Source organism: Lepidothrix coronata, unplaced genomic scaffold (genome assembly GCF_001604755.1).
Source record: "Lepidothrix coronata isolate B3197 unplaced genomic scaffold, Lepidothrix_coronata-1.0 Scaffold90, whole genome shotgun sequence".
Lineage (NCBI taxonomy): Eukaryota > Metazoa > Chordata > Aves > Passeriformes > Pipridae > Lepidothrix > Lepidothrix coronata.
This window is the reverse complement of record NW_016690270.1, coordinates 2,861,622-2,922,569: the sequence shown is the minus strand read 5'-3', so window position 1 is coordinate 2,922,569 and position 60,948 is coordinate 2,861,622. Positions and strand designations below refer to the sequence as shown.

At 48.5% G+C, this 60,948-nt stretch overlaps 1 protein-coding gene across 2 annotated transcripts; it reads left to right on the top strand.

Moving 5' to 3' along the window:
• Nucleotides 1–8,778: 8,778 nt before the first annotated feature.
• RAP1A (RAP1A, member of RAS oncogene family) lies at nucleotides 8,779–47,359 on the top strand. 2 transcript variants are annotated; one of them, XM_017821417.1, is made up of 9 exons: nucleotides 8,779–8,804; nucleotides 26,072–26,140; nucleotides 29,513–29,596; nucleotides 33,303–33,371; nucleotides 34,914–34,970; nucleotides 36,198–36,338; nucleotides 41,160–41,303; nucleotides 43,853–43,968; nucleotides 46,572–47,359. In XM_017821417.1, exons 3-8 carry the CDS (start codon nucleotides 29,540–29,542, stop codon nucleotides 43,937–43,939), a joined length of 555 nt encoding a protein of 184 aa, XP_017676906.1. In that variant the 5' UTR covers nucleotides 8,779–8,804; nucleotides 26,072–26,140; nucleotides 29,513–29,539; the 3' UTR covers nucleotides 43,940–43,968; nucleotides 46,572–47,359. The 2 variants fall into 2 exon arrangements, with proteins under 2 accessions (XP_017676906.1, XP_017676905.1); XM_017821416.1 differs by lacking the exon at nucleotides 8,779–8,804 and adding an exon at nucleotides 10,704–10,830.
• The last annotated feature ends 13,589 nt before the right edge of the window (nucleotides 47,360–60,948 follow it).

Genomic DNA, 60,948 nt, shown 5'->3' with positions numbered 1-60,948 from the left:
AACAGCCCTGGGAGCACAGCTTCGTCCCAGCCCTCCCCACCCAGCACGTACAATGCTGGGGACTTGCTCCTTGCTGCCTGATGGCTGGAGCTGGGCTCAATCCAACATCCACCCACCTATTTTTAGTGGGAAGCCAGGAGAACAGGTGCCCCAAACCCCTGCTGTTTGCCCCCACACTGCTGATGTCATTGCTGGCCTGTGTGCTGGGGGGTCAGTGGCTCAGTTTTTTCCCCAATACCTGGCTAAATGCTGATACAACTTTAGCCCATGACATCTCAATCTTCCCCACTGTCAGGGCTACACCCACACCCTCATCACTCACGTACAGGAGTTTGTCACTTCCAAGAGGACACGCCTTTGGAAAGCTGGAGGGTTTGGTGACCGGTGGAGAAGGAAATGAAAGCGCCGTGTGTGAGAACAAATGGCTGCACGGGTTTTGAAGGTCCGTGAGCTGAAGGAAAAGATCTTGAGGGTTTTGGACGGAAGGAAGGAGAGGAGCTGCTGCTCAGTGCAGTTGGTCACAGAGCAGTGCCAGCTGTAGCCTGTCCCAGGGTAAAGCTTCCTTCTCAGAGACAGACACTGAAGCAGTCCTGCTGTGGGAGTTCAGAGTCACTCCTTGCAATATGGAAATTGTTACCAAGCTGCTTGTAGGCAATAACCCATTTCCCACCTTCGGGGCTCAGTTATTAGTCCTCTGAGGGGACAGGGGGAGGCTGCAGCTCCCTGGCCTGGCTGTGCTTTGCTCAGAGGGCTCAGGATGGAGAACAGCACTCACCAGGCAGTGCGACAAAGGGGTCCCCGGGGCTGGCCCGGGGGGAGGCAGCGCCAGAGAAGGGGCTGGATGGGGCTGGATGAAGGTGGATGGAGCCAGCACCTCAAGCAGGGACATTCTCTAACGCCTGAAAAAAGCGGGTAAATAAACCAAGCAGCACTTCGAGGATGTTCCTGCTGGTGCTGAGCCCCGGGAGGGAGCTGGGGCTGCCCCGGGTGCCTCAGTCTGCGCGGGCAGCGAGCGCCGGCACCGGCAGCGGCTCCTGCAAACCATCTGCCGGCTTTCTCACTTCAGATGCGACTGTTTCCTCCTCGCTCATTTCTATTGCTAAACACGGGCTGGGAGACTGGGCTATTTGCAAGCGCATCTGCTGTTATTTATGCGAACGCTTTCCTTCCAAAGGGCAGCAGAGGGAAGGTGTTGAAAAGCAAAGCACCCCCAAATGTTTTGAGGATGTAATTGGGATTTTCCGCTGGGGATGCTGCTCGTGAGCTGCAGGCACCATGAGTTTACCCCTTCCCGTGATCTTTGGCTCAGAAAGGCAGATCAGTGTGTGCTGCTGAGGGTCTCTGAGCACTGCTGGGTCACCTGCCCGGCCCTCGGTGGCAGGGGCAGCACTGACCCCCTGCCCCAGGGGCTCCAGGGGGAGAAACCTCAGGAGAAACATGAGCAAGACATTCAGCCCTTACTCAGGCAAAGTTTCCAGTCAACTGAGTCATAACTGGAGTGGAAATGACTCACGATCCGCTGAGGAGGCAACAGCTGACTCCAGGGATGAATTCACGGCGTTGCCGCTTGGATGGGGACTGTGACACGCTGCCTCTGCCCAAAAGGACCCGGGATGACTGGGCTGGGAGAACATCTCAGGCTCTGAGGAGACACCAGTGCCTTGTGTTCCCTCCCATTCACCATTTGCTTTGCTGCTACCACGCAGTACCAGCCTTTCTGCAGGAAAGCTCCTGCTCCTCCCCAGGAAGCAGGGTAAAGCTGGGATTATTCACCGGTGTTCAGGAAGCAATCAGAAAACAAAGAGTGCTTTCAAAAGTCTAAGTGTTATTGTAATTGTAATTATAGTGGAGCAAGTAATAAAAGAGCTGAGGAATAGCCTCTCCTGAAACAGCTGGTTTAAGACAAGCTCCCGCTAACACCTGACAGCAGGAGGAGTGAGAGATGCTGGAGCTGCTGGAGGGTCTCCAAGGCCATGGGATGATTAAGTCCACTTAGGACAACACAGCAGCACTAATTAGAGACACACATCTCTTATCCAGGTCCAGGTGAGTTTATTATTACCTCACTGATGCCTTTATAAAGCCTGTCCTGCAGCCCTAGGCCTGGGTGTGCTGCTGGCCTGGGGCTTGGCTGAGGGCAGAAGGAGTGTCTGGAGAGTTGTGGTTCCTGCCATGTCCAATCCCTGGATACTGGCAGTCACTAGGTCTGACCTTGGATGGGACCAGCTAGCCCCTGGGAGAGGTCAGGAACAGGTAATGAAGGAATTCCATGGATCTTAAAGGGCTTCCAGCCCCTGGCAGACAAATACCTGGATTGCTGCTTTTACCTGCTAATCAATAATTACCCCGTGGCTACAACACAGTCATTGTGTGACCATGTTTAAAGAAAACAAGTGTTTAAACCCCATGAAAGGAAAGAGGGGAGCAAGTACTTATTGAATTAGACATTCTCTCATTTCAATACATATGACATTTAATTTCAAGGCAATGTTTGTCTCATTGTGTGGCTACCAGCAAGCCTACAGAGTCAAAGGGATGTCCCTGACTTCCTCTAGCTGCTAAAACATTCAAATTAGTTTTTATTTTATGTCTGTCCTTCTTCCTTCCCCCCTCCCCATGCCTCCCTATAGTATATCACCTGAATTTTACAAAATAAAAGTAGAAAAATGGAAGCTGCATCTTGCCCTAGAAAGGGGCGAGCCCAGCTGGCAGGACAAGGTTTTGGTACCAGGGTGACACACTGAGGCACCACCCAGCCACGGGGTGGGCGAGTGCCTGGCTCCCAAGAGCTGCACAGGAAGGAGTTGGGTAAGAGCAGAAAATATGTGGTTGCAGCTGCCTTCGAGCAGAGAGAGCACAGTTTGTCAGCTGAAAGAATAACACTTGTTATTGCTCATGTTGAGCTCCGTTGTCCCAGTTTTTCCTGCTGGAGACTGTGCCTCGATCAGGGAGCTCCAGTCCCCTCTCATGTCTCTTTGTCTCCTGCAAATCCAGCAGCTTTGATCAAGTCACTCTGCAAATTGTGGCCCTGGGCTGGGCTGTGTTAAGGATTTGTCGAGTATCCTACAAAACCCTGTCCCAATATGCTCCATTCCCATCAGTTACGGTGCTGTGAGTGAATCCTGGCTTGTTCTGCATGGCCTTGTAGGGCCCTTGCCTGGGGTAACTCACTTTTCTTTCCATGGATGAGTAAAATCTTTTGTTGTTGTTGTCCCTTTGGCTGGCTGGCACAAGCAAGAGGGAGGTGACTTTCTGCTTGGCCATGGGGTAGTTCTGCTCTGGTGTTTCCCTTCTCCATGTTCACAAGTGGGCTGGGAGGAGGGATAAAACACCCTGGAGATGCACGGATACCAGATTTCTGGGAAGGCTAATTCAAGCATAGTTCCAGCACCAACACCTGTGATTAAAGCCAGGAGAGATGCACAGGCTCCTGTCTCTGCTCCTGGTTTAGCTCTCCAAGGGTCATTTCCTTGCCAACAGGCCCCTCTGGTAGTAAATGCCAGGCTGCTACAGCTTTGGACAAGCTAATTCTTGCTTGCAGAAAGCAAATATTAAAGGCAGCCCATTATGTTGTTGTTAGACTGAAAAATGGGAATCCCTGTGTATGATAATAAGCAGTTCCCTGCCAGAGCTGAGCAGCGGGAAGTGGGATTTGCACTTCCTTCCCCAGAGAGTTTCACAGCCTCCTATGATATTTATAAAATCCTTGAACCAGAAACCCCGATCAGGGCCTGCCTTTCTCCTGACTCTGCAGGATTGCAGGCACCAGACTGACTCCAGGCTTTTCTGGCCTCCTTGCAGGGTAGGAAGTGTTTGGGAAGCTGCATAAGAAGCCTCCATCCTATGTCCCTTCCAGAGTGACAGTCACAAAGGAGGAGAGCCCAGGCTTGCTGGTGGTTTTGATACAGGGAGCCCTGTTCCTGCCTGCTCACCCTTTCTGCTGTCCCTGTGCTCCCAAATGGGACATCTTTGGGGCTCAACCTGGAAAGCACCTCCATGTTTGCAGCTCCCAGCTGGGATTCAGCCTTTCCTATGTTTTCAGGCAACTTTAACCATCCTGGCTGAGCTGGGAGAGGAGAATGGCCCCAGGGCTGGAGCTCATGGAAAAGCCAGTCCAGCCTTTCCCTTTGGAAACCTGTTGGACCTTTTTGTGGAGAACTGCCTTGGGACCAGCCACCCCTCCCCAGATTCCACCCCTCCCACCTCATCTGCCTAATTACCCGGTAGCTTCACCCAGGAGACAGCGGGGATGGAAAAACCCCGGGCGTGCTGCAGTCTGGGGAGGGATGGGGCTTTCAGCAGGGGAGATCTGGTCCTGTCTGCTCCGGGAACAGGCTCTGGAGCTCCCCTGCCTCCCCAGAACCGGGATGCGGGCGTGTGGTGAACGATCCATCACGGTCACATCCCCGGCAAGGACGCGGCACCCTCTGGAATGTGGGATCGGGGCTGGAGGTGGGACGTGAGGTGTGTGCTCGGCGCCCCTGCACCCACGGCCCCAGCCCAGGGAGGTGCTGGCAGCGATGTGGGTGCTCACTGTTAATGACACCATTAAGTCATTACTCCTAATGAGGCGCTGCAATCTCACCTGTAAAGAAAATATTATGTTTGCACTTCAAAAGATTGTGCTGAGGTCTTTATAATGAGCGTTTTTTTCCCCCCTGATTCTTCCAGGATTATAGTTTAAAAAACTATTATTTTAAGTTTAGAGAGGACCAGTTCCTTTTTTTTTTTTTGTGCAGACACTCAGAACAGGACCATCATGCAGTCACTACCTTTATTCTAACAGCTAGAGCAATAAAATAATGTGTTATTAGCCTGCATGGTGTCAAATACACTTTCATTTACTCTCCAGCCCTCTGATTCTATCAGCCAGGAATCCAAGGTCATTATGCAATCACAAATTGTTTCTGAATTTCATTAAATCAGCAAATGGGCCTTAGCTAGATATTTACATCAGCTGAACTTGTGATAATTTATCCAATTGGGCAATTATTATTTTGGAATCAAAGTAGTCCTGAGGGATTATGCTTCATTTTAATTTGTCTGCAGAAGTCTCAGTGCAAACCCTGCAACTTGGCTGCAAAATCAGGTGAAAAACTGCAATCCTGCTGCAGGTTTTGGGGATAAATAACAACGTTTTTCCTTCAGTCTTTCACTGTTGCAACACACCAGGAAAAGGGGAGTGAAATGCTGGTATAATTTAATATCAATGGATTTGAATTGGAAAGCTTAGAAAAGACATTATTGTGGAAACTCATGTTTTATAATAACAGAAGGGTTGTGATAAAGTACAATATTTTTTTTATAACACTGCAGTGTGAAGGGTCACTGGATTTCTTGGGCTGTGTCCAGGACATTACAGGTTGTATCCTGTGTGTGACAGGATGTAGAGAATCAATTCTCTTTGCTTTATGACCTTGTGTTGCTGTTGAGATGGTGTGGAGCAGAAATCCACGCTCTGGGGATGTCAGAAGGTTTTGCACTCCCCAAGCAGGTGTAAGGTGATGTCAGTAACACTCTGGATGTCCCAGAAATTTGTTATAAATTGGGAAATGCACCGAGGGAGAGACAGGGTGTGGACACAGGATTTAACACCCTGTTGACAGCCAGGATTTGCTGACAAGCAATCAACTGTTGTACAAGAGAGAAACTGTTGTACAAGAGATAAAGTGCAGCAGCTCAGGAGTGAAAGAGGCTCCATCTGTGGGGCTGCATTGTCCTGCTGAAGGAGGGCAGAATTTGGGGCTGGGACAAATGAAGATCCACTTTTATTCCCTGTTGGACTCGTTAGGAAAAGTGCCTCTGATTGCAGCTGAACTTGGACCTCTTTCTCCTTCCCTTCTAATCGTTTCATAACCAGGTTCAGACTCATCCAGCTCTAATTTCATCTACTTGCAAAGTCTGACTCAGCAATAAATGTTATCAGCTTCCACTCAAACCTGCAGAAAATGGGGAAAAAAGTCAACCTTCCCACAACAGACATCAAGTGGGAGCTCTGTCTTGCTGAGTCAGGCCCTGAGCGTGCCTGGACCCTCATTGTTTTGAAACTTAGAAGACAGTCCACAAGCCTTGCAATAGATAAGCGTGTGGTTCATTGGATACAATAAAACTCTTCAGACAGTGCCGAGTGGGAAAAAACTGCAAATGCGTTGATATTTGGGGCAAAGTTTATTAAACGTTTAATTTCAAAGGAAATTTAAAGTAAAGCCTTGCAGAACGCTCAAATATTTCCATGTACTCCGAGCCCCTCAAAGGAATTGAGTGTCCTTGTGCAGTTTCTGTCAGTAGAAATGATGTTTTCACTGACTCCCAGCTTTCAAAACACAAGCTATTGCAAATATTTTGTCTCGGCATGTTTTCCAGAAACAACCTCATGTTTTTAAACATCGAGCTTGTAACTTCCTAAGTTCACAGATTTCACGATAAGGTTTGTACTGGGAGGAAACAAGTTGCTCCACCACCAGTGTTGAGTGTCCTTCAAGGCAGATGATTTTGCCACACCGACTGTCCCTCTGTGAGGGGAGCAACTGAGCCTCTGCCGAGGCTGCCAAGTCCTGCAGAGACAGAAAATGTGGAAATCCCTCTGCTGACACTGCCCTGCCTCCAGCAACACAAATTAAACAGTGATTCACCTGCTCGCTCCCAGCACGGTGGTCCCCGGGGAAGGAGACACCTTGCTAGGACTTAAGCCATAAAAACAGGGATTTACAGATCGGTATCAGCAGCCACGAGTCGTACCTGGAAGCAAAATTCTCGGCTATTTATTCCTGCTGCACACACAAAGCTGTGAGAGGGAGAACCAGAGCAGTTTCCTCTCAGTTAGAGTGGATGAGTGGGGACTCTCAGCTCTGTGTGTCTCCTGGCCGCTCACTTGCTGGGGATTTTGGTAAATCATTCAATCTTTGTCTTAGTTTTCCCATCTGCAGAGCCACACAAGTACTATTTAGCATTTTGTTGCGGATGGAGGGCGGTGTGAGGGCTAAAATATTGTTGCTTTTGCCTCAGACTTCAACGAATCTGCTCGTGTCCCTGAAGTCTTGCAAGTGAGGATGGAGGAGTGTGGGGAGGGCAGCGGGGGCATCGCTGCTGCCTCGGGCACAGTGCTCTGCAGGAGAGTCCCCAGGGATGGTGGCTGCAGTCCTCATCCTGTCCCTGGTTATGTAAGGAGGTGACACTGCTTGGAAACACGAGCTATCCCTCTGCATTCCAGGTAACGTTCATGGAGAGCTGGGCGTTAAAGTCATGGACACAACTACAGCTCTTCCTGGGGTAGTTATACACTTTTCACCAGAAACAAAAAAAGCCCTGAAATTTATTAGCTGTTGACATTAGCTTTTCTTGAGTGTGTATTTTACAGCTGAATTATGGTTGAAGATGGGGCTGAGGAAACCATCTAACAGATCACGAGACCTCGTGCAGTGACTGCGCTGAACTTCTGACCTGCTCCTCTCTGTGTGGCTGCTGTCACTCCCAAACCCTCAGCCACACAAACCCACCACCGGGACATACATGTGCTATTTCCTCCTCCTGCATTTTGCCTGTTTCTTCTTGGTTACAGAAGTATTTCACGTCAACATTACAGTTCTTTATTCTTTATAGTGCTTTTTTTAAATAAATTAAAAAAAAATCGCACTATTAAAGTGTGTTTCAAGAAACGCTTTTTAAGGGGTGAAGGTGATGTGATGCTGGTCCTGAGCCCTGCAGCAGTGATGTGTTAGTGCTTGGTGACCTCAAAGCTGCTGCTGCTCTTGTCTTGTCCCCTCTGTGCCCTGTGCAGCATCATCCCCTCCATATGGGAACACTCTCAGCCCAGGGATCCGCTCGGTCCCTGCTCTGTTTGCCGTCACCTGGTGCCACTCTTGGCTGTCTCCATCTGTCCCTCGGTTGGGTGGTGAAGGGCAAGGAGAGGCCACGGCCAGGAGCTGCCAGGGCTCCCCTCGGGGGTCACCTTCACCTGAGGGAGGATGGGGACACCGGGAGGTGTCATAGAATCACTGAGAAAAAAACCTCTGAGATTATCGAGTCCACCCTGTGCCCCATCCCCACCTTGTCCCCCAGCCCAGAGCACTGAGTGCAACGTCCCATCCTTCCTTGGACACCTCCAGGGATGGGGACTCCCCCACCTCCCCGGGCAGCCCCTTCCAATGTCTAATCACCCTCTCCGCGAAGAAATTCTTCCCGACGTCCAACCTAAACCAACCCTGGTGCAGCTTAAGCCTGTGTCCTCTCGTCCTGTCTGTTGTTCCCGGGGAGCAGAGGCGGAACCCCCGCAGCCCAATTTCAAGGAGTCGCAGAGAGCCAGAAGGTCCCCGCTGAGCCTCCTTTTCTCCAGGCTGAGCCCCCCCAGCTCCCTCAGCCGCTCCTGCTGCTCCAGCCCCTTTCCCAGCTCCGTCCCCTTCCCTGGACACGCTCCAGCCCCTCCGTGTCCTTGTCGCGAGGGGCCCAGAGCCGGACAGAGCCCCGGCGGTGCCGGGCACGGGGGCACAACCCCGCTCCTGCCGCCGCAGAAGCCGCAACACGAGGGGAGGGGAGGACGCGGCTGCCCCGCACCTGCCCCGGGCCCTTCCCCGGAACTTCTCCCGGGGCTCCCCGTCCCTGCCCGGCCGCCGGGGCCGCTCCGGCCCCGCCACCCCCGCCCGCCCCGCTGGCTCCTCCCCGGGGCCGCGGCCGCGGAGGGCGGAGCGGACGCGGCGCCGCCGCCGCGCAGAGAAGCGACCGAGCCCGGAGCGCCGAGCCCCGGGAGCCCCGGAGCGCCGGAGCGGCGGCGGCGGCGGCGGGAGGAGGCGGCCCCGGGGGAGGCGGCGGTGAGCGGGGGCCGGGGGCAGCGGGGGGAGCGGCGGGAGCGGGGCGAGCGGCGGGTCCGGCCGCGGGGTGTCCCCGCTTTGGGCCTGGCGAGGCCGCGGCGGGGCGGGCGGAGCGGGGCAGGGGCCGGCGCGGGGTCCGGCGGGGTCCGGGCGGGGGCGGCGGGGACGCGGCGGGCGCTGCCGGAGCCCGGGCGGGCAGCGAGGGGGAGGCGGCTTCGCTCCGGCCCCGACCCGGCTCCGGCTCCAGCCTCCGGCCCCGTCCTGCCCCGTCCCGTCCCATCCGCGGCTGGACATCCATCTTGTGCAGCCGGGCGGGGGTGGCTGGCCCTGGGCGAGCCTCGGGAAAAATGACCGGGGTTCCCGCGGTGTTCGGGGCAGTCAGGCGTGTGCGGGGCGTCCCGGGCTCGCTGCACCCCGGCGTGTCCGGGGGGACTGTGCGGTGCCGGCCCCCGGGACCACCGGAGGTAAAGGGGGAGAGAGGATGGAGGGTACCCAGGGTGGGCTGAGACGGGGGGATGGCAGGACGAGGGACAGGGGGATGGCAGGACAAGGGACAGGGGGATGGCAGGATGAGGGACAGGGGGATGGCAGGACGAGGGACAGGGGGATGGCAGGACAAGGGACAGGGGGATGGCAGGACTTCACCAGCCCCCTTGCTTCTTCACCCTGGATGGATGGCAGGAGGTTTTGGGCAGGTGGGACAAGCCAAGGGGGCAGCCCCTCGTGAGCCATGTGGAGTGATGTGTTGGTCCATCCTCATCCTCTGGGTCCATTCTCATCCTCCTGGCCCACCCTCGTCATCCTGACCCACCTTCGTCATCCTGACCCACCCTCGTCATCCTAACCCACCCTCGTCCTCCCAGCCCAAGGACCAGTTGTCTCAGACCAACATCAGCTCCAGAAAGGTTTCTTTGCACTTCCTTCAGTCGCTTTACAGAGAAACTGTTCTCTGCTTAGGGAAACTTTGGTGTTTTAGATACTTCTCGTTAATTGGTGCCTTCGGTTGCGATATTTGAGGTGCAGTACGTGTGGTTTTGGTGCGAGGATTCCTGTGAAGCTTTCTCAGCAGGAGGGTTGGGGTTTGGACACACCGATTTTGACCAACACGGAGCTGGAATCAGCGCCTGGGTTTTGCTTTGCTCACTGGTTGGAAGGAGCTGCAAACAGGAAGGGCAGATCATGAATGCTCTGGGTTGTTTCTTTTTTTCCTTTTGGTAGCTTAACAGGGGAGATAATATTTCTTAAAATAGTTGTTTGACTTGAAAACGCCTGTCTGCCTTTGGAGTATTGTATCAGCACTCTGTCATTTCTGTGGCTGTTGTGATTCTCTCTGAGTAGCTGTTTTGCTCCACGTAAAGAGACACCAGATTATTTGAAGAGTTGAGTTGAGGGAAGCGGCTGCTCAGTTGACAGTGCCTGTCTGCCGCGAAATGTGTCACTGCTGGGATTCGTGTCGTTGCTTTTTTCTTGCTGGAGTGGTGTGTCAGTAACTCCCACTGGTGTAGCAGCATTAAAACAGGGCTTTAATGTGGGAATTTGTGAGGCTTTCAGGAAGTAACGGATGGAGCTTGGAGAAACCGAAAGTGGTGCGTTAGCAGAGCTCTGTGCCTTCAACGACAAGTTATCCAAAATCAGCCAACTTGAAGGCAAGTTCCAGATGGCACATTCTTACTTTTGTATTCATAGAAGCAACTTTTTGAGTTCGTGGAAGCGATGTATCTCACCAAGTATGAAATGCTGGCTGATTATTCCGACATCATTATCACGTTGCTATAGTGACTTCATTACGCTGGGAATGCCGTGTTCACGTCCTGTTGCTATGGGAAAAAAATAAAAATCGGCGTAATAAATAAAAACATTTAACGTTCTGTTCATCGCCGCGGCAGGAAAAGAGGCATCGATTTATTGACGCCAGCGAAGACCGGCAACATATTCCAACAGCAGCTCTCCGTGCCAAGTTAGAAACTGGGAAATCGTCACTCGGAGCTCTCGGCAGATTGTCCCTTCCCTCCCTGTGTTGTGGCAGGTAGCAGAAGTTGTGAAATCCCAGTTTTGGAGCGGGAGGGTGAGCGGCGTGCGCGCGTCGTTCTCCAAAGGTGGAGCCGGCAGGAAGTGCTAAAAATAATCCTGTTTTCGTGCGCGGCCTTCGCCACGCCGGGTCTGTGTGCAGCCAGGTCGTCCACACACGCCGAGTTATCCTCAAAAGCAGATATTTCTTACAGCCTCTGGGAAGGTGTGAGGCGCCCAGCGGGGTGTGGGGGGCCGGTGAAGGGACTGCGGTGACGTTTGGAGGCCCAGCGGTGTCAGAGCGCGGAGTTGTCACTCTGAGGGCTCGCAGGGAGCTGAGCAGTGTCTGCCATCACGTGTCCTGGCTCTGGCGTGGCCGTTTTGAGGGTAAGTAGCTTTGCTGGAGGTTGTGAGAGGATCTGTGGGCCAAAAGGGCTGAATTACCAGCGCAGCATAAGTCCGGTGACACGTTAATGCTTTTATTTGGAGACTCGTGTTTACACAGCGTAGCAAAAGAGTTTATATTTGAAACCATAAGCTGCAAATATACAGACATAGGTTATTAGTGATGCGTTTCGTGGCTGTTCATCCAGTCTGAGGGCTGTTCTTAAAAAAAAAAAAACCTGAAAAGTAATTAAATAGCAGGAGTGTAACGTGTGGACGTACTCGAACATAAAAGTTTTAATTGTGTATTGAATCATCGTCTTGGGCATAAACAACTCTAGACTTTGTTTGTGCTGTGTATTGCAGTGTTTTTTCTTGTGCTGTGCACGTGCACAGTGTACTCAGGGGCACTTTGAACTTGTGCTTAGCATTTAGGGAACAGATTGCTTCTGTGCAACTTCACAGGCTTCAAAAAATCATCCTGAAGAGGAATGTTAATATTCCGAGAACAGGAACGTGTTATCTGTTTTCCTGGAATAAAAGGAAGTGGCTCTTTTGAACATAATGCAAGTTCTAATCTTCAGTCTTTATATTTGAAATGTTTTTTACTTGTAGTTGTTTGAAATTCAGAATTGTCCTTGGTCTGGTGTTACTTTCAAGCCTTCAGAAATCAGCTCGGCTGGCTCTGGCTGTGGATCCTGATGAAGACTTTGGGTTTTTAGGATAAGATGGGAGACTTCCTTTTTTATCACTTTGTTTTACTTTCTGAAGAGCCACATTAATGTTGAACACCAGTCAGATTGTGACCTTGTGTATTTAATTCTGCAGCAGCAGATTCAAGAGAGACACAACTTTTAAAACTCAGTCAAGACCTGGGGTTGTATTTGGATTTTTTTTGGCCTTGATTTGGGGTGGGTTTTGGGTTAGTTTTTTGAAGAGGTAGTGAGGATGGTGGTTAAAATACAGCCTGAATTCATTTTATGCTGTGCTCTGAAATAGTTATTGATTTGCTTTTACTCTTCCATTCAATAGTTAATGGGAAATTAAACAGAACAGTAATGGAAGCATCTTCTTAAAAGGGTGCTAATAAATCCCAGGGACGAAATTTCACTTAGACATTTTGTGTCTGCACTTTGCAAAAACTTCTGCTGCTGGAAACATGACACCTAATGGCAGAGATAAGTAAGGATGTCCTGAAGTTTTCTGAAAGAAAAGTTAATCTTGCTGAACTGTTCTGTTTGGTCCAGTCTGTCTTGCTCAGGTGCTAAAACTTGGGTGAGGTGTTTTGGTTTGTTTGCTGCAGTACTGAAGTGTGGTGGCAGCCAGGATTTATTTGTGTTCCTAGACTGCTCCCTGGGTAGAAGTTAATGTCCTGAAAAGTTCACCTCCCAAACAGGTTTCTCCTTGGATTATATCCTTCATAGGAAGTAGGAAAGGATAAAGGAGGACTTGGCTTTTTGTTCCTAAAGCTCAGGTTGGATCAACAGTAGAGCTGTGTCACCTCATGGCTGTTACTCAGCAGACTCAAAATACAATGTGCTTCCTCCTGCTGGGATTGCAGATGTCGTGGAATGTTGTTAGGGAATCCCAGACCACTAGCCCAGGTTGCTCCAAGCTCCTTCCAACCTGGCCTTGGACACTTCCAGGGATGGGGCAGCCACAGCTTCTCTGAGCACCCTGTGCCAGGGCCTCCCCACCCTTTCAGGGAAGGATTTCATCCTAATATCCAATGTAAGCCTTCTCCCTGTCAGTGTGAAGCCATTCCCTTTGTCCTGTCACTCCAGGCCCCTGTCAATAGTCTCTCTCCACCTTTCTGTAGGATCCCTTCAGGCACTGGAAGGTAGAATCCAGTTCCGTGTGTTTCAGTTAATGGAAATGGTGAAACAGAGCTCAAAGTTATGAAGATGAATTTATTCCAGTCCTCCATACCCAGGTGATAGGAGGCATTAGTCAGGCCAAGGAGAGAGGCACAGTTTTTGTGGGGAAAACATGTCCCAGAATGGTTGGGCTCTGCAGTTAGAACTCGTAGTAGGTTACTCACCCTCTGCAGCTGCACCCTGAGGTGAGTAAGGCAGGTCATAGATTGAACTCCTTTTTCCCACTGTTGAATTTTTATTCAACAAGAACCCAGCAGGAGACCAAGTGATCCAGTTTGGTGTCTCCAGCACTAATATTAGAATGAAAAAAACCACCTGTGTTGGTTAAAGCAAGAGCTGTTGAACTATTACAGCAGAAGAGAAAGGCTTAAAATAAGTGTGAAGATGATACACTTTCATTAATGGCTTCTGTGTAAGAAGGATATTTTAAAAAATTACCTAATGCACTTTTTATATATAAATATGTTGAAATAGAAATAACCTTGATTAGCCTGAATATACACCTCACATTACATGTTGAAAAAATAGCATCCAGGCATATGACAGGAATTCTGTATTTCAGTGTGGCTTTTAGTTGTCTTCCCTAAAAGTCCTGCACTGCCTGTGAAAGTTATTGCAGGAAGAACTTATATTTTTATATTCTTTGATAGCTCAACCCAAATGTAGTTTAAATTTGTGTTTGAGACAAGTCTGTGCTCTAAATAACTGAGGATGTTGTGGCCTGGATTTAGTTTGATGACCAGTTTTGCTCTGAAGTGGCCCCTTCTCTGTTGTTTCACTACCTGTATTTATGTCCAACTTCCTCCTTAAGATTTCTTGATTTACATGTAAACAAGCTCTCCAGAATGCATGGTTGCTTTTGATTTATAAAATATACAAGATTTTAAATGCTGGCTTTTTTGGCCATACTTTGCTTTCTAAGGCTGCTGTTTAGCAAGTGGACCTGGTGTTCAACACAGCATTTATTCCAATAATGTAAGATTTTTAGGAGAAACCTTGTTATGGCACATAAAAAAAATGATGTTTTGGTTGTATTTTATGGAGTATCACCAGGATTGAAAGCACCTACAAGGTTAAATGGCTTTCATGTGAGCTCTGAGGCTCCAGCCGAGTGTGCTTGGAGTTGATTTGCTTTTGCTCAGGTATCAGAGCATCCTCCAAGGCCAGAGAGGGTTTGCTGTGGGTGACAGTCCTGGGAGGGCAGAGTAGGAAACTTGGGTTTCTGTAGGTCAAGGGTTCCATGAGCTAAAAAAAAAAGGAGATTTTTTCAAATGGTATGTGGTGAGATGTGGCTGCCCAGGGATCTGTGTCATCAGAGAGACACAGAACTGGACTGGGCAAGGTCTTGAGTGACTGGTCTGACTTCAAAGCCCCATTTGGAGCAGGGGGGTTGTAGCAGAGGCCTTTGGAGTTCCATCTCAGTCTGAATGACCCTGTGTTTCCTGGGATTTGCGTGGAATGGTTGTCCTGTGTGGGAGGGCGGGCGGGATGCAGTGGAAGCTCAGCGAAGGCAGAGCTGCAGGCTGTGGTTTCATGGTCACCCCCCCCCAGTGTCCCCTTTGCTCTCATCCTTGCACTGTACATGCTGAGGCAGCTCGGGGAGCTCAGCAAGCTGAGAACTGAGCTCATCCCAAAAATACAGACGTAATTTTCAACCAGCTCAGCTCTTGCTCTGACTCACTGTGCGGTTGTGGAGGTACCACTGCCGATGGAGGGAAGGAGCTGAGAGCAAGAAACTGCAGTTCCTGAGCAGGTCTGACTCAGGGCAGCATCCTTTGCTCTTGTGTAGAGTAGGGGCAACGTGGTGGCTCAGCTTTGCCTGTGACAACTGGAAGGAACACGACCTGTGGCTTGTTCGGGGTGGTGGATAAATATGAGAGTGTTTGCTCTGTGTCCTCGGTGGTAACAGGTTGTTATTGGCAAGAACCAGCCCTGCATTTATGGGAGTTACATCAAGCTGCCCTTCTGTTGCAACAAATTGAGGGTCTTCACTGCTTGTTTTTCAGCTGGCTTTGCTTGTTGGTGTTGGCTGTTGACGTGCTCTGTGAGCTGGTTTGACATGTCTGACTGAAACCCTTCGGAGCTAAATGGCTCATTACTAGAAGCTTCCTGTTCTTTCCTGTGATAGCATAATTTTGTTAATTAATGCCTATTTTCTGAGCTCCTTTCTGAAGACAGGGGGGTGCAGGGGGAGCTGTATAGACCCAGTGACAGCAGAGCATCAATCAGGACACACACGTACCTGTTCAGCTGTTGGTGTTTCTGCTGAAGCACTTTGGGGCTGAACCTCTGATGCCATTTTACTCCCAGGTTTGCTACGAAACACCTTCTGCTCTGCAAAGGGACAGAAACTGGTTACTGAGAGATCACTTCTTCCCTTGCAAATACTGCAATAATTAAGGTTGTCTCAAGTAATCCATTTAACGATATTAAAATGAGGCGGCTGTGGGAAGGAGGGAGGAGCCACTGGGTGTTGCATTCCTGGTCAGAAATGCTGTGTTTAAACTTAAATTGCATTGATGTGCTGTGGGAAGGTCCTCTGAGGTGTGTGTGTGGAGGGAGGAAGGAACAGGATACCAGAAACCACCCCTCTTTTGGATCACTGATCGTTTTGGGGTTTGTAACTTCTATACTGGCAGGTTGCACTCACAGCCCTGGAGCAGCCAGTGCTTCTGGTTAAAAAAGAGAGCTTTAAAACTCTGTGTTTCTGTCTCTCCCATGGCAGCAGAGCCACAGGGCTCTTTCTCACCGTTGCCAGCTGCTGAAGCAGGTCGGGTGGCCCTGCCTGAATCTCAGTGTGGCCACATGAAGACGGTGTTTTGATGTTTTGATGTGTGTTCCTGCTCCTGCTGTGAGTGGTCCAGCAGGTATTGGGTGCTGGCTGTTGGGAAAGACCTGCTATACCTGAACAGGCACTTCCCCAGTGCAGCTGCAGTGGCTTGACCTGAACCCAGGGGGAGGCACGGATTGGATTTTTTTTTTTTTTTTTTGGGGATTGAGAAATCCAAATGCTGACAAAAGCAGACTCGGTGTGTTCTGAAAACTGCTGGTTGTTTGCTTTTGATGAACAAAATGATCTGTCTGAGGGGAAAGTCTGACCCTCCACAGGGCTTTTGTGGCAGGGAAGAAACAGGTAACAGGACAAACAGCAAAAAAAGAGTCCGTGGCTGCAGGTGGTGCCTTGGCTTTCTCACCCATTTCACTTTGTTTGACTTAAAATCTGGGGAGCCAGGCAATAACCAATGGTCCTGTGGAGCAGGTGCCTTGAGTCATTATGGTCTGTTATTTATTTTGAATATTGAGAAGCTGGAAAATATTTAAATGCAGCTGGGGCACTGAAGCAAGAGGTCTGGATATGCCCACAGCAGTGGCTGAAACAGATCTTTATTGATAATTAAATGAGGCAATCAAAAATACACCGGTGACGAGCAGGATGAGCCTTTCTGTAAGAGGTGGTTGTTGCCCTGTCAGAAATTACTGCAAAAAAACCTGCTTTTTGGAAATAACACTGCAACCAGCAGCGTGTTTGTCAATGGGTTGTGTTGCATAACTGCTGCTTGCTGGAGCGTTGCAGAAAAACAGACACTTGCATTTCACTTGTCAGTGGCTACAACTGCAAATTCAAGGCTGGCTGGAATGTTTGGGGGGTTTTTCTGTTTGTTTTTTTTTTTTTAGTGGGAATATTTGTTGGATTTGCTGATGATGTGGTGTTCTGCAGTGTTCTAATCCTGAAAACATTTGAACTCGTCACGTTTAAATCAGGGTTATTGCGTGTGAAGTCATGGCAGGGGAAGCTGCTCTGTGAAGGACCTGAGCATCTCTGGCTGCAGCTGGGGCTGGGAGTGCTCCGTGCTTCACTTGGCCCAAGTGGAAAATCTGTATGGAATCAGGCATTTCTCACATTTTTATCAGGAAATAGACCTCTGGAAGGCCTGGGGAATGTGGGAGGAGCAGTTCAGCTGGATGTATGGGTTGCAGTGCCTTTTATGTCGTATTTTTATGTAATATTCTTTTCTCTCATGCAAATCAACTCGAAGTTGTAGGGAGGGGCTGCTGAGAAGAGGAAAACTTTCATTACAGACAGCTGACATGCAGAATAATATCTTTTTATGTGCCACTCACCACGTGGTAGTTGGAAGTAACTCATAGTTCACTGGGTAAGGCTATTTCTGGTGCAATTCTCTGTTTTTTGGGTAAGAGTCTCATTCCAGCACATCTTGCTTTACCCTGGGATTTGATGTCAGTCCTGTGCTGTGTAACAGTGATTGGGTATCAAGCCTGAAGAGCAGAAATCTTGATGGATTTATCAAATAAATACAGCTGAAGATAAATTTAGCCAATTGTTGCTTTCTACTTTGGGTCAGAACAGTAATTGTAGTTGAAAATTACATTAAGATTAAAGATACAGACTGAAGCGGGTCCAGACAGCCTTTGTCATGAAATATTTATGCATTTAGGGCTTTTAACTCATCAGATCACTTATAAAGTCATAGAGATTACAGTACTGTTATGGCTTTGCCTTGTTTTGTGAATACACTCCACTGACATATTGATCACTAGAACACAGTCAAACCTAGAGCAAAGCTTTCTCAGGAATCTCATTTGAAACGACCAGACAGATGTTTTAATGCTCCAGGGCGCTTTCCTCAGTGCTGTGATTCCGAGGAAGTGTTCTTTATTCTGTATTTTCAGTGCTTTGTAGCCTCTGTTAAATGAACTGTTTGCTCTAAACCCTTGTCATAAACACAATATCGAGTCCAAAGCCATTTAGCACTAAGGCAAACTCGAGCTGGGTCATGGGGTGGCTCAGCAGGTGTCAGAAGAATTAAGTTATGTCTTGAGAGCCAAGATGCTGGAGCTTCTTTTGTTGTCCTTTACGTGCCAGGTTCAGATCCACTGCATTTTTATGGGCAGGAGTTAAAATATATATTTAGGAACTTTTTTAAACCGGTGGTGATGGTTCCCCTGATGAGCTCAGGGGTTTGGCTGATGTTGTATTTGTAGATTTGCTGGAGAAAAAACAGTTGACTGGGAGTTTCTACTTGGGTGGGAAGGTGTCCTCCCCAGCAGGGAAAGCACAGAAATTGTGGGTGATGGCAATTAGCACTCAGATTAATTGTGGTGTGTTCTCAGGTCTTGCTCAGAGTGCAGAACCAGCTGTCTCCAGGCCGTGTGTTTAACAAATGGACACGCTAATATGGGAGAGATTTTTGTTTTTCCTATTGCCCCGTGTCTTGTCGTTTCAAAGGCACATTCTAAAAATAAGGCTTTTTTTTTTTGTCCCTGTTTGGATGCTGTTGGTGAGGTGGAGGGGAAGGACTGGCTGATGCCAGTGGTGCTCATCTTGAAGGATGTGTCCTCCCTTCCGTGGGAGTCAAACACAGCTCTGGGAGCAGGAGCCCAACTGCCCCTGGGTTTTGTTTTTGTTGCTGTTTAAAGCCAGCTCTGTAATAATCTATTTTGGTTGTAGTCAAGCTTGACCTATAAATACTGAAATGGCTCATATAAAACTGATTAAACCATCAGAGCTATTTCCTTTAGTGCCACCTTTTGTTTTCCATAAAGGAAATTCCAGGATGAATTGGCCAAGTAGTTTTGCCCTTTTGAGCAGGTTCAGGAGGATTAAAAAAACTTCAGAGAACCCCCCCCCCCAGTGCAGAGGCCAGATCTGCCAGTGGTTTGGTTATAACACTCCTGGCCTCATAGTTCTCACTTCAGCACTGGAGTGTTAATCACATATTTGAATATTCCTTCAGTTAAAACCTTCCCGCAGAAGAAAGTTTCACTTTTCTTATAAAAGAAAACTCAGTTTCCACCCCCTTCTGCCCCCCCAGGAAGCAGCATTAAGGGGCTGAGCTAAATACTGGAGGATCAAGCACCATATTAAACAACTTAATTGCTTTATGAAAGGTAATGAAACTGTTACTTTTGCCTCTATTTTAAGCTAATTCTGTGCTTTTACTGCTGTTCAGGCTCCTATCAAGCCTTAAAATCTGCCGTGAAACCCTTTCAAGAGGTGCAGTTGTACCTCACACATCCGTTGTTAACTGTGTTTAAGCCCTCATTACATGGATACTCGTTGCTGTAGGGGTTTTATTTAAACTGATAAACAAATGCAGTATTAATAAGTGGCCATATGGTCAGTGGGGCTTTTCATTCAAAAAAAAATGGTTGTTAAAAGAGGCGTTTAATTAGCGGCGGTTGCGTGGGAACGCTTGGGCTTTGGTTGCTCGTGGCTCTCACACACACACACACACACAACTCACCAGGCATTGGAAACCTCAGGGCTGCAAATGCAAACCTGACCTTTAGATCAGCCCCCGTGGCCAAATCCAGTGTGCACACACTGATTGTTGCAGCTTTGCCAGGAAGATTTAAAGAATCTTCACGTTTTCGGGAATTTGTAAATTAAGTCTCCTGGAAAGCTGGGAAGTGGCCCGTGCTGACAGTGTGGGTGTAGAGGTTTGATGTTAGTCTTGGAATTTGTCGCTGGTGGGTAGAAATCATTGAATCACAGAATGGTTTGGGTTGGAAGGATCTTAAAGATCATCTGGTTCCACCCCCTGCCATGGGCAGGGACACCTCCCACTGTCCCAGGTTGCTCCAAGCCCTGTCCAGCCTGGCCTTGGACACTTCCAGGGATCCAGGGGCAGCCACAGCTTCTCTGGGCAACCTGTGCCAGGGCCTCCCCACCCTCCCAGGGAAGGAATTTCTTCCCAATATCCAATTTGCTCAGTTATTTAGAGCATGGTGTTCGTAACACCAATGTTGTGAGTTCAATCCCTGCACGGGCCATTCACTTAAGAGCTGGACTTGATGATCCTTCCGGGTCCCTTCCAACTCTGAGTATTCTGTCAAATTTCTGTCAGTCTAAACCTGCTCTCTTTCAGTTTGAAATACATTAAAAGAGCAGTTTAAACCTCTACAACTTGAGAAATTTCAAAGAACCCTTTGCTCAGGGGGAAGCTTGTCTTGTTCTCTCCATCAAGCTTGTCTTGTTCTCTCCATCAAAGATTCGATGCTGGAGACCAAATAAAGGCAAACTGGGCTTTATGACCAGTGTCTGGGCACTGTTACTGCAGAAATAAAATAATTCAAGTGCCAAGCTGAAATGGCAGTGACAATCTACCCTACCTCATGTCACTTATTTACTCTAATTATATAAACCAGGAAGAATAGTGAAGAACGTTGCCAAGCTACTATCAGCACAACAAATTGTTCTTAGCAAGTATAATGGAGTTGGGCTTTTGCTGTGGCTGAGCCTCCTCGAGTCTGTCTGGAATTTAAACCATATTGTGAAAGGTCAGAATATTTTTCACTCTAAAGTAAATGGAGAAAGCAAAAAAAACCCAACTTTATAGGACTTAAAAGTCAGAGTGGCAAGTTGGGGGTGGGGTAAACAACAGATGGAGGAAGTCCCATAAACGGCTGCTGTGTTTAATGGTGATGCCTTTTAACATTTACATGTTTAGCTGATGAGGAAGGGGGAAAGGAAGTATTTTTTCTTTTTTTTTTCTTTTTTTTTTTATTTCCAAAAGAGGCTGTTGAGAACTCCTGAGTGGAGTTCTGAAGTACTCAAGTAGGTCTGGATGAGAAGAGAAATGGTCGAGTGCGACCGTGGTGTCGCCTGGGAGGACCTGCGACCACACAAGGCTTCCTATAAGCTGTTTTATTTATATATATATATATAAATTACTGAGAAGAGACTGTTTTCCCCTCACTCCTCACACTTTGTGGCTGGCTGTCCTGTTTGCAGCTCAGTGCTCATTAGTATGAAATTTGCAGCAGTGCCGCAGTCGGTCCGGAGGGGCGGCTGCCAACTCCACCAGTGACGTGGAGGGCTGTTCTAATTTGGGGAGGCAGTGTGTGTTGGCCTTTGAGTTTTGCTGCTGGCTTCCTTTCCCCTCTCTTTGTCTGCCTGGCACATGGCCCTAGCAACTTTCTGCAAGTGCAGACCAATAGGACAAAACATAAATTAGCCGTTTCAGCACGGCAAGGTTTGGCTGCCCAGAGCCCTTGTTCCCTTGCCTGGAGAGCTTCTATAGCAAAGCAATTCCCAATGAATAATTAGGCAGTCACTTCCATGGAAGTGAACATTATGTTGTTTAAAATTGCAGGTTCAGCGTGAGGCTGATGGCACAAAAGATTACAGGCTGAGCAGGATCAATCTCGGTGTGTTTGTGCCTGAAATGACTATTTCAAATGACAGAATTATTGCTGTTTTTCCCCAGAAGTTTGTTCCTCTGCCTTGTTTGTGTGGGCTGCAGTTAATTTGCTCAAAGCTCCAGCTCAGCACAACAGTGGAGTCGGAAGGACTCTGTCGCTGGAGGACTTTACTCTTCGCCCAGGCTTTTATGGCCTTGGCCCTGGATCAGGAACCTTCCCAGCCCGGCACAGAACATGGGAATGAGGCAGAAACGGGGGATTTGGATGTGGCTCAGAGGAGCACATGGCAGGGGCTTGAGTTTTTGGGAAGGGGTGCAAGGTTTGAAGGCCAGTCTCTTGCCTTTTCTGGTTCAACACTTCAGATAACACCCCTGACCAGTGTCGTTGTTCATTTGTGTTCTCAGATACCCATTTGTTTATTGGGCTTGTAACCAGCTTCATTTTTTTGCGTGGGTACTTCTCGCTGTGTCTTTTTGGGTTTATTTGCTCCCTCAAAAACAAAACAAAAAAAAATCAATTTACTTAAATTAGTGATTAGTTGGATAAAGTATGTCGTTAAAATCACAGGATAATAGAATCCCAGAATGATTTGGATTGGAAGGGATCTTAAAGCTCATCTCACTCCACCCCCTGCCATGGGCAGGGACACCTTCCCCTGTCCCAGGTTGCTCCAAGCCCTGTCCAGCCTGGACACTTGGACACTTCCAGGGATGGGGAGTCCACAACCCAGAGACACAAATGTGGCTGCCTTCTTGTTGTAAGTTTATGAATTATTGGTGAAAGTTCTCTTTTAGAAATATTAAAATATTGTTATACTTTCCACAGTCATGGTGAATTCAGTTCATAGTGCTTTTTAGGTTCAGGACTCGATGCAATTCCCAAGACTTATTGTAGGGAATTGGAACTTAGTTAAGAGTTTCTTCAGTTCTTCAATGTTCTTGTGCTTCCCTCAAGAAAAGTCCCTGATCCCAAATACCTAATTTCTAGTGCTGAAGCTGCTGACACATAAGATAGTTTGATTAGGCTGTGTGAATTCCTGCCTGGAACCAAAACGTTTTCTTTGTTTTCACAAGAAATAACTCAGGTTTTATCCTGCACTGACTCCAGAAGAATAAAAGCTTCTAAAGCAAGAGGGATGGGATATGTGTCCCAGCATCAGGAATGCTCTGCAGTGGGGTCATGACTCATCCTACCCCAGCCTTGTGGATACAGTTAATTACACATTTGTTGCCTTGATTGGTATTTGATTTGATGCTGAAAGCAGTCAGTGGAAATGATAATGATTTTACTGTTGAAATTAAAAAAAAATTGAGGCTGAGATTCCTGTCACAGTGTATAAAATATGTTTCCTCTTATGTAACATTAATATATAAAACACAATTACTTTGCTGTCAGATACCGCAGTTATAATGACTAATAAAATAAATGCAGTGTCTGGGAATGGAAGTTTGTCAAATTGTGCTTTAAAGTCACACTGAAATCTTGCTTTCTGCTTAGTCTGGTCTTTTGGTCTTTTTATTTTCCTCTTCCCTCTCGTTTTCCTGGTGTTGGTGATCCCAGGAAAGGCGGAGGAGGTTTTCCATGTACCCTAAAGCCAGGGAGTTTGACTGCCTTGGGCAAGTGAGTCCATGGCAGTGATTTTTATCAATTAACTAAACTCCCTGCTAATTAACAGGGTCATCTATGGCAGTGCTTGCCTTGCTGCTTTTCAGGGGAGGTGTCTGCTAATTAACTGTGGGATTTCCAGCCAAACACCCTTTCATTTGGGATCCACCATTGCTGCTCTCTGTCGCTCTCCTGTAACAGTTGTGTAATTGCTGACAGCTTTGATGAATATTAGGGAAGTATTTAATGTGCTTTTGACTTCATTGAGTAATTTAATATCTAAGAACAGGGTGTAGAACAAATCAGGGAGCAGGTGGTGAGTGGAGCTGTTGTTGGGCCGTGCTGGAACTGGTTGAAGCCGAGGGGAGAGCCCTGGTCTTGTGTTTCCAGCCTTCTCTGCTGGATCATTCTCTTTGTTTGTTTGGATTTTCCTTTATTGTGGAGGGAATCTGTCAGTTGGAGTGTGATTTTGATGGCTGTAAATCTTCCCTTTGCAGAAGTGCTGGATTTGGGTTTGTTTTGCCAACACGGCTCTGAGTAATGAAGGGATTTTGGTGGAGTATTGAGCAATGTTTAGTTGACACTTTTAAAAAAAGAAAATCCAGCCCTTTCCATGGCCTAGTTTATAGTGACTGAAAAAAACTGGCACAGAGAACATGTACAAGTTGAAAATTAAACAGGTTTGTTTATAGTAGCCACGATCCAGTATTTAGCTGCCAGGATAAAAATAACCAGGACATGTGGCTGCAACATCCCAAGAATCTGCCTCTCAGCTGGGAAGTGGGATGGGCACGGCCACAGGGGTGGCACAGCCAGCCTGGGGTGCTGGAGTTCACACAGGCATCTGTGCTTCTCTCCCAAATCTGCTAAATCCTGGTGGCACATTTCCCCCTGGAAATGTTCAAACTTCTGGTTCCCGCTGGTGAAAATCAGAAAATGGGAGGTGGGGGTGATGAGCAAGCAAGGAGTTACTCTCTTCTCTCTTCCTCAAAGCCAGGTGAGTGGTGCTTGCTCCCTGCCCCTCTCTCCTCTATCCCAGGGACACCTTTCCCTGTCTTTCTGTATCCCAGTGCATCTTCCTGGGGCAGAGCCAAGCCCAGCTCAGCTGAGCAGTGCCCGTGGCAGTGGAAGCTGTGCCGGGAGCGGCTCTTTCACAGTCTCTGGGAACTGCTGCTCTGGTTGCTGTGCTTCCTTCTGTGCCTCACTTCTTTCTGTTCCTTTTCTCTCACCCTTTTTTAAGCTCAGGGCTGTGCCTTGTGCTTTTTGAGGGCCAGTGCAGTCGGTGCCCTTGTCTGTCCCCAGTCCTGTAGCTGGGACTGGCAGCGCTTGCACTAAAAATCAGGGAATCCCAGACTGGTTTGGATTGGAAGGGACCTTAAAGCCCATCTCATTCTACACCCTGCCGTGAGCAGGGACACCTTCCACGATCCCAGGTTGCTCCAGGCCCTGTCCAACCTGGCCTTGGACACTCCCAGGGATGGGGCAGCCACAGCTTCTCTGGGCAACCTGTGCCAGGGCCTCCCCACCCTCACAGGGAAGGATTTCTTCCCAATATCCCATCTAACCCTGCCCTCTGGCAGTGGGAAGCCATTCCCCCTTGTCCTGCCCCTCCTGACCCTTGTCCCAAGTCCCTCTCCAGCTCTCTTGGAGCCCCTTTAGGCACTGCAAGGGGCTCTCAGGTCTCTCTGGAGCCTTCTCTCCTCCAGGCTGAACCCCCAGCTCTCCCAGCCTGGCTCTAGGAGAAACCCCTGTTTTCAGGTGTGTCCAAATTGGACCCAAGCAAATACCTACAGCAAGAGCTGACTGACTGAACTCTGCTTTGCTGGAGACTCACTTCTTATTATATTTGGGAAAATGCTTGACAGGGGTTATGACATCCCTTATCAGTTTCTAAACAGTTTTGATTTCTGTGGCTCCAGGGTGGTTCTGGATTGCTGGGTACAGAGCTCTTAAAAGGAGATATTTTCAAAAAAACAACTTAGCAGGTTTTCATTTGAACTTCCTATGATTCTAGAGGAACAACTGGTTCTTTTATCCCTTGAAAAGAAAGGATGAAGTGCTGAACCTATAAAAGACAGAGGACCCTTTGCCTGTCGTAGCAGCAGGCAGTGCTGTGATGACTGAAGTACCAGTGGTGCTGCAGTTCAGTGTTCCTGAACAAAGGATTGGGATGCTGCAGGTGTCACAGCCTCCTCAAACACTTGGACAGGAGCCAGAGGGTTCCTGGGGGAGGAGGATGGTGGTGCAGGGAGTTGTCCTGCTCTTGAGGACTGTCACAGAATCCGAGTGGTTTGAGTTGGAAGGGACCTTAAAGCTCATCCCATTCCACCCCCTGCCACGGGCAGGGACACCTTCCACTAGCCCAGGTTGCTCCAAGCCCCATCCAACCTGGCCTTGGACACTCCCAGGGATGGAGCAGCCACAGCTTCTCTGGGCAACCTGTGCCAGGGCCTCCCCACCCTTTACAGTAAAGAATTTCTTTGCAATCTCTACTCTCACCCTGCCCTCTGGCAGTTTAAATCCTGCCAAGATGCTCTGGCTGTCGAGGCACCCCCAGCCTGGGTTCCCCTCTGTGCCCTCCCCTCTGCCCTCAGCTCTTCCCACAGCTCGTAGCTGTTCTTTGAGTCATGCCCCCCGTGTGCCACCTGCTCTGCCCAGCCTGTCCCCTCCATCCTGCCGCTGCCAGGTGGCTGGGGGAGGACTCGAGGGCACGGCAGGGCTGGGGGATGTGGGACAGGATGTTGGGCTGGTTCAGAGGGACTCTGATACCATCAGAACCTGCTGCTTCTGCTTCCTGTGCCTGGCACTGGCGTGTGCTGCAGCTCCCCGGCTGCAGGGCAGACACACAGGCTCTGTGTGTGCCCTACAGGAAAGAAACCCCATGGATCCCTAAAATAATTCTACTTTTCAGGTGTTGTGTTGAATTTTACCAGGGCAGTGTTGATCAGGAGTGATGGTTTTTCCCCTTTAACATCACTCAGGTTGTTGGGCTGCTCTAAACATCCTTTTCTTTGATAGTACTTTCTGTAAAATGCACACTTGATAGAATCTCAAACAGGGTTAGTTTGACCTCAGTTTGTCTTTTTTAAGTGAAGTCTTCCACGGAGCATATTGGGAAGGAAAAGTCCCCAGGAACATGGTGGTTTGACTTAAGCCCTTCAGTGATGAGTTGCAAATGGTATCTTTGAAAGATGATTAATTAATTTGGTATTTTCTGGTTTTTTTCAGTCCCTTGCGGGGAGCCTGGAGGACCTTCAGTAGAGCTGCTAACACTGATGAGAGATCTTTTATGCCAAGGTAGGAGTTTTTTAGTGTTCTCAGAATATTTCAAATGCAATTTCTGTGAACATAGGAGTTGATAATGGATAAGTGAAGTTGTTGCACCCACTCTCTTTTTCAGTGCTGTGTTCACTTATCTTTGTTTATGCTTCTCTCTCCTCACCACCCAAATTGTAAACTTCTGGATGAGCTGCTGAAACTTTTGTAAGAGGGGCAGCTAATTTTTGCATCAGGTTTCTGTCCTGAAGGGCCTCAGCCCTCCTCCCCCACCACCCTCCCCCAGCTCCTTCCGCTGCTTGGGAAATACCCTCAGAGTTTTGCTTCTTCCTACCCCGATTTGGCCCCAGGGCTGCAGGAGGGTGAAGGATGATTTGTGCATTTAGGAGAGTGCACAAGGCTTTGGCTGAATAAAGATGCAGGTGAGTGGGTGCTCAGAGCCCCATTTCGGGTTACAACCCCACTTGTGTTTGCTTCCATCCTCTGGTCCTTCTCAGAGACCCCCCTGCCTTTCAGTTTTGCACATTAAAACAAATATCCTGCATCTTTTCTTTATTCAGCATCTGTTACCAGAATAGAGCCCTTCACTTTTGCCTCAGGAAGGAGCTGGGCATCTTGGGGCTGATGCTGTGAATAGATAAACATCCATTTCTGTTGCTTCCCTGGCAGGGTTGGTGACAGTTAGCAGCAGAGAAGAGATGCTCCTGTTAAAGAACAAAGAAAAGGGATTAATTCTGATGTATCAGCTGTTTCACAGTGTAGAAGCAAAGTTTTTTGATGATTATAGATGACAGAACCCTGCTGATTTATTACCCTGCAGGTGCTGGGTGGTTTGGAGGGTCTGGCAGGGAAGGCAGGAGGGAGTTGCTGCTGCTCAGGGCAGTGGTGGGTTGTGTGACACGAGCTCTGTGCCCCGTGGTTGTCCTGCTGGAGCTTGGTGGGGCTCTGTGTGCCTGGGAGAAGGGAGCAGGAGCAAGGAGACACACTCAGCTTTTGCTTTATTTCTGCACCTCAGCGTTCAGAACTAATGAGAGCACTTTCACAACATTTACAGTTATTTTTTCCACGCTCCTTAGCCATCATCCTCTTTTTTTTGACTCCAAAGAAACCCTTAGCACCCATAATTTAATTCCATTTTGAAATGGAGCCCTTGCTTCACGGCATGTGACTCCACTCCAGGGAGCTGTGGAGGGAGATGAATGCTGCTGTGTGTGACTGTATTTAGGTGGGCTTCAGCAGTTGCCAAATGAAAAGTTGGCTGGGATGCAGCATAGTAATTTCTTGAGCACTCTATTCAATGTTGTATAAACAGATAACATTAACATACTGGTGAAAGAGCTACAAGATAATTAAGATGTGTGGGGTTTGCAGTAATGAGGCTCGTGTGGTTCAGGATCTTGGTTTCCTGTTGCACCTGAAAAAAAAAAAAAGTCAGCAAATACTGTAGACAAGAAATGAGAAGTTAGTCTTGTACTGCTCCCAGCTGAAACTTTCCCACAAGTGTTTTTTACTATAAATAAGAAGTGAAAGAGTTCACAGCTAAATTTAACCCTTAGCTTGGTCGCTTCCCAAGTTTTCCTTGGTGGAACTGACTGTGGAGCTGGAGGAGGAGGAAGATAAACTGGATCAATAAGTTGCATTTGTGCTTTATAAAAAATGCCTTGCCTTTTAATTTCTAGGGAGGATCAAGGGGAAAATAGTTGTTAATTGGAATTCCCCTCTCCTCCCCATCCGAAATCGTGATTTTTGGAAGAAAGGAAGTGTTACTTCTCAGGGAAATGTTCAAGCAGAAGAGCTCACAGTTCCAGAATTTTAACCAAAACCACTGTAAATGTCCTAGAGTGCCCAGACCTCACTGGCTCTGCTTTTAGACAGTTTCTGGAAAACCCCTTTCAGTTTGACTTGGTTTCACAATTTTCATGAAGTTAAGCAACTGCAGCTCACATGGGCTTCAAGAGTTGGGGAAAAACCTCCTCGAGGTGCTTAAAATGATGGGCTGCACTGATAACTTCACCTTCATTCCCTCTCTGTGGCTTGGGTGAGTGAAGGGCAGCTTTGCTACGTGACTCAGCACGGGCAAGTCCTTTATTTCTGTTATTCTGACTTAAAAATGAGCTTGAAGTCGAGCTGAACTGGACACAGAATTTGCATCTCTCTCCAGCTGCACGTGGGATTTTTTTTGTTTTTGTTTAAACCTGTACTTGTGTCACATTTAGACCATAAAACAGGCTGTGGTTGAGGGCTGAGGGATAAATGAGGATGTTTAGGGAAGGTCTCAGTGTTCAGCAGCTGGTCCTGATGCAGCTCTGGCAGGGACTGGAGCTGGGTGAGCAGCAGCACGTGGGTTTCCTCTTCATCCTCTGTTTTCCAGCTTCCCTTGGGAATTGAAATGATAGAACCTGCCCCCATTTAATGATTATATAAAATCCTGAAACACAGATTGTCGGGGAGTTCTCCACACTGCAAAGCTAAAAATACAATCCCTGCTCTCCGCAGACCCGCTAACGGCAGTCGACAAGGTGATACATTTCTCTATCAAACTCCTTGGAATATGCTTTTATTTTTGAAGGCTGTAGCCAGTGAACCCATAAATCCTGTGGTAACGTTAGTCTGAAATGCCTTTGAGGAGTGGAGCTTGCCCAGGCTCCTTGCACTCGAGGCTCTGAAGCCTTACTTGGGAAGGAAGCTCTGTCTCGCTGGGAAGGGGGAATTCGCTGCTGAGGTCATTGTTTGCCTGAGCTCCGTGGCTCGGGACAGCCCAGCCTGCCTTCTAATGTAAACATAGTGTAAAATGTTTATCACCAGCTTTGTCATTTGCCTTATTTGTCGGGGACTCTGGAGGAGACTGAGGAGTTTTCTGGTGCTGCGCGGGGAGTCGAGGGAGTCGCAAGATTTCCATAAAAAGGCAGAGTCGGTGCTTGGGCGAGCAGAGAGGTTCTGCCTTGGCAGCCCTGTGTTGGGGCTGACCTTTTCCAGAGAGAAAACACTGACCTAAATCCTTCCCTGCTGGGAGAAGAAACCTCTCGGTTGCATCTTTCTGATCTAATTTCCTTGTCCAGTACTCAGTGGTTTGTGCTGTGAAATGCTGAGGCAGCAGAGGATGTGCAGGGGCAGCTGGAGTGGGCACGTGTGGCTGTGCCCTGTTTGTACTGTGTGTGTCCATCCTCTTCCTCTCTGAGCACCATCAGGCTGAGCTTTGGGCATCTCATATAAACTGGGCTGCCAGAGGTGCCACCTGAGCGTCCAGGTGGAAAAATAAAAACCATAACAAAGTATTCACAAAGACATCCTTGTTCTCAGGACTGCCTGGTGAAGGGAGCGTGTTGCTGCTTTCAGGAGACAGTGCCCTGAATCCACCTGTGTTTTTAACTGGTTTTTTTTCCTGCTTTGCAGATTGTTGCTGTCTGAACAGGCCACACCATGCGTGAGTACAAGCTGGTGGTCCTTGGTTCAGGAGGTGTGGGCAAGTCCGCTTTGGTGAGTTCTGGGGAGCGGTTCTCAAACTGACACACCAACTTCCAGCTTTGCAGACCATGTTATTAATGCATTAGGAGATCTGTAGGACTTTTAGTACGTGCCATGGCTTCACTGTTGCGCTGCTGAGAGAGCTGAGGAGGTGTGTCATGATTTTGGAGAGGTGATTAATCACTGTTGCAGTAGCATTTCATGTCTGCTTCCTGCCTGGCTGTTGTGTTGTAAAACACTGAATGTCCGTGGCCAAGTATTAAAAACCCAACCTACACTGGAACAGCAAGTGAAGTCTGGCTGTGCAGTGAAGTAGAATAATGGAATTAGGGGTGGTTTCAGCCCTGCACACCTTGAATGCTGCGTGTTGTCCATCCTGAATGAGCAGCCTGGGCTGAAAAATGAGAATTCACCTCCAGCGTGTGTGCAGTGCAGAGGGAGAAGCAGAGTGATGACACTTTGCACTCCTTAAGTGCTTGTGTTTGTTTCTAAGAAGAGGTTTACATAGCAGAGTTGATAGTCAAGCCTTGTAAGAGGGATTCCTGTCACCCATTTATCACTAATCAGTCCAACAGCTCCCTGCAACAAGAAAGGCAAAGAACTGGTCAAGTGTAAAGTTATCTCCAACAAAGAACTGCCCTGTGTTCCTTGTCACAGGGGGTGATAGTGGCTGAGCAGCCTTTCATGTCCTGCACCCTTGTTTATTCTGCTGATACAACCAGGTAATAATCCTGGTAAATCAGCTGCAGAATGCAGATGAACAGGAGGAAAGATTATTCAGTTGTGTATCAGATTTGAGGTACTCTCTCAGAGATCCCATCCTAATCTTCACAAGGTGGAAGCATAATTTTTTTTAAGCTCTCTTCTTCCACAGCAACTTAAGCAATCTGTGTTACTTTTTGCACCAGCACCTCCTTGATTATCTCACTTTTGTTATGTAGCATTGACAGACTCACTGGGTAAAAGAGGGCACTTGTTAATATGCTGTACATAAGAATTACTCAGCATCTGACATACCTGAATTTCCTTATTTGCCATTTGAAGTCTGAGTCAGCACCATCACTGCCCTTTTTTAACAGCTGAAATGCAAATACTCAGTCTGGTGAACAAAAGTTAAATTCTTTTTGACAGTCTGGGTGCTAAATCAGCATATTTTGTAATTCATATGCCACATAGATCCATTATGTTTATAACAGCACACAATAAGTGCCAATTAGCAGCTGAGAGTGGATAATATTTAGCTTTCAAGGTAACTGTTTGCTTATTTACAAGGAGTAGTTACAAGGTGGGATTTAAAATAATATGGAGGTCACTTTAAATTTCGTTCTTCCAACTGTATAAACTGAACTGTCCAACAAAGAGGTTGGTGTTGATTTTCAGTTCTGTGTTTTCATGAGAGTGGGGATGACAATATGATGTTGTTTTACTGCAGATCCTCCTTGTTGTTTTAACTCTTCTGTGCCAGTATGATGCTGATTGTGCTTTTGGTAACGATGGTGGAATAGCAGAAAGCTTTCACACTTATTAAGGCACAGTTATTTTGCAACTTTTGTTTCCTGTTCAGCAGTTTTCTCCCCATTTCTGAGGCTAAAAATGCTCTAGAGTAGCAGTGGGTGACAGTGTTAGAAGAGTGTCCAGTTGTTCAGAGTCTTACTTAGAACTGGAAACTAAAGTTTGGATGCAGAACCCCAAACTAGGGGAAAGTTGTGTAAGTCTTGGAGCTACACATAACCCAAAACCACCTCAGACTTGTGTCTTCTCCCTTGGCCTTTCTTTTCAGCTATAATCAATAAAAATAAAGTTCATCAGAGAGTGACAATCTTACATAGCAAAATAGGCTGTGGATTAAGGTGAATATAATCATAGGTGAATATAATCATACTTAGGATTGCAATTGTTGTCTGTGTGAACACACAGCACCAGTTGAGAGGACAAAAGTTAGGACAGTGATTTATCAGCAATAACACATTTTGAGAAGAGAATACATGAATTCAGGTAATTTTCATTCAGTGTAGTGCTGTAATTGCAGATATAAAATAAATCTTGTGGGTGTTACAGAAGAAAGGTTCAGTGTTGTGAGTGGTTTGTTGGATTCTCACACTCAGGGCTCACAAAGCTCCCAAAATAAAGTGGTGCAGATGTGACCAACTCCAGTGCTCATGTGTGAGCCTCCTGGCAAAGCCTCCTGGTCAGCAGCTGGGCTAACCTAAATATCCTAAAATGCTCAGTAACAGTCCTAAAATACAATCTGTAACCTACAATTCTTGCTGTGGGGTTTTATTGTTGATGTAACCCCGTCATCCACATTCAGTGGTTCCTTACTAGGATGATTTTGCTGAGATCTCTTATCTCAGGCAAACTGGGACAGCTGTTCAGTGTGACAAGAAAATACCAGAGAAGCTGAGACTTTGATCATTAGAGTGTAAAATATGTTTATTTAGTGATATAGAATGATTTTTAAATGGGGTAGATTGTCCTAGAAGTCGTTTCTTCTTATGTTAAAAGAAAGCAAATCGTGAGGAACTACTCAGTTTCCAACAAGGTGTGTGATAGATGAGGGAATGGCTGTAAGCTGAAATAGGGTAGATTTAGATTTTTTAGGAAGAAATTCTTCCCTGTGAGGGTGGGGAGGCCCTGGCACAGGTTGCCCAGAGAAGCTGTGGCTGCCCCTGGATCCCTGGAAGTGTCCAAGGCCAGGTTGGACGGGGCTTGGAGCAACCTGGGCTGGTGGAAGGTGTCCCTGCCCGTGGCAGGGGGTGGAACTGGGTGATCTTTAAGGTCCCTTCCAGCCCAAACCATTTTGGGATTCTTTGTTCTCCGTTGTCTTCTGCCCAAACAAAACACGATTTCTTTAAACAGGGAGTGAATTTGCAGAGTTTGGGTATAAAACTTGTGGAAAGTTCAGTTGGTGTTTGGTGTGGTTGTTGGTTTTCCAGAGGCAAAACGAAGCACTGGGATCTCAGCTCTTAGTTTGACAAACAGTTACCAATATCAGTGAAATATTCAGACACTCCTGTGCTGTTCTACTGCAAATTGTTGTAGGTGAGGGTGAAAAGGGAAAGGGAGCTTTGCCTACAGAGGAGAAGGAAAACTGTGGCCAAAACACCCTGGGATGTCCAGAGCGGGGCCACATCCATGTGACAGCTCGGTGGGAAGTGTTTAGAGTAAATTTGCTTTGAATAATTATATGGGGAAGAAAGATTTCCCCTTTGGACTGAGTGGTGTCTCCTCCTTTAATGGTTTAACAGAGATTGAGTGGCTGGAGGCTCTCCAGGTGTCACTTGTCTGTGCTCTGGGGGTTTGATCCAGAGCAGCCCCACTGTGGCTCTGGGATGATTTGGACCAAAATGTGGATTTTCCACAGTGGACAGGTTGCCAGTTCTTCTGATGGAATTTCAGGTCTTCCATATTTGGTGGGTTTTTGTTCTTCTGAAGTCCCAGGCACTGGAGTAAAGGCATTTTTGAGGGTATTAACCTCTCTGAGAAAAGCAAGCAGACAGTTCACATGCAGAAAAGTATTGAAAACGTGCTTGAATAAAGTGATCTTAATGGAACAGAAAATACACAAATTCTATTTTAAAAATTGGAATTTTATATGTCTTTTTTTTTTCCGGTCCCCACTATTAAATTTTAACAGTGATTTTTTTTTGTTACTTCTTGGTAAATGTTTTGTGTTCGGTTCACTTCATTTTTTTTTCCTTCTCTCCTTTCTCCCCAGACTGTACAGTTTGTTCAGGGAATTTTTGTTGAAAAGTATGACCCAACAATAGAAGATTCATACAGAAAGGTAAAACACCATCGTTTTTGTTTCTTTCAAGTCTCACAGAGCTTTCTTTTTAATAATGCAACAAAAGCTTGTCAGGATGAGAAGGGTCTTTTCCGAGGAAAAGCAGAAGGAAAGGGATGCATGGGAAAGCATCAGCCTTGGAAATGGTTTCATGCAGGTAGTTTCCTTTGGCTTTCCAGAGTATTTTACTGGCTTAGGGCCTCTGAATGCAATCAGACAAATTGTGTCAGCTCCTGGAAAGCTGAATTATCAGGGCGTGATGATGCCATGAATTGGGCTGTTTCCTAACTTAGTTAAACAGGAAGATTAAATCTCCATTACTCCATAAAACAAGAGCTTTCATGTTGTGTCTCTGATGACTGGGGGCAGTTTGAGGCTGCAGCTTCTCCACTGTTTGCTGTTTATTCCTCAGAGGTTACTACACCTGCCCAGAGAGAAAGTTGGTGTCTTTTCCTGCACCATCACTGATTTCCACCTGTACTGGGCCATGAGCTGTGCTGGTGGCACTGCCCATCCTCCTGCCAGAGCTGCTAATTGATGCCTGGCAACAGCAACAGCTCAGCCAAAGCAGGGTCAGGCTGTTGCTCAGCCCTGTTTGCTGTAATTTGATTTATAGTTACTTCTTCAAGACAGAAGTCTGTCAATATTTGCCCTGTGTGTGCTCTGTAGATGTTGTTACACAGGATATATCCCTCTGATATATCAGGTTGTATTGCTGGAGCACAGCACTTGCCTTGTGTTCTCTTTCAGGAATGGCTGTTTTGCCACTTAATTCAAACATGTTCTGCTTGCTTTGAAGGATATGGAATTCTTTGGGGCTGTTCTGGATGCAGGGTTGGAATTGCTGAGCAGGAGTCCTTGTCAGGATCCCTGAGCTGTGGTTCTCTACTTAATTCCATCCACAGAGCTGCTTTCTTCACTGCACTGATGTCAAGTGACCCATTGTTTTAGGGATTAGCATAAATGTCACCAGCATTAAAGGCACCAAAACATAAAACAAAAAAACGTTTTTGCCCCGTGACAATCAAGTGTAAATTGTGGGATCAGTTCTGCTGTTAAATTTACTTGACTCTCCTGGAAAATTACCCTCGTTGGATCTGAGAAACTTCTCAGTGAGTGGAAGATTTGCAAAGTCTGACTGTGAGGGGCCTGAAATATTTTGCTTTTTCTTTTCTTCCTTTCCTCCCTTCTCCCCCAGCAGCAAAGAAAAATTCAAGTTTTAACGTCCCTTGATTTGGGAGAGTGGATTAAGTCGGGATGTTTGCAATCTCACTTAAGTTGAGATGTTTACAGTGAGCTGCTCATTTAAGCCTTTATAATGAAGGGAGTCCTGGAGCATGTGAGCTGACCCAAATGCCTGGCTTGGGGCATAATTAATCCTCTAAAAGCAGTGCTGCTCAGCCCTGGGGAAGTGCAGGTGCCTGGTTTGCTTAGGGAGATCTTTGTGAAGGGGGGTAAAAATGAAGCTGAGATTCCTCCTGCCCGTCCCATTTCAGATATTTTAGTTCTAAGTGTTTTTCTCTTCCCTTTTTTTTTCCCCAGCAAGTGGAAGTAGACTGTCAACAGTGTATGCTTGAGATCCTCGACACAGCAGGGACAGTAAGTCTTGTTTCTTTTTCTGATGGCTGTGGAGTTTCTTTGTTAAGAACGATAATCCTGCCCAAGCAAAACCAACAAATCAGCTGCAGTGATTTACATGGAAGGATTTTGTTAAATAACCCACACCCAGTGTGGTGAATGAGCCCCTCCAGTGGTGGTGCCCCAGTGCTGGGACACAAAGGTTGGTGCCTCCTGTGCCACTCACCTTTTCTCTGCCATCCACTGTCGTCTGGTTTTCGACACTCTGGCACAATTTGAATTCTAAACATTAATTTTTCGAGTGGCCAGAAGCCACAGACACAGACTGAAGCCAATCCCAGGCACAGGAATTGCCTCCCACATGTCACATCAGCCTGGTGGCACCTCCCTGGCACTGCCTGGTGCTGCTTTGGGAGGCCCACGTTGTCCCTCCAGCAGCTGGGGTGAGTCCCTTCGCTGTGCCAGTGTCACCTGCAGCCCTGCAAAGCCCTGGCACTGAGCAAACAAACCCTGTGAGGGTCGAGTGAACATCACAGGGGGGGAGGTCCTGCTCCCTAAAAGTTGGATTTATTTAGAAAGCTTTGAGAATGACCAAGAGCAGAGGCAGAAATCGTCGTCACTGGTGACATTCCTGTCACAGGCTGGGACAAAGGCAGCTCTGAGCTGGGACACAGTGTCCAGCCTGCTCTGGCATTTCACTGCATTGAACCTCTGAGCCACTGTCGTGCTAGAGATGGTTGGAATTAAACTGTGCATGTTCAGAGGTGACCGGGCAGTGCCTTCCACGCAGCAAATCCTGAGTGTGTGGCACTGTTTCCTTGGATGAGAGGAAAAAATTTGAATTTCCACTCCCTGTCTGTTGTCTGGGGAATTGGTTTGATGGCAGACTGGTGCTTAACACCTTATCAGCAAACAAATGCAAGATCACTGCAAAATATATCACCCAAATCTAAATACTTTGTGGTTGGGACGTACAGCAGTCCATCTGCAGAGATGTTTATTGCTGCTCTTTGTATAGAAGAAAGCCTTTTGTCTGTTAGGGGGGAAAAAAAACACAAGGGGGAAGAGATGTGTTAATGCTTTTATTAAATTTCCATGCTTCAGTGGATTTCTGAGAGGGGAAAATATGTAAATCCACGTTGTGTGACACTATATTCTCTCCTCCAGTATGACAGAAGTATTCCTTTGTAACTGCTCATCAGCTGCATTCACTGGCTAATTACTTTAAAAAAAAATATTTGATTACAGGAGCAATTTACAGCCATGAGGGATCTCTACATGAAGAATGGGCAAGGGTTTGCACTAGTATATTCTATAACAGCACAGTCCACGTTTAACGACCTACAGGACCTGCGGGAACAGATTTTACGGGTTAAGGACACTGAAGATGTAAGTGGAATATTTTTGTTTTACTTCTGCAAATGGTTAAGAAGTGTTTGTGATAAACGTACAGGATTTGGAGAGCGAAGTTTCTTTCAAAGAATGTTCTTGGTTTGTGTTGAATTAAGTTCCCTCAGCGTTGTTGTTTCAGTGTTGTTGTTTGAGGCCCCACACCTGCTAAGGGGCATCATGAAACCAGATTTTCCCATGTCCTGGAAGTCTGACAGTCTTTGGAATTGGTGGGAGTTGATTGAAAACAACATTATGTCTTTTTTCTCCTTTTAACTCCTTTCCAGTATTTGCATTTTCTTTCTTCTCTGTGCTTTAGCAAAGTTAAGGGAAAATAACAGTTGAGCTCTCTGCTGCTGATGATGTTGTTGGTAAATCTGCAGCTGTGGAGACTTAACCTCACTTTCCCCAAATGTATGAAGGGGAAATTGAAGTCCAAAGCTGCCACATTTCCCAGAGGTCAGCTGGGAATTCCCTGGAGCAGGGCAGTGCTGTTCCCTGTGCCCTCAGGGGCACGTCAGGAGCCAAGCTGATGAACTGCAAATAGAAAGGAGTGGTCAACTTAGTGACCAGGCTGTGCTGTGTCATTCCAGTGTCATTAGGATTAATAGCCTTTTTTTGGAAATCACTGAGTGTTCCTTGGGTTTCATGTCTCCCTGTGAGGGGCTGGGGAGCTGGGCTGGCAGCCTGACCCTGAAGTGGCCCTGGGTCTTGTGGCCTGAAGTAGAGATTCCCTTGGAGTCATGGAATTGTTAAGGTTGGAAATGACCTCTGGGATCATCAAGTCCAGTCAACCCAGCAGCACCACCACGTTCACCACCCTCCCTGCAGCTGTGCAGCCTCCTGGTGTGTGGGCTCTACTTTTGTGGGACTTCAGGTTGTTGTATGAAAATGTGCTTGGCCCTTTCTGTAGGAAAGGAGGATGTTCAGGGCTCTGTGAGTCCTGTGACACGTGTGTGTGAGCAGGGATGGTCCAGCTCTGCCCTGCAGCTGTGCCTGTCCCTGGCAATGCCACTGGGAGCACCCTCACAGCCCGAGGCTTTTCAGCTCTCAACAGTTTTCTTCAAAGGAGGTCACAGAGTTGCATGAACTAAATAATTAAGACTCTTATGAGAGTCTTAGCCAGTGATGCAAGGTTGTAATTTTAGTTGCTTAAAGCCCTTTTTAAAATAAGGAAAAATTACCTGTAGATGGTTTGCATTCAGTGCTGTTGGACAGAAGAAAACCATGCACCATATTTCCAATTCGGGCCCCAACTCCTGGAACTCCCTGGTGGGCCCTGAGTTCCTAAAGGTGGGATGCAGGTGAGGTTCCAGGTGGCTTTTGCCATGGAGGCTGTGTGGGAACCCTCTCTCTGTGTAGGCATCCTCCAAAAGAAGCTGGGAATGCATTCAGGTGTTTGCCCTGAGGACTGGGAAAAAGGTTGCCCATGTTTTTCCACTGACAGCTCCAAAGTGTCCCCTGCCTTTGCCGTGGATCCCTCCGGGGTGGTTTGGGCTGGGCTGGGCTCCCAGAACTCTTGCCCACAGGGCCAGGACACCTATTTAGGCCAAATCCTGGCTAAGCCACGTGTGTTATAGTCAAATCTCCATCCAGGAAAAGGCAGTTGGAGCCACCCAGGGCGACCTCCCAGGGCAGCTGCTTCCCTGGGATCCTCCTCGTCCCATAGCCTGGTTACCTGGCTTTGCAGGGCTTTGCTTCCCTCCTTGGTTTAACAAGCTGAACTACTATTTATGCCAAACTGCTTTTCATTTAGGCAGGGATTATTCTGGGGTAAATCCCTGGTAACAGGAGTCCTGGATTGGCCTCGCTCTCTGGAGGGAATTTGCCCCCTAAGCTGGGCAGGTTCATCCCATAATGGGCACTGTGGCTTTCCTTTTTACTTCAGTGATTTAATTCTTAAAATGCATTTATTTCTTTTGTGATAGGGAGATTTTACTCACTGAATCCAAGCTTGAGAACCTTTTGAATGTTTAAACCACATTCTGCTGAGTTACTACCTACACTCCTTCCTGTAGGTAGTTTCAGAATGTGTCTTTTTTAAAGTCCCAGTGCATAAACCATTAAATTATCTATGTCTGGCAAAGTTTAAATTCCAGTCTTCTACGTGAAATACTAAATGATCAGAAGGTAACTGTCCATCAAAGTCCATTTTTGGCTCTGTGATAAACAATTAATACCTTTTGAAATAACCTTATACAGAGTTTCATGTCTTTCAGACCTATTCTGCTTACCCATCACTTTTTGCCCTATTATTTCACACCTTCATATACTTTTGTTTTTTTGCTGAACAAACACATTTTCACGTTTTGGTATGAGAAAATTTCTCATAACCATCTAGAAAACAGTAAGGAAGGGGATTAAGCTGATATAGATGTAAATATCCCGTAGATCTCTGATTTGAAATGAGCTTTTTTGAATTTTTTTTTCATCTGTACTGTGACTCCAGATTCCTGACGTCGTATGTAAAACTTTAGTTCTCCAAAATAAAAATATGATCATTTTCTAATGGGTTTTAAACACAAAAATGAATCCTGAGCGTGGCTGTGTCGGGAAGAGACTTCAATACCAACATTGAAGTCGATTAAAAACACACACAGTGTGTTGCAAATTACCAAAGGAAGCGGATAATGATTTATTTTCCAGCTGGAAAGTGCTCATTTTCTGTTCAAAGAATGAAATGTCTGAGGAAATGGAGCGGGTGCACACCCTGATCAGCAGTTCTTTAGGGTTTTTTTTTTTCTGCTCCTACCCTGGGTAAGGGAAACAGGATGCTGCTGAGGGCACGTCCTGCTGTGGTCTCGCCTTCAAACCCACCTCAGCTGGGGCTGTCTCATCCCCCGAGGTCTGTGGGGTGCAGGATGTGTAAAAGCAAATTCAGCATTCCACTGGAACCCGCAGTGCTCAGGTGCACAAAAACCTGAACTCTGGGGGGCTGCCCCTCAGGTGGGGTTGGAGCTGGGACCCCCTGGAGGGACAGGCAGTGAGTGGCATCACGCTTGGCATCGTGTGGGTGTGGAAATGGCACCCGAGAGGAGGTGGTTTCAGTTGTTATCGAGAGATTTTGGGGTGTTTTGAGTATTTTTCGTTCGCTTGTTTGAGGTCTTAGAGAATCCCAGGCTGGTTTGGGTTGGGAGGGATGTTAAAGCTCATCCAGTTCCACCTCCTGCCGTGGGCAGGGACCCCTTCCACTAGCCCAGGTTGTTCCAAACCCTGTCCAACCTGGCCTTGAACAGTTCCTTTTCTACCTGTTTGTGACCTGTTTGTGACATGTTTCAGACAGCCGTGGGACAGGCTGTCTGAAAACAGGGAAAGCCTTCTGAAATGATCTATCAGGACATTCTCTCTCTGGAAGTCTTAGTGCTGGTTTGAACTGAGCTTTTTGCCTGATTTCTTTCTGCTGAGAGAGTTTTAACTCAACATCTAAACATGACTGAGGAGAGCAAGTCTAGAAAAGAGCCCCCAGCTTTTCTGTTGCCCCTTGTGCCATTTATGAGGGGGGTGCTGGGCAAGATGTGTCAGGAGTTGTCAGGCTGGAGCTGTGTCAGGGAGGGTCAGGTTGGATCTCAGGGAAAGGTTCTTCCCCCAGAGGGTGGTTGGGCACTGAACAGGCTCCCCAGGGCAGTGGGCACAGCCCCAAGGCTGCCAGAGCTCCAGGAGTGTTTGGACAACGCTCTCAGGGACAGGGTGGGATTTTGGGGTGTCCTGTGCAGGGCCAGGAGCTGGACTGGATGATCCTTGTGTGTCCCTTCCAGCTCAGGATATTTTATGGTTCTGTTATTCCTTTCCCTGCTGCCTGATGCCAACACGTGGGTAATGAGCATTTACTGCAACCAAGGTCCTTTTCCTACAGTATTAAATGTCTGGGTTTCTACAGGATGTGTCACCAGGAATATGGTTCCCCCAAGGCACTTTTTTCCTCATGAAGGAGCAAGAAGGTGACTCACCCAGACACTTCAGAAAGCCAGTGGCTTAAGGAGAGGGGCAGATGCCATTTCATCATTGTCTTGAACAAATCATTTGCCTGTATTTGCATGATGAGTCCTTTGAACTTATATCAAGTGTTTGTTTTGATACTGTGTGAGATTATTTTTGGGAAGTGATGTGCTTTCAGGAACTGAGCCCACTAGCTGGGCATTTTAATTATTCAAAGCTAATAAATATCAGGCAGTGTTTGTGCCTTTTGTAGTGAACATCCTGTGTGTGTGTGTGTGCAAAACATGTCAGTGGGATGAGATTGCATTGGGATGGGAAGGGCAGGTGGGCTTGTGCTCAGGGCTGTGGGAATACTTGGCTCCTTTTTATTCCACATCCAGGGCACTGATTTTTAAAGGTGTTTCCATTTATTATTGTGTGGTTTGACATGACAGGTCAAAGGGGCTGAAACATAGAATATATGCCTGAAAACACGTGCTGTGTGTGCAGACAGAAGTTGTCTGCTGTTGGCAGCAGCTCATCCTGCTGTCACAGGGAAGCCCTGAGATGAATTTCAGGAGTAAATTAAGTTTTGCACCGGAACGGTGTCGCAGAAAATAAAACCTCACTGGCTTAAAATTCTGCTGAAACATTATCATTCGGGTTTATATGTGTTTAATTTAGTGCCCCAGGGTGTCTGTGCTGTGCACTTTGTTCAACCCTTTCCCAGCAGGCACCTGAATTCCAGCCTGGTCCATCAGCTCTGCAGAGCTCCTGATTGTCAATGTTTTTCATACTTGATGCTGTATTTTTCCTGCTTTGTTTCCTCAGTCTGTGAGCCAGTTGTGCAGCCCACACTGTACACAAACTTGATGTATCTCTCCTTTCTTCCTTGTTCCTCTGCAGGTTCCCATGATTCTGGTTGGCAATAAATGTGACCTGGAGGAAGAGCGAGTCGTTGGCAAAGAGCAGGGCCAGAACTTAGCAAGACAGTGGTGTAACTGTGCCTTTCTAGAATCATCTGCAAAGTCTAAAATCAACGTAAATGAGGTAACTATCAGCTGCTCCCCTGCCTTTCCGACTCGAATGTGACATCAAACCAGCACATCTCTCTCCTAATTGGGAAGATTCAGGATGATTCTGAATTCTCAGCCTGAGAAAGGTTTGCCATGCAGTGTATTTAGCTACTTTCTGTTTGTTTTAAGGAGATCTGCTCCTTTTAGTCTGTAGAGGGTGGGTGACTTTCCAGGTAAGAGTTTTCTTACTGGGAATAGCAGAGGGTCCTGAACAAGCCTGGTGAGCTGGATGACTCTCAGCTCAGATAAACTTTATCTGCAAAGTGTATTTCTTCAAGATAACTGCTGCTATTCTGGACGTGGGTTATGCCCCACTGTGTTGCTTGTCCCGTTGTGTAGTGCTGGCTGGTTTTGAACTATTTGCATTTCACATTCCTGCTCCGTCTGGCTGCTCCAGGAGTCTCCCCACCTCTCTAAGCCACCAGCTCTCTAAGACTGTGCCCAAACACAGATCCAAGCAGCTCCCCAACTTTAAATGAGCTTAAATGAGCTTGGCTCTTGCCCTGGAGTGCCTTCTCCTGCCTCCTGGGGCCGTGGGGTTGTGCTGAGGGAGCTCTGCTCCGCGCCGGGCCCCAGGTTTTTATTCAGCGCCGCGAATTATCTGCCTGTGACAGAGGCCAGGTTTGCAGGCACAAAAGCTAAGGTGACCCCGTGCAGCGAGGCTGGTTTGGTGCCAGCAGATAACTGGGAGCGTTTAGGAGGCTGGGAGATAAGCAGGAGCAGCAGGATCTTGGCCTGGGCCCAGGGCTGGGTTGGCAGCCGGAGGGACGTGCCCGCGCTGCATCGAGCCGGTTCAGAGGGAAGGGAGCTCCGGGCTGCAGGAATTGCAGCTTCTGTGCCTGGGATTAGCCTGGCTGGAGAGCATTGATCCAGCCCAGGAAATAGGGCTGAGCCACACTGCTGCCAGGAGGGGTTTATCTGGGGGTGTGTGGCTGAGCTGTAGTAAAACTGTGGCTGTTAATGAAGGACCGAGCGGCTCTGCCCTCAAACACCCCCCAGAGCTGGGTTATTTGTGTTTCTGCAGCTGGTGGTGTGACACTGACCTCTCATCAGCCAAAGGTGCCTCAGCCCAGGGTGGGAAAAGGGGTTCTGTGGTGGGCAGAGCCCTGAGCTGTCCCAGCTTTACATCCCCCCATCCCTGACGGGTGAATCCCGGGTCTCCCCGTTTCCCCGCAGCCTCCGGTGAGATCAGATCACAGAGAGGAAAACGATTGTCTGGAAGATTAGCTTCTGGTTTCATTGTGATCTTCATTTTTCTGGGTTCCTGCCAGTTTATGTTGTCTGGTTGTGAAAAGTGTAAAAGCTGAGGAAATCAAAAGAGGAGACACACTGTGAATGAAGCAGCTCGGTGCTCTGGTTGTTTGTCCTGCTGGCCTGTGGGCTGAGGGAGTGTTGGCATTACTTTGGGTTTTGTTTTTGCTTTCATGCTACTTTTGGACTTTCTAACCCTTGTTAAATTCTGGGTGAAGGGTGCTAAATTTCTATGTGCATTTGCTGAATGTGAATCAAACCTTTCATCCAAATAATAAAGCTTTTAATCCGGAGGGTGAGTCTTGGTAGCAGCACATCAAGTGTCCTTCTGGTGACCTCTGAGATGTTCTTGCACCACACTGACTTTTTTAGGGATGGTGGCATTTCTGAAACCTTGTTGCAGACTCCCGTACTCACAGTCAGTACTGGCACTTCGATAATCTAATTTATTACAAAGGAAAATCCTAAAATTTCCAGTTGTTGCATTATGCTATAAACTGTTTCTTTGTCTTCTGAATTTCCTTGGAATCAACAAGAATTTGTGAGCTTTCAGCCACTCCAGGAAGGGAAAAAAGTAAACAAGGACAAGGGTGGAGCCTTCTGAAGGTTGAAATATTTCTCCTCAGTGCTGTGACCCAGCTCCAAGCTTTTTTGCAAAGCTCATTTCGCTATAAATGGGTTGAGTATTGCTGGGAAAACAACTCACAGCAAGAGCCTTCACAAGAAACTCCGTCTCTGCAGCTGAAAGAGGGCCCTGTAATCGTCCCCTTCTGGAAATGTCGGAGTTCAGGGCAGATGTTTGGAGGGAGAAAGCCAAGGAAAAGGGCTGCCTGCCCTTTCCCTGCAGTGGGAATACACTGCTGCTGGTGGAGCAGTGCTCTGCAGACACTCCCCAGCCCGAGGATGCCAGTGAGAAGATGATCCTTAAGGATATTATGCCAGTCTTAAAAACCCTTTTATTACTCCACGTTTTTTTTCCCACTTTTCCAAAGTAGGGGAATCGTTTCCATTTCATTGCCAGGCTCTTCTGAAGCCTTTGGTCATGATAAACTGAGTTTACAGCTCCCCTATGTTCTGCACACTGGTGTGAGCGCTGTGTCTCTTGTTCCATAAGCAGCTGCTTGAGAAACGTGGCTTAGTAAATTCAAACACTTTAATTGAATTTATGCAACTGCAGCCACCAGGAAAGAGTGGCAGCTCCCCAGCCTGCCTTAGCTGTGACACTTGGTGTTTTATCACTTGGGTTTTTCAGCTTGTGTTTTTCATTTTCAGATCTTTTATGACCTGGTCAGACAAATAAATAGAAAAACACCAGTGGAAAAGAAGAAGCCTAAAAAGAAATCATGTCTGCTGCTTTAGACTCCCATCATGCAGCAGCTCTGAGCCAGGTAAGAGGGGTCTGAATTCTACCTGTGGCTCAGGTGAGCTGCTCCTAACAGAAAGGACTCTCTCCCCTTCCCTCTGCTCCTCTTCCTTCTGTCTGCTCCCAGATAGGGAATTCAAAAGTCACTTTTGCTGACTGACCTGGCAGGGAAATACCTGCTTCTCTCCCTTTCCCTTTTTGCTTGGGTTGATGAGTGTGACAGAGCAGGAGCTTCCTTTTGACTCCTGCAGGTTCTCCCTCTGGGTTGTGACAGGGAGCTCTGAGCCCCCCTGGCTCAGTTTTGCTTCCTTTTCATCCTCTTGATGGCATTTGGTAGCATCTGTGTAACTTCTGTTACTGTCTCAGTCCTGGGTGCTTTGGGGACAGTTAAAGTTGGGTTGGGTGGGACGTGGCTTTCAGTGGCACAGAAATAAAAAGCTGCCCACCAGAAAAAGAAAAACAACAAAAAACCCAAACACACACACACAAAAAAAAGAAAACACCCAAAAAAACACCCCAAGGTTGGACAGAGCTAAAAATAATCTTCCTGTGTATCTTGGCAGGGAACTCTGTGTGCTTACAGCTGTTCTGTCGTGCTCCTGAAAGGAAACAGCAGCTCTGTAGCTCCAGGTTTTGGACAGAAATATCCCTGTTTGGAGGCAGAGCAGGGAGCTGGGTAATGGCCCATCTCTGCCACGTGTCTGTGTCACCATGGGCTGCACAGGCTGTCACCTCAGGAGGGTTTCTGTGACCCAGCAGAACCTCTGTGCTCTGTCCTGCAGTTGATCAGAAGGCACAGTGAGCTGGCAAAGCAGCTCAACTGCCCTTGTCCCACAGCATTTAAGACAAAGCCGTGGTCTTAGAAGGATTTCAGGGATGAATTCCTCTGAGGTCCATGCTGTAGGTGGTCATTTGGGCAGCCTGGGTGTGACTGAGCAGCAGAGGTGGAGCTGTGCAGGTAACCTGGCTGCTGCTGGGCTTCCCTGGGGGATGAGGCTCTTACCTGAGCTCTGGGCTCCAGAAAACAACAGCTCAGGGCTGGGGGGGAACAGTGGCTTTAGGAGTAGAAATGGAAGAGTCTTAAGTGGCTTTTCCTGCTGCTCAGGTGATCGTCTGAATTGAGCTGGTGTGGTGTCAGATCCCCCAGCCCAGGATGGGACCTGCTCAGTGCTGGACTGGCACAGCTCTGCCTGGGATCCTGCACACAAAGCCCAGCCCAGCAGCAGCCTGGCACTGGAATACTGGGAACTGCTGAGGGAGTTCCTGCATTCAGTCAGTTATCCCAGAATGGTTTGGGCTGGAAGGGACCTTAAACCTCCTTCCACCCCCTGCCATGGGCAGGGACACCTTCCACCAGCCCAGGTTGCTCCAAACTCCATCCAGCCTGGCCTTGGACACTTCCAGGGATCCAGGGGCAGCCACAGCTTCTCTGGGCACCCTGTGCCAGGGCCTCCCCACCCTCTCAGGGAAGAACTACTTCCTCACATCCAACCTAAATGTCCCCTCTTCCAGTTTGAACCCATTCTTCTTCGTCCTGTCCCCGTATAAAAAGTCCCTTTTCCTCCTTTTTAGAAGCCCCTTTGGGCACTGGAAGGGGCTCTGAGGTCTCCTGGAGCCTTCTCTTCTCCAGGCTGAACACCCCCAGCCCTCCCAGTCACTGATACCCCTTCACTGACTCCTGCCCATGCCCCCAAATCCGCTCTGGATGGTCAAAATCCCACAGTGTCTCCCTCACTCTGCCCAAATCTCTTCCCAATTCCCTGCCTGTTGTTTGCAGCTGGATTACTGCTCAGGTCTTTGGACTCATTAGGCTTTAAGAGCAGAAATGCAAAAGCTGAGATCCCTCCCCCCCTAAATTGTCCATCCATGGGTGAATTCCAGCCCCCTTTGCCTGGCTCTGCCTCACAGGGTGGGTGCTCGAGGGGCACTGGGTTATCACAGCAGTGACACACGGCTGCCAGTTGGTTGCCACTGCTTTGTGGCCCTGATAAAACAAGAATATCTTTCTTAGAATTGTGCTTTCCAAAGCCTCTTCGCTGTCTGTACCCAGGAACAAACCCAAATTCTGGGAAAAACAAGCTCTTCTGCTGAATTTCTGTGTGTTTTACCAGCCTGGGCACGGGAAACTTTCAGGCCTTTGGGGTCATTCATCTCATCAGTAAAATAAAAAAAATATCCCTCCACCATCTTTTATTTTTTTATTATTTTACTTTCTCCAGATGGAGAACTGTTGCCTAAATGGGAACAAACCCCAATTCTGGGAAAAACAAGCTCTTCTGCTGAATTTCTATGTGTTTTACCAACCTGGGCCCGGGAAACTTTCAGGCCTTTGGGGTCATTCATCTCATCAGTAAAATAAAAAAATATCCCTCCACCATCTTTTATTTTTTTATTATTTTACTTTCTCCAGATGGAGAACTGTTGCCTAGATGGGAACAAACCCCAATTCTGGGAAAAACAAGCTCTTCTGCTGAAGTTCTGTGTGTTTTACCAGCCTGGGCACTGGAAACTTTCAGGCCTTTGGGGTCATTCATCTCATCAGTAAAATAAAAAAATACCCCTCCACCATCTTTTTTTTTTTTTTAATTTAATTTTATTTTATTTTATTTTATTTTTTACTTTCTCCAGATTGCAGGAATGAAGAACTGTTGCCTAAAAATGGAAAGTGCCAGCATTCCCGACTTCAAAAACCTTATGGAAATTAATGACATATCGGAAGAAGCTTCTCCTGTTGTTTTTTTTTTTTTTTTTATATATACTACGAGAAGAATTTAGATCTTAAAAAAATGGTTTGCACACACAGTCCCTGGAAAAAAAGAAAAAACAACAACAAAAAAAAAAAAAGGCAATTGCTCTGTGTATATCTCTTGGAAATTTAAGCCAATATTCCTCCTCCTTTGCAATAGCAATTAACAGATGTGAAAATAAATATAATTGACTCTAGTGTATGATTATCCCAAGGAGCATGGATGCATTTCAAATGTTAGAGATTGCTACTATAATTAAAATTTCATATTGACCATTTTATCATCATTTCTCCCCATCAAGCACTAAAAATGTTCCACTGTTATATTTTATATCTATAACCATAGATATATATTATGTGAAATCTCCCTTTGAACTCACCACAGCAAATAACTTTTTGAGTCATTGACTTCATTTTATATTTAAAAGTTACGGAATATCATTATTTTCATTCTGCCATTATATTCTAATTAAAAATGTTTGTGCATAATGCTTTGGAAAAAATGGGTCTTTTATAGGAAAAAAAAAACAAACCTGGGATAACTGATTTCTATGGCTTTAAAAGCGAAAATATATAATATACTAAACCAACTCTAATATTGCTTCTTGTGTTTTCCTGTCACAGATTAAATTACAGCTTTTATGAATGATTAAATTTTAGTACATTTTCATTTTTTTTGTTTCTGTGTTTTTGTTACGGTTTCCAGACTTTTTGGGTTGGTTTTCCTTTTTTTTTAATCCATGTTTTGTGAACTCCTCTCCCATCCTGGCAGATTTTGTCACGACAGACCCCGCCCTGTCCTTGCCACGGCTCTCTGGGTTGTACAAAAAGTACAGCAGGCAACTTTAAATTAATTCTGTGCATTCTTCTGGTTGTTTAAAGTTTGTATTTCTGCTGGAGACATTTCCTCTGTACACTTATTTTCTGCTATGTACAAATTTCGTGCTGTACCAAGGCCTGACTGACAATGATTTTGGTTTCACCCCTTGTTTGGGGACAGTCCCTGTTTTGGCTGCTGGTCCCTGATCAGCTAAAAGGAGGGGTTTTTAATTTCATTTTGGGTTTGTTTCTTGTACATTTTTATTTTTTTTTTAAATACCTGTTGGTTTCATAAAGCTTCCAAGAGCAGGATATGAAGAGAGCCGTGGGTGCTCCATCCTCCTGTCTGTGTGCAAGTCAAAGAGCCTCCCGTGGGACCCAAATCCCATCCCTGCCAGAATTCCCACAGGGCTGGGGGACTTGCTCCTGCTTCGCTTCTGAGTAAGTGAGAAGAGAAATGTATCTTCACAGTGGAGAAAACTCAGGCCAGGCCTTGTCCCGCTGGTTTAAACGGGAAATCAAAGTGTAACAGATGTTCCTGGACCCGCTGTAGAGTTTTATTGGAAACGGGGGGGGGGGAGAAATTTCTATAAATAGGTTTTTTTTTTCTAAAACTGTGTTCCTGATGCAGCTGTTGAATTATACAGAGATCCCAGTTTCTAAGAGCAGCCCAAACAAGACTGGTTGAAAACATCTGGATAATGTGAAAACATCTGCCTAACTTACAAGCTACTAGGACAAACATAGTTACTTTAGCTGGTTGTCTTCAACCTTCCTCTGTGCTTCCTTTTTCGGGAGGAGCAGGAGCATGGTGTTTGCAGGTTGGTTATCTTTACTAAATGTAAAAATATTTTAGTAATAAAGTAATTTTAATGAACGTGCCGATTGCTAGATGTGTCTCTTCTATAAAACCAGAAACTTAAAACCTTAATTTTTTTTTTTTTTTTTTGAGAGACAGGGACGGTAGGGAAGGTGATCAAAATAATCTCTTTAACAAAATAATCTCATTTTAGAAATGTGAAACCTCATCTCAAAAATGCGAAACCTCGTCTCAAAAATGCGAAACCTCATCTCAAAAATGTGAAACTTCGTTTTATAAACTTTTATAAAACTTCCAGTGTGTTTTCTGTGGCAGAACCAGCTGCTGGCAATGCTCAGCCTTCTGGCACTTTTCCACCTCACTCCTCAGCCTCCTCAGCCTCGTGTCTCCCAGTTTGGATCTCCCCGCAGTTTAACTGGTCAGGCTGGTGAAGGCAAGTCCAGCCTCTCCAGTGGCATTTTTTCCCTGTCCCAGGATCTTCCTGGAGCGCTCAGGACTCACTCCCAGGCCCCGATCCCGTGTCTGAGGGTCCCCGCGATGGGCTTTCTGCTCCATCACCTACAAAACCTGGAGGGGTTTGCAGTCGATGGTGGCTTCCCAGGAGAGGCGGGAATGGCAGGATTTGCATCCCTGGGATGCAGAAGGAGTAGTAAATTGGGTGTAAGGGATGGAGGAAGAGGTGGGGACGCTTCCCGAGCCTCTCGGCTTTGCCACTAGATGGTGGTGTCGGAGAAGCTCCGGGCTGGTGGAGGCTCCGGCTGCGGTTCCACCGGAATTCAGGTTATTTGCAGGGTGAAGCCCCGTTTCCCATCACTCCCCCAGCCCCGGGACCCTCGGTGCGCTCCCCTCTGCCTCCCACAACGCGTTGTTTTCTCACTGGATAAAAAAAAAACCAAACCAACAAATCTCTAATGGATTTCAGCACAAAAGCCCCAATTCTGCCCCGGGACACACTCGAGCCGCCGCGTTGTTTCGTGTCAAACAGAAATGTCCCGGAGCACCGGGGGGTTAATGTTTCACCGGGTTAAGGACGACTTCACTGGAGAATGTCCTCAAGAAAGGGTGAAAGGAAAACCTCCCAGGAGGAGTCACACGCTGCTGCCTTTGACCATCCAGCCGAGCAAAGCGACACTTGGCTGCGGGCAAAGGAGCACATTTAAAATCTCACTGAAGCCCCAGAGCCATCCAGCTCCTCTCTGAGCTGCTGGAGTGTGCACAGATTCCACCGAAGTGATGCCCTGCCCTCTGTGCAAACAGGCTGTTCTCGAACTCCTCAGCCCGTGTTTATTTTTTGTGTCACCTAAAGGTTGTTTTCAGTCACGTTTTCCCGCCCGGTGTGGGTCGGATCAGGTGGTAACAGCCCGGTGCCACACGTCCTGCCTCGCTGGGAAGATGCAATTTGGGTTTTGACCCGAATGCACCAGTAAAAGAAAGAAGAATGTCATTTTTGGAGAGTGTGGAGATGCTGGTGCTCCTGTGGTTTCAGAGAATCGTGGAGTATTTGGGGTTGGAAGGGACCTTAAAGCTCATCTCAGTTCCACCTCCTGCAGGGACACCTTTCCCAGGTTGTTCAGATCCAGTGGGCTGATGTGGGAGGTCTCACATCCAGCAGCCACTCAATGAGAAACTTAATTCATGTTAAATTCAGCACTAACCTTTGCAAAATCACCCAAACTAATGAATATTTCATTTATTTTGCCAGGATTAGGCACTGAGGAAGCGAAATCGGATTTTCCAGAGGCCCAGGTGCCGTTTGGTGAATTGCTGGCACGTGCTGGCTGCCCTGGCTGGGGCTAAATGTCCTTCCCATCCTGCTGGCTGGGGTTGGGATCTGGCACTGCTTTCCCTGCAGCAGCTGGTCAGTGCTCTGGCTTTCAGCCACAGCCTTGTCTTTCCCCCTGGAAAGAAAAGCCCCGAATTTGGAGACAAACCCTGTGCAGGAGGAGGGAGAGGAGCCGCCCTGGAGGATCCCCAGCAGCCTCAGGAACAAAAAAAGAACGTGCCCAGCAGTGAAACCAGTGCTGGGCTGGGTGCCCGGGGCCTTTCCTGGCTTTTTAACTTGGATTGTTGCCAGGGAAGGCCTCCAGCAGCCAAGGTACTGCGTGGGCTTTTGTGCTGGGGTTTTGTGCTGGTTCCCCCCACCCCTCACCTGGAAAAGCAGTGTCCCTTCCAGGAGGGTGGTGCTGTGAGCAGGGAATGCTCCTGCCTGTGCCTTGGAGGGGTTCCTGCTCCTCCTGGGCCCCGCAGGAATGTCCTGCCCGTGGTGGGAGCTGGGGATGGGCAGCTCTGGGCAGTGAGTGCCCCTGGAGTGGGGGGCTCAGCAGCCCCAAGCCAGGGCTAATCAGCCCTTCTGCAAGCTCAGGGCAGCCCTGGCACAGAGCTGCTCCTGGCAGGGGCCGGGCTCTTTAGCTCAGTTACTAATCCCAGGGTTGGGAAACGCTGTTTGTGTTATCCTGGGACTGAAACAAGCCTTTTCTCCCTCGCTTTGCAGGGAAGTGGCACAGAAGTAAACTCAGCTCATTGCTCATGTCAGAGGCCAGAGCAGTGAGTGGCACCCCATGATCCATGCTGTCCTGGATCCTCTGTCCATGTTGTCCTGGATCCTCTGTCCATGCTGTCCTGGATCCTCTGTCCATGTTGTCCTGGATCCTCTGTCCATGCTGTCCTGGATCCTCTGTCCATGTTGTCCTGGATCCTCTGTCCATGCTGTCCTGGATCCTCTGTCCATGTTGTCCTGGATCCTCTGTCCATGCTGTCCTGGATCCTCTGTCCATGCTGTCCTGGATCCTCTGTCCATGCTGTCCTGGATCCTCTGTCCATGCTGTCCTGGATCCTCTGTCCCTCATTGGAGGGAGCAGCACCAGAGGAAGACGAAATCGTTTGGCAGAGATTTTGGACAAGTCCCTGGTGGAGCTGGAAGTGCAGCCCCTGCTGGAGTTGGAGATGCCCATCCTGACCTGGCCCTGCCAGCTCTGGACTCGACCCTTTTTGCCCCACAGGCTTTGGGGACACAGGGGTTGCTCAGATGAGCCCTTTTCCCCCGGGCTGGCCCCGGAGTTCAAACATCCCTGGCATTTTCCTTGGGTGGCACCGACGTTCCAGGCCAAGAGCCAGCCCAGGAGCCAGCCCCCCCCTTCCTGGCACGGCTGGGGGTGCACAAGGAGCCCGTTGTGCTGCCAGGGAGGATGCTGAGGGAGGATGCTGGAGTGCTCCGTGCCCACGTGGGCGGGGTGGCAGCGCAGGGGGTGCGTGGTGGCAGCTGCTCCTCCTTCCACGGCCCAAAATCAAGGAACAAAGGACAAATTCATGGGGCTGGGAGTGGCTCCCCGTGGGCTGAGCACACTTAGAGCATTGTGGAGCTGGGAGAGGCAGCGCTGGGCAGCCCCTCACCCCCACAGTGGGTGACCACCCCTGTGTCCTGCACCTTTGCCGGAGGCTCCCGGGATCCATTTCCATGGAGGGCTGTTTTTCAGCCAAAGAAACCTGAGAAACCCCTGGCTCTCCTTCAGAGCAACCCCATGGAGAGCAGCCCAGCTCCCCTGCAACACAGAAGTTTACCATAATCCTGCCTTTTCCCCCCCTGCAGGTGTTTCACATATAAATCAAGTTTCTCGCTCCCATTTTGGGGGAGCGATGGTGGAGCTGAGTGAAAGGAAGCAGTGTTGGAGCTCTGCTGCCCTTTCCTACCCAGGTGGTTACAAATCACTGCATAAACTGCCTTCAGCTCCCTTCCACCTCCACTCACCCTCCCCGTGGTCAGAATGTGGATCCAACACTTTGAGGGCCGCAGACATCCAGCATCCTACTCCCATTTTTCATTTAGCTCTGGAAATAAGCAGTGTCAAGCTGCTGTGTCAGTTTGGCTTAAATTCACAGGAGAACTCATTTGATTTGGAGCCGTTTGCGTTATTAAATATGACTGCACGAGAGCCCCTGGGGGATAATCCTTTATGATAAATGATGTTTGAAATGAGGGAGACCCGATCCCGGCCGGCTCAGGCTCCAGTCACAGCTAATCTGCAGCAACAAGGGAAGGCACAGCAGAGCAAAGGGCAGGGGCTGAATGTGGACAAACCAGCAGCTCAACCTGCGGCACCATCGGTGTGACAGCAAAGACACAACGTCTTTCTGGATGGTTCTTTCTGGAGCATCTTGCTGTGACACATCCCTGGAAGTGCTCAAAAGCCCTGTGGATGTGGCACCTGGGGATGAGGGTTAGTGGTGGACCTGGCAGTGCTGGGGGAATGGTTGGACTTGGTGGTCTTGGAGCTCTTCTCCAACCTCAGTGGTCCTGTGATAAAGCCAACGCTTCCCTACCTGAGGGTTTCTCTCCTGTAAATGCACCTCGGTCCACTCTCGATATGGTTTAATGCAGAAGCACCAGAAATCTGGCAAGAAACCTCAATGGCAAACAAAAGCCTCTTGTTTCCTGAGATCCCTTTGGAAATGTAGGTGGGTTTCAGTGGAAACAAGGAAAGCATCCGTTTTCTGCAGGACTCCAGCACTGGGAGACACTTATTTGTCCTGTCACCCTCTCGCAGGCTCTGTTTGAGCCAAGGGTAACACACCTTTTGCTGGCCTTGGAGGGGAGTTTTCTCATCTGAATGCATTGATTTGGTTCTGACAGGAAAATCCCTGGTGCACAGGGAGGATAAATGCACAGAAACAGGCACCTCAGGTTTAAGGGAAACCGTGGTGGAAGTATAACCTTGGTTTAGTTTGGGACTTCAGGGGTTAACTCAGTGCCCTCACTCAGCTGAAAACTACCCCAAAGGAGGTTTTTCTCCAAGAGACTCTCAATGTGCTGTTTGTTAGGAGTTGTTTAAAGGGTTTCCTGGTTGCCAGTGAAACCTCAGAGCTCTTCTGCCTCCCTCCCCAGGATTTCGGGAGCACCGAGCAGCCCCAGACGGGCTCAGGCTAAAGGAGGAAGTGAGGAAACGTCTCTCCTGGCTGGTACTTGCTCTGTGTGCCCGAGCCAGGCTGCTATTTTGCTGTGTTAAAAATGGCTTTCTAACTGTGTCACAGCTGGGTGCACATTTCCCACCGGCTCCTGCAGGAACAGGGCCTGGATTTGCTGCCCTGCTGAGCTCAGGGTGTTGCCATCCATTCAACACGAGATGCAGGGGCTGATTAGCAGCCAACAGGCAGCTTTTGGCCCTTTCCTTCTGAAACAATCAGTGTTTAGGGCTTGACTGAGAAGGATTTGGTGTGAGATAAGCTTCCCAGAGTGGGGCCAGGACTGAAGTAATAATTGAATAAGTGTGAGGTGGTGAATGAGACACGTAAGGATGAGTCAGAGCCAAAGCTGCCCTTGGGAAGGAGGGAAAAGGCTCCTTGGTGTCTCCTCTGCTGCCTGCCCCTGGTGGGACTGAGCTCCTCGAGCTGCTGGAAGGAGATTTTCCGGGGGGAAAGGCCAGGGAGGGGCTGTGCTGGTGTCCTGCAGCTCAGGGTGCTTGGCCACAGGGCTGAGCTCCTGTGTTGGGATTCTGCCTCTTCTCCCTCATCCTTGCTGAGGTTTAGGGTGCCAGGGCCAGGACAAGGTGCAGGGAGGGAGGGACAACATCCAGCACGTGGAGCTGGAGCCCAGGACCAGCCTTGTTTCCACCCCTGGAAGAAAACACATCTCTGTGTGTTTTCCCCTGGCAGATGTGAATTTATTTGCTGCTGTCTGATGTGAGTTGTGCAGTCCTGACAGACTCGGGGCTGTGCTGTTGCCATCTCACTTCCCTTCTGTTGGATTTCCCACTTCCTTTAATTTTTTATCAGTTTGGTTGCTGCTCTCAGCAGAGGCAGCTCTGTGGGAAGGAGAAGAAATCAAATGTTTTATTTTTAGACGCTGCCAAAAGAGTTCAACCCAAGGCAAATACAATTACTTCAGGTTGTGCACAGGCTTCTGAGAAGCAAAGGAGGAATATTTTCCAAATGGGAAATGCCCTAAAACCCAATGCCACGAAGCCACTGGGCAATCAGGGCATCATGAAGACATTTGAGGACCACATTTAACCCTAGTGGAAGGTGTCCCTGCCCATGGCAGGGGGTGGAATGAGGTGATCTTGAAAGACCCTTCCTAACCCAAAGTATTCTGTGATTCCAAGGGGTGGGAGGTGTTCCCAAACTATTTTGTGATTCCAAGGGGTGGGAGGTGTTCCCAAACTATTCTGTGATTCCAAGGGGTGGGAGGTGTTCCCATTGCCTGCTCTGGACACCCCACTGCTGCCTCACATCCCACCCAGCCCCTTGCTCCTGGCAAAGCCCCTCCAGCTCTGCCAGCCTGCCTCTGTCCTCTGGGATGTTTTCCTGCTGGAAGGGGCCTCCCAGATGCTATTCCTGGCCCAGTTTTAGGGCATCCACTGCCTGAAGCCTCCGCTGGGCTGTTTCTGGAGAGCTCGTGGCCGGGGCAGAGGAGCAGGGGTGGCAGGGAGGCTCCTCACTGGAAGCTTTCACTCTGTAATTAAGCTGAACAAGAGGCTGAGTTAAATCCCTGGTTCCCTCGCTCTGCCTGAGCGAACACAAAGAGCAGAAAAGGCCTGAGCCAGACAATTAAAACAAGCAATAAAATTGCACAGAGAGGTCCGTGGAATGATTTTTTTTTTTTCCTTGACACGCTCGCCCCCAACAAGTGCCACATGTCCTGTGTATAAATAGCAGCTGCCCAGACTTGCTTAATCATCCCATTGTTGCTTTATAATATTAATTAAACATTCCTCTGGGATTGTTTGCATCCTAATTAAGTGGGGAACTTACAAAAGGCAGCGAGGAAACCAAACAAGTGTGTGCTGGGGGTGCTAAACTGTGTGCGACCGGGGTTTCAAAAAAACCACCAAAACCGAAGTTAAAATCACAGGACTGTGGTTTAAAAGCATTTTTAATAGTCACTGGGGACTGTTTGATTAGTGGTTCTGGGGGGTCAGGGAGGGGCAATGAGGGGGGTCTGGGGGCACTGGAAGGGATGAGTGTCCCCCCCATGAGTGTGACAGGAGCGAAGCGTCCCTGGCAGGGACCCACGATATCAAAGGGCCAATTAATCCGCAGCTGCTCCGCTCCAAGGGAAGGGGATGGCGGGAGACAAGGACCTGCTGGAATCGGCAGCTGGGAGCCAGGGCCACGAGGAACCCTGGAAATCCCACTGGGCAAGGGAGGAGTCCTGAAAAAAAAAAACCCCACTGGACGAGCAGGGCTGAAGGGCCAGGAAAGGGCGTGAGGCTGAACCCAGGCGTGGCAGGATTTTATGGAGCGTGATCCTGAAGGCTCCGGTGCTGGGGGAGAAACCTGCCCCGGGGGACACAACCCCACAGCCCCGGCCCCCTGTCTGGGCTCATCCTCCCCATCCCCTCCTTTCATGTAGCCGGGAAGACTCGAGCACATTGTTCCCGGCTCAGACTCCTGCACCCTGCAGGGATGTGCTGTGAATTACCTCCCAAATTATGTGAGTAATTAAAATCAATGAGAGGGTATCCTGTTAAATAACGTAATTAGATGAGCACAGCGAGCAGAGATGAGTGCAATAGCGTTTTTGTTCTCCTGCCTGGAGACAGCTTTTAACTCTTTCCCTCTTGTCTCTTCCCTGGGAAGGGCAGGGAGGGCTCCTCGGGGTCGTGCCCCTCTGTGCCCTCCTTTCCTCCCAGTGCTGAGGTTTTTCCAGGAAAAAAACCTCTCCCTGCTTCCTCCAGTGCTTCCTTCAGACCAGGATTTTCTTTCCCCCCTCCAATCTCCAGCCCTGTGTTATGCTGCAACCTCAGGGCTACAAACATCTGAAGCTCTGAGAAAAACAGAACTGCCTTTAAATCCACTCGGGGCAGAGGCAAACACGACTCGTGCAGCAACTCCTGCAGCTGAGCTGGAAACGGAGGCCCCACGGAGTGGAAACGGGAATTATCTTGATGTGCATAATGAATTGTCTGAGCCTTCCACCCCCAGGTCCCTGTCCCGGGGGCAGAGTCCCAGCCTGGGCGTTTTTCCATGGCCTAAACCAGGATGTGGGGCTGGGAGGGATGAGCAGCAGCACAGAGCTCAGGCTGGAGCAGCCAAACTCCAGCTCTCCATGAACACGTGTGTGTGTGTTTACTGAGGCACAAAGCTTTGATGTGTTCCCTTAATTCCAGAGGAAACTAAATGGCTGAGGAACCCAAGTGCTAAGAGTCATTTTTGTTCCATTCCTGCTGGTTCCCTGGGCAGGGAGAAGCCTCCAGTTCCATTAAGATCCTGGTGGATATCTCGATCCTTCAGCGTGGAGTGCTGTCAGCTCTGAGGGGGCTCTGGTAAGGGTAAAGGCATCTGGCCAGATGGCTCTCATTGCAGGGCTGGAATCTAAATAATTAATTTATGGTATCGTGTTCAGGACTTTGCTGTCTCCCAAAGGAAGCCCTGAAAAGTCCTTAACTTGGTGCTTATTTTTTCCAGCTGCGACGCACAGAGAGATGTTGAGTCTCTGCATCCTGCTGGATTTTAAGCTTGGTCGTGATTTTTCCGAGGTACTGAATTGTTGCAGAGATGTGCCACATCTAATTACACTTGTCACATGAAATCATATTATGGCAAAGGACCTGAGCCCCTGCTGGGAACGTAATCCCCTCGGGTAGGGATACGGGGAAACCTACCTTTGACGTGCTGCAGGAGTGACAGGTTGTTCTAGAAGGGATTTAAACACACACACACAAAAAAAAGGCAGGAGCACACCCTCACGGAGCCTGGAGCTCCTCCCAGGTGGGATGGCTCTGGTGGGATGCTGGAGCCAGCACTGCCATGCTGTCACCCTGCTGTGCTGCCCCCGGGGTTGGGCTCCTGGAGGAGATCCAGTGCTGGCACGCAGCAGGCAGGGCTGCACCCCTGTTCCTAAGCAGAGGAAGAGGAGGGAGGAGGAGGAATTGCCCTCTGGGTGTTGGGAAGAAACCACAGGGTTTGCTGTTTTATGGGCAGGGTGTCTTATCCTGTCCATCTCCGAGTGATTTAGAGGTGTCATAAAACCTCTGTGGAAGGAGGACTTTTGCTCCACTTTCCTGGCAGTGCATCTTATCTCCAGTGGATTTCCCAATGCTCTGCTTGTTGCTGCAAATAGAATGTTTCCCTTGGGAATAAATACGAATTCCTCTTAGGAATATATATGTTATTTACCTCAAAAAGGCAAATAACACGTGAATCCTGTGAAAAGCTCAGATCCTCTTGCTGGCAGCATCGCCGTCACCAGCGACACGTTTGAAAACCCAGGCAAGCAGTTAAACAGAAAGTCCCCTTCTTGAATGATTTCAAATCCAGAGGATCTGGTCTCTCCTTTTTTTTTTTTTTTTTCCCAAGCAGAGCTCAATTCAGGGCACAGGAAACTCAGCACAAAGCCTGCCCTGAATGGTTTCCACACCATTAGCATGAGCGCATGCAGATCAGGCAGCTGCAGCATCAACGCCTGGCTGGCTGCCTTTGGGTGCAAACTCCCAGGAATTGGGCTGGAACAGAAAGAACAGGAGGAGGGAGGAAGTCTGAGCAGGTAGTTCTGGAGAGCTGCAGCTGAGTGATCCCAGGATGGGGCTGAACAGGAGCAGACTGAGCAACACGCTCAGAACTGGGCCGGGATCCTCGGGATCTGCGAGGACAGGGGTGGCTCCTGGGATCCTGCTCTTGACCCCACAGGGGAGAGGGAGAGACCAGCCCCCCCCCCCAAGTCCCCAGGACACTTTTCCTGCTGCTTTGGCCATCTGCACTGTCTGGGAGCAGAGTCACTGGACACGTGGGCGTGCTTGGAGAGTTTGTTCCTTGTGTTCCACCACTGCCTGTCACAGCCTCTGCCACGGGGACCCCACTTCGTGCTGCCCTTTGGAGGGAACTGGTGCTGCAATGCCAGAGTTGAACAATACTCTGCCACATTCCTGCTCTCTGCACACACCCAGCCCGTCCTCTGAGGGGACTCTTTCAGCCCCAGAAGACACAGACAATACAGAGAATAAAGAGAGCACAGAAAATACAATGTGGGGGCCTGGAGTGACCCTCCAGTTATCCCAAGCAGGCAAAGGGAGGTTGCTGGTTGCTCTCAGCACAAACATTTAAGAATAAATCAACTGCTTCATCAGGCAACTGCTCATGTCAGTCCCAGAATCTGCTCCTCTGCCCGTGGAGCCTTTGGAGGTGACAGTGCCCTGGCCCTGCCAGCCCTGGCCAGGCTTGTGGCTGTGGAGGCAGAGCAAAAGGACTAATTAACCCTGACAGGACGTCACGTTCGTTATCTCCAGGCCTGAAATGTCATATCTCCAACTCCAGCCCCGATGCCAGGAATGCTCTGGAGCCCTCTGGGAAGGTCCAGCCTGGATTGCTGGGCTGTTAATGAGGGAAAGGATCTGCCCCCTCGTTGCCTGGGCAGTGGGAGCCCCACGGGCAGCGTGGAGGTGCTGGAGCAGCACAGGATCCATGTGGGAAGGCTGGGTGAGACAGCTCTGTGCCACCAGCTCTCTGTGCCAGGGATGCTGCTCTGCCTGCCCGGGGACCCCACGTGAGGAGGAGCAGGGGCAGCACAAAAGCCCTCCACCAAGGCTGGGGCCACATCCAGCCCCTTCCCCCGGGTGCTAAGGATGGAGTGACCGTGAGCTGGGACCCCACAGCCTCCCCTCCGGATCCTGGAGCTCGTGTCCTTCCAGCTCCAGTGGGATTTAACATTTACAGCATGTTGGAAAGTGCTTTCTGAATTAACCTCCAGCCTGCCCAAGGTGAGGACTGACACGGGATCGGGCGTTTCTTCTTTCTGGGATATTGATTTTCCCCCCTTTCACTTTCCTGTTCAGCCAAAGACAGGAAATCTGAGCCAGCTCAGAGGCTTTGCTCCGGACTGTTATTGCAGGAAATGCTCCCAAAATGAGGAGGGGTCGCTGGTCCCGGCCAGGAATGACCCCTCCAGCTGCAAAAGGGCCAGTGAGGAGGTTGGGGACATCAGCCCTGTCCAGCCATGCAGAGCTGAGCCGGGGGGGTGACGGGGCTCCCCCAAAAGCTGCCACAGCTCAGCCTCGCTGAGGCAAATTGTTGCAGTCAACTCATTTTTATTTATGCTCCAACACCAGCACAGGAGACTGCCTGCCAGCTGGAAGGGGAACCATTCCCTGATTAGCAATGCCACGTGGATACAAATGAACTTGAACAAAACGGAAGAGAAATAAAACACAGCCTCCTCTGCGGGGACGTGCGGCCCGTGCTGCACAAACCCTGCTCAAAGAAGTGGAAGAGCTTCTGCTGCTGTTTAAAAACACCAGGAAGGTGATGGGGAATGTGCTGGAGGGAATAAACCAGTGCTGGACTTCAATTAAAATGGGTCTCAGTTCGGCCAGGATGTGGCTGTTGGTTTCTTTCCTGCTGGATTCAGGAGGAGGGGAATTGAGGGGATGTTGTTGTGTTGGCTGATCCATGGTCAGAAAGCCTTTTGGGTCAGCTGGGCACATCAGCACGGATGATTAACGGGGCCAGAGCTGAGCATCATTTGGGGACAGGAGCACTGGGAGGCCTCAGCAGCAGTGCAGGTTTGCAGGGCACAGGAGACCCCCAGTTTCAGCAGGTAAATCCCAGAATCCCACAGTGGTTTGAGTGGGAATGGACCTTAAAAATCATCTCAACCCACCCTCTGCCATGGGCAGGGACACCTTCCACTAGCCCAGGTTGCTCCAAGCCCTGCCCAGCCTGGCCTTGGACACTTCCAGGGATGGGGCAGCCACAGCTCCTCTGGGCAACCTGTGCCAGGGCCTCCCCACCCTCCCAGGGAAGGATTTCACCCCAAAATCCAATCTAAACATACTCTCCCAGTTTAAAGCCATTCCCTTCTATCCTGTCACTACACAACCAGCACAAACACCCCGTGCCAGCGGCAAAGGAAAACCCTCCATGGGGCAGCGAGCCCGTGCTGCCCTTCCCTCCTGCCCAGCCTGAGAAGCCCCATCTCACTGTCAGAAGAGTAAGCTGTGAAATGGGTTTGAAAAATAAAGGCTTTTTAATTGCAGGCCCATTTGTGAGCCTTCTGGAAGCCATCTGGCTGGGAGAGCAGGGTGTCAGCCTGGGCACCGGGCAGGGAAAGCCCAGGGAGCCGAGCAGGGAGCAGCTCCTGGAAAAGCCCTCGATTAACATTAAGAGCTAAATCCTCTCTGGACATTAAGCCACACGGGCCTGATCCAGCTCCTCTCCATTGCAGTGGTGCCAGAGCAGTGCTGGGTGCTGTGGGCTTTGGGTGTGCTGCTCATCCAGCCCCTGGATGAGATTGGACAGAGATTTCTAAGAATGCCAGAGCTGCATTCCCTGGGACAAGTTCACAGGGAACCTGTTCCTGTAATTATTGTCCCGTGTCTGGGATTAACCACTTCTGTCACTGATGCACCACACAGCCAGGGCCTCGTTAGAGACTGTCATTGTGCTAATTAGGCAGGTTTCAGACTTAATAACAAGGAACTATTTCATGGCAGTTTCATGAAAAAGAAGTTAAAAAAAAAAAAAAGAGGAGTAAAAGCCATTATAATTTCAGGAAAAGTCCCTGGAGAAGTGAAATGGTAATTCACAAATCCAACTCTGATCTATTAGCTCTGGAGACTAAATTAGGGAGGATGTCTGTCTTGCCTGCTATTCTCTATTATTTGAATGTCTATAAAGAATATTTATTAAATATT

Coding starts and splice junctions, on each gene's coding strand:
- RAP1A (XM_017821417.1), top strand. CDS start 29,540: ATGCGTGAGTACAAGCTGGTGGTCCTTGGTTCAGGAGGTGTGGGCAAG. Junction 34,971..36,197: donor TCCTCGACACAGCAGGGACA/GTAAGTCTTGTT, acceptor ATTTGATTACAG/GAGCAATTTACAGCCATGAG. Junction 36,339..41,159: donor GGGTTAAGGACACTGAAGAT/GTAAGTGGAATA, acceptor GTTCCTCTGCAG/GTTCCCATGATTCTGGTTGG.